The sequence below is a fragment of the Saccostrea cucullata genome, unplaced genomic scaffold, assembly GCF_032062105.1.
Source record: "Saccostrea cucullata isolate Sc308-1 unplaced genomic scaffold, CSIRO_AGI_Scuc_v1 ctg326, whole genome shotgun sequence".
Lineage (NCBI taxonomy): Eukaryota > Metazoa > Mollusca > Bivalvia > Ostreida > Ostreidae > Saccostrea > Saccostrea cuccullata.
The window spans coordinates 846,798-907,745 of NW_026930161.1; the positions used below are offsets into that span (position 1 = coordinate 846,798).

The 60,948-nt window shown below is 33.5% G+C and overlaps 3 protein-coding genes across 5 annotated transcripts; 1 reads left to right on the top strand and 2 right to left on the bottom strand.

The window, feature by feature from the left end:
* Positions 1–21,824: 21,824 nt before the first annotated feature.
* On the bottom strand, positions 21,825–24,265 carry LOC134283097 (uncharacterized). Of its 2 annotated transcripts, none has more exons than XM_062765532.1 (2): positions 24,061–24,265; positions 21,825–23,849 (listed from the first exon to the last, which is right to left on the bottom strand). In XM_062765532.1, exon 2 carries the CDS (start codon positions 23,770–23,772, stop codon positions 21,943–21,945), a length of 1,830 nt encoding a protein of 609 aa, XP_062621516.1. In that variant the 5' UTR covers positions 23,773–23,849; positions 24,061–24,265; the 3' UTR covers positions 21,825–21,942. The 2 variants fall into 2 exon arrangements, with proteins under 2 accessions (XP_062621516.1, XP_062621515.1); XM_062765531.1 differs by having other exon boundaries at positions 23,951–24,265.
* A 7,249-nt stretch (positions 24,266–31,514) lies between these two features.
* LOC134283132 (uncharacterized) lies at positions 31,515–36,632 on the bottom strand. Of its 2 annotated transcripts, none has more exons than XM_062765588.1 (6): positions 36,362–36,632; positions 35,937–36,044; positions 35,040–35,147; positions 34,331–34,600; positions 34,102–34,188; positions 31,515–32,984 (listed from the first exon to the last, which is right to left on the bottom strand). In XM_062765588.1, exons 2-6 carry the CDS (start codon positions 36,034–36,036, stop codon positions 32,932–32,934), a joined length of 618 nt encoding a protein of 205 aa, XP_062621572.1. In that variant the 5' UTR covers positions 36,037–36,044; positions 36,362–36,632; the 3' UTR covers positions 31,515–32,931. The 2 variants fall into 2 exon arrangements, with proteins under 2 accessions (XP_062621572.1, XP_062621573.1); XM_062765589.1 differs by lacking the exon at positions 36,362–36,632 and adding an exon at positions 36,167–36,190.
* A 1,224-nt stretch (positions 36,633–37,856) lies between these two features.
* Positions 37,857–53,665, top strand: LOC134283133 (uncharacterized). The gene is made up of 17 exons (XM_062765590.1): positions 37,857–37,939; positions 38,141–38,586; positions 42,209–43,106; positions 45,462–45,686; positions 48,136–48,357; positions 48,630–48,749; positions 49,027–49,149; positions 49,286–49,360; positions 49,559–49,683; positions 49,968–50,057; positions 50,211–50,300; positions 51,073–51,198; positions 51,860–51,992; positions 52,279–52,428; positions 52,565–52,626; positions 53,213–53,268; positions 53,534–53,665. The coding sequence occupies exons 1-17, from the start codon at positions 37,879–37,881 to the stop codon at positions 53,565–53,567; spliced, it is 3,036 nt and encodes a 1,011-aa protein (XP_062621574.1). The 5' UTR covers positions 37,857–37,878; the 3' UTR covers positions 53,568–53,665.
* The last annotated feature ends 7,283 nt before the right edge of the window (positions 53,666–60,948 follow it).

The window sequence follows — 60,948 nt, forward strand, 5'->3', positions numbered from 1 at the left end:
AATATGGCTGTCGATGGGTCAGGATGTCAGATTGTATTAGTATTTTATTATTGAATTAGTTATGCTTGTGATATTTCAGGAGTAAAATCAAAAAAAGGAACAAATTGAAATTTTACGGTAATGTATAATCTATATTTGTTTGTTTTCTTTTCCTTCTATAGAAAATGTGTTCAAATTAATCAACCATGTACAAAAAATTTAAGGGCATTGAATTCATTATACTTTCAACGCGATCATGGCTTCTTAAATATTTTGTTTTTCTCAAATAAAGATATCGGTATAATTTTTTTATAATTTAAAGCAAAAATATATCAGGACTCCGCTCTTGTCTTTACATTTAAAGTACGCAAAAGAAAGTTTTGAAACGATGTGTCATTTAATACATTTTAATACATAAAACTTGTTGCTCATTATTGTCAAATAAATGGATTTTATAATTTTAATTCACATGCACTGACGATTACATGTTTAGAAACGGGGAGGGGGGGTTAAATTAAATTACTAGTACAATCTTTCATTTTTTGTTGTTACTTTCAATCTAATGTTAGTTTAAATAAATGCTTAATTTTCCATTCTTTTTAAATCCTTTGTTAAATATGTGCGCAGATACACCCCTTAAAAATGTATTGGAATCTTCTTTCCGCGTTTCAATTGTGATCAAGGTCATTTACAACAGCGATCACGGGCTCCGAGTGCATGGCAACTGAAAACCTGTTTTGCTATACGAGTTCACGGCTTTATGACACCTGAAAATCACGACTGGATTTTATTGTTTTTGAAATAAAATGGTCCTATGAATATTTAATGGGTACAACTTATAAATCAGCGGATTTCATCTTTTATTTGTAAATCCGAATTTCTAGCCGTAAACAGTAAAATAAACAAAACTGATTTGGTAGTCTTCTCATGAATGTCATGTAAGAAAAGCTTAGGAGTATATCATGAATAATTGTATATTATTTGTTTTATAAATCGCGTACTTTTTATTTCACCTAAGATATTTCAGTTTTCTTGTAATATACCCGAATGCCGGTGTAAAGATCGATCTACATTGTATGTATAGTCAAATGCCGCGAGTATTAATCAATGTACACATATATACCCACGTTTAGTCCGGGGTTTGAAATGAAGGATTTTACAGTATGATGGATATTCTGATGTTATTTGATAAGCTTCATGTAAAAAGAGAAAGAGAACAAAAATAGATTAAGACATCAGATTTAACCTCCCTTTACTGGTAAGCTTACGTAAGATAAAAAAAAAATTCTTTAAAAATGTATCAATAATCGTCAGTAGAGTAAATAGGCAAATTTTATTAATAAATCAAAATCTAGATAAATAATCTGCATACGGAAATCAAACACAATATAATCAATATTATTTAAAATCAATGAGTTCATATTCATGCAGTAAAAAATCGAATTTGTGTTTAATTTATTAAATTATACTCGTAAAAATATTACATTGAAATAAATGACTAATATACAAAAAATGTATTTTATTAAACAGTCATTCATGATATCGGCATTTCGTTTTTAAACAGTTGGATAAATAAATAAATACGAAATGACCATTATTTATTAATCAATCACAACTTTCAGAGTATTAAATTTTCTACCGGTTTATGTAATACTAGTGTACTGATATTTATTTAAACAGCTGCTAAATGTGGCTTTGTGAAAGATTTCCATTAAATTAATGATAAAACCGTAATAATGCCGGAGATGTTCCGAGTAGAAAATCCAAACCGAGGCCAAAACGTGCGAGAATCGTGTACAAAGCGTGTGAGAAACGTGTACAAAGCGTTTCGTGCAGCCTTTCGTGTAAACCGTGCAGCCATTCGTGCAAAGCGTTTCGTGTAAACCGTGTAGCGTTTCGTGCAAACCGTGCAGCGTTTCGTGTAAACCGTGCAGCGTTTCGTGCAAACCGTGTAGCGTTCGTGTACCGTTCGTGCAGCGAGCGTGTGGGGTAGTAGCACGTCTCAGGGTCTGTAGCAATACCTCCAGTCCAGCGTTGTTGGCATGCTGTTCCAATCCAATATGCCCAACCTGCTCCAAGTTGTCCAAAGATGAAGAGCCAGCCGCCTCCAAGTGCACCATCTCCAACGATGACATCCCGGCAAAGAAAGAAGATTAGACAAAGAAAAAAACAACAGAACAAAAAACAAAAAGAAAAAACTACTACAAAATATGTGTTGAGAGTGGGGGAGGGGAGGGAAATGTTCTAATAAGTAAACGTGCAAAAATGATTATAAAACCAACTCACCTCTGCTTTTCCTTAACAACATAGCAATACCTCCACTCCAGCGTTGTTTGCATGCTGTTCCAAGCCAATATGCCCAGCCTGCTCCAAGTTCTCCAACGATGAAGAGCCAGTCGCCTACAAGTACACCACCTCCAAAGATGATATCCCGGCAAAGAGAGAACAGAGAAGATTAGACAAAGAAAAAACAACAGAGCAAAAAACAAAAAGAAAGAACTACTACAAAATGTGTGTTGAGAGTGGGGGAGGGGAGGAAAATGTTAGTACTACTAAGTAAAAGTGCACAAATGATAATGAAACCAACTCACCTCTGCTTTTCCTTAATGACTTAGCAATACCTCCACTCCAGCGTTGTTGGCATGCTGTTCCAATCCAATATGCCCAGCCTGCTCCAAGTCATCCAACAATGAAGAGCGCTCCAGCTGCCTACAGTTGCACCATCTCCAACGATGACATCCCGGCAAAGAGAGAACAGAGAAGATTAGACAAAGAAAAAACAAGAGAACAAAAAACAAAAAGAAAGAACTACTACAAAATGTGTGTTGAGAGTGAGGGAGGGAGGAAAATGTTAGTACTAATAAGTAAAAGTGCACAAATGATAATGAAACCAACTCACCTCTGCTTTTCCTTAATGACTTAGCAATATCTCCACTCCAGCGTTGTTGGCATGCTGTTCCAATCCAATATGCCCAACCTGCTCCAAGTTGTCCAAATATGGAGAGCCAGCCGCCTCCAAGTGCATCATCTCCAATGATGACATTCCGGCAAAGAGAGAACAGAGAAAATTAGACAAAGAAAAAAACAACAGAACAAAAAACAAAAAGAAGGAACTACTACAAAATATGTGTTGAGAGTGGGGGAGGGGAGGGAAATGTTCTAATAAGTAAAAGTGCAAAAATGATAATGAAACCAACTCACCTCTGCTTTTCCTTAACAACTTAGCAATGGACTTTTACGAGAAGCACTGACTTCTACAGTTGACCTTTACTTGGAAATTTAAACTTGTATCATGTACGGAAATACAGAATTGATAATGCATAAGAAAACCTTTCTTGTGGTCAAAGGTATGGTGTTAGGGGCACTAACATGTGAAGACCGGGAGCTGAGGGTAGGGTCGTTGTCGTTTTCTTCAAGGACAACTTATATGTGCATTGAAATAACCCGTTATTTTTCTGTTTAATTAAATGTTGAGCTAAATATTTATATCGTAAAGGAGCTACCGTACATAGCCCTAGTGTAAAAGTAAGTGTCAACTGTAAAAGTCAGCGCTCCTTGTAAAAGTCCACTACCTCCACTCCAGCGTTGTTGGCATGCTGTTCCAAGCCAATATGCCCAGCCTGCTCCAAGTCCTCCAGCGATGAAGAGCCAGCCGCCTACAAGTGCACCACCTCCAAAGATGATATCCCGGCAAAGAGAGAACTGAGAAGATTAGACAAAGAAAAAACAACAGAACAAAAAACAAAAAGAAAGAACTACTACAAAATGTGTGTTGAGAGTGGGGGAGGGGAGGGAAATGTTAGTACTACTAAGTAAAAGTGCACAAATAATAATGAAACCAACTCACCTCTGCTTTTCCTTAATGATTTAGCAATACCTCCACTCCAGCGTTGTTGGCATGCTGTTCCAATCCAATATGCCCAGCCTGCTCCAAGTCATCCAACAATGAAGAGCGCGCCAGCTGCCTACAATTGCACCATCTCCAACGATGACATCCCGGCAAAGAGAGAACAGAGAAGATTAGACAAAGAAAAAAACAACAGAACAGAACAAAAGAAAGAACTACTACAAAATATGTGTTGAGAGTGAGGGAGGGAGGAAAATGTTAGTACTAATAAGTAAGAGTGCACAAATGATAATGAGACCAACTCACCTCTGCTTTTCCATAACAACTTAGCAATACCTCCACTCCAGCGTTGTTGGCATGCTGTTCCAATCCAATATGCCCAACCTGCTCCAAGTTGTCCAAAGATGAAGAGCCAGCCGCCTCCAAGTGCACCATCTCCAACGATGACATTCCGGCAAAGAGAGAACAGAGAAGATTAGACAAAGAAAAAAACAACAGAACAAAAAACAAAAAGAAAGAACTACTACAAAATATGTGTTGAGAGTGGGGGAGGGGAGGAAAATGTTAGTACTAATAAGTAAAAGTGCAAAAATGATAATGAAACCAACTCACCTCTGCTTTTCCTTAACAACTTAGCAATGGACTTTTACGAGAAGCACTGACTTCTACAGTTGACCTTTACATGGAAATTTAAACTTGTATCATGTACGGAAATACAGAATTGATAATGCATAAGAAAACCTTTCTTGTGGTCAATGGTATGGTGTTAGGGGCACTAACAAGTGAAGAACAGGAGCTGAGGGTAGGGTCGTTGTCTTTTTCTTCAAGGACAACTTATATGTGCATTGAAATAACCCGTTATTTCCGTTTAATTAAATGTTGAGCTAAATATTTATATCGTAAAGGAGCTACCGTACATAGCCCTAGTGTAAAAGTAAGTGTCAACTGTAAAAGTCAGCGCTCCTTGTAAAAGTCCACTACCTCCACTCCAGCGTTGTTGGCATGCTGTTCCAAGCCAATATGCCCAGCCTGCTCCAAGTCGTCCAACGATGAAGAGCCAGCCGCCTACAAGTGCACCACCTCCAAAGATGATATCCCGGCAAAGAGAGAACAGAGAAGATTAGACAAAGAAAAAACAACAGAACAAAAAACAAAAAGAAAGAACTACTACAAAATGTGTGTTGAGAGTGGGGGAGGGGAGGGAAATGTTAGTACTACTAAGTAAAAGTGCACAAATGATAATGAAACCAACTCACCTCTGCTTTTCCTTAACGACTTAGCAATACCTCCACTCCAGCGTTGTTGGCATGCTGTTCCAAGCCAATATGCCCAGCCTCCTCCAAGTCGTCCAACGATGAAGAGCACGCCAGCTGCCTACAAGTGCACCATCTCCAACGATGACATCCCTGCAAAGAGAGAACAGAGAAGATTAGACAAAGAAAAAACAACAGAACAGAACAAAAGAAAGAACTACTACAAAATATGTGTTGAGAGTGAGGGAGGGAGGAAAATGTTAGTACTAATTAGTATGAATGCACAAATGATAATTAAACCAACTCACCTCTGCTTTTCCTTAACGACTTAGCAATATCTCCACTCCAGCGTTGTTGGCATGTTTTCCAATCCAGTTTGCCCAGCCTCCTCCAAGTCCTTGTAACACCATCTCCAGTGATGAATTCTCTGCAAAGAGAGAACAAAGAAATCCATTCCAGCGTTGTTGGCAAAGTCAAAGTTCATGTCTAATATTAAAGACTCTCTATCCCTAGAAAGTAAACTTGTTAGACTGAAGGCTATTGAAGTTAATAAATGGCATTTTGGTGCTGTTATTCACATGTCTTTCTCAGCGTCAAAATAAGGTACATGTTTCTGGTCTGACAAAATACTGACTGGTCCAACAGAACATTCGACTTTATCGGATCAAATGTCTGACAGCAATTAAAAAATTTCAACAAGTCTGCATGGTTACTTGGAAATGAGAACTGCACTAAAAACATTAACCTGTTCACTTATCCGGAAAATGTAGGTCAGATCCAGAATGCAAAGCAAGTAATAGTCTGGTTGTATGCATCCTTAGATGTATCATTCATGCAAGTTTGGTCATCATAAGGCTCATAGTTACTTGGAAATGAGAACTGCACCAAAAAACATTAAGCTGTTCACTCATTCAGAAAATATAGGTCAGATTCAGCATCCAAAGCAAGTCTAGAAAGTCTCATAGTTACTTGGAAATGAGAACTGTACCAAAAATATTTACCTGTTTCACTCATCTGGAAAATATAGGTCAGATCCCACACCTAAGCAAGTCTGGTTGTATGCATCCTTCGATATATCATCCATTCAAGTTTGGTCATCATGGGGGTTATAGTTACTTGGAAATAAGACTCACCAAAAACTTCACCAAAAATGTTAACCTGCTCCAAAAACATCAACCTGGTCATTCCTTTGCTGAAATTACAGCATATCTGAAACCTCATCTGGTTCAATAAAACACACTAGAAGCATGTTCCATGCATATATGATCAATATAGGGCATAGAACTACTTGCAAGAGCTCCAAAAACCTTAAACTGGGACACAGACGCCGGGGGTATAACATTAGCTCCCCCAAACTTTGTTGAGGTGAGCTAAAAAAAAAATCATACCTCAAGTTCTTGTAAGTGCACAAAATCACAAATAAAATAAAAAAGTTGTACCTTTACTATTTGGTTATGACTAAAAAATGAACGTCCATTACAGCGGATGCTAGCTATCCCGGGCCAATTCGCCAAATCTCAGTGTTAAAATGTCAGGAAGGAAACTATACAAACAAAAAATATTTCATTTTCTTTTTTCTGACTGTATGTTGTAGACAATTAACTCATGCTTACCAGGTAGGTACTTTTAAAATTTCTGTACCTAAGGTAGGTACTTTTAAAAATTTCTGTCAAACTAATAATTTTTCTATTTAAATACCTTAAATAACTCATAAAGGAAGTAAAACACCCATAAAAGACACATCTTTGCAGGTTAATTTTCATACAAGTCTCAGAGTACCAATACCTCTTAGAAGTTAACAGCCAAAATTGAACATACAGGAGTCTAGCTGATATCATATTTTATTTTGCTATGCACCAAATCACATCAAATTCATGTTAAAACTTGTGAAAATCAGATATAATTAATTTTCCAGGAGAATATTTGAAAATTTCTCTGGAAAACATTGAAAATTGATGTTGTATCTGTCCACGTCTGGCAGAAAAAAATCTCAAAATATATTTATTTTTTTAAAATCTCAAAATTTAAATTGTTTATGTACACCATTTTTTCTTTAAAACTATAAAGAATTATATCTAAGGTTAACAAAAACACATATTTTATTATTGTTAACCAGAAAAAATTAACAAAACAGCCTTTTGAACACGCATAACCCCATTTCGGAATATCAAATTATTCAATCATTCTTTGCAAAATTTTAAAAAAGTAAAATTTGATAAGGAGAAACATGCTTAAAATTAACAAAAATAGATCTCTAGTTTGTTTGTTAAAAAAGAATTAAAAAGCGTTATGTCCATAAAGGCAATTCAAGAACAAGAAATATGTGAGCCAATGCTCACTAGGAATACCCCTGCTCTGATGTGAATAAACACTATCATGTTATTATACATAAGTTCCATTACATACAGAGCATAGACAAACAGAAAGTTGACATCAGATTGACATATTAAAATTAATCCCACCATATGGCATGCCTCAACAAAGAGTGTACTAAAATTTCAAGCATCTGCTATGACTAGTTGACGAGAAAACTACGACAAAAAATTTGTAATGTATGAAACGGACAGACGCACAGACAAACAGAAAGTTGACATTGGATTTAAACAAAAATGTAATACCAACGTATGACATGCATCAGAGAAGATTGTGTTAAAATTTCAAGCATCTGCGACGAGTAGTTGCTGAGAAAACTGTGACGAAAAATTGTTATGTATGAAACGGACAGAAGCACAGACAAACAGGAAGTTGACATCGGAATTCAACAAAAATGTATCCCATCTTATGGCATGTCTCAGAGAAGATTGTGTAAAAATTTCAAGCATCTGCGATGAGTAGTTGCTGAGAAAACTGTGACGAAAAAAATTTGTTACGGACAGACAGACAGACGGACAGCTAGACAGACAGAAACACAAGGGTAAAACAGTATACCCCACTTAATGACATATAGATCCTAATATGAACAGAGTACAAAGTGTTAATTCCAATTACAAATGTATAACAAATGTAAATCAAATGCTTGTATGCACAGTGACACTATAATAAACAAATATATACCTGCTACATGATTATCAATCATCAAAAAAGATTTTATTTCTATGGAGAAGTGCATGATAATTAGAATTTTTATTGGTGTGTAAAATTAAAACCGGATCCATAAAAGTATACATGGACCTTCCTTAAAGCAATTAATATGAGCTAGCTGCATTTTTAACCATTTTATTTAGCTGTTAAAATGTGTTATTATGATAAATATTTTTATGATTTAAACCTTTATGATCAATTAGATTTGAACAAAGTAATAAACTGTCTCAGTAGAAAAGACTTTTGTACAATCTAGTATTATATAAGATTATTTAAGAAATCAATATATTGTACAGGATGACAATAATGTAATATTGCTTCTATCACAGCTTATAAAAAGAGCTTCAGACTGCAAATACATTGATGAGTTTAACAAAATTTATGAATATTCTTCTTCTTTATCCTTGAAATAGTTATCATTACAATTTTGCAACGAAATTTTTTGACATCAGAGTTGCAGCTCATATTGCTTTAAATTGATGTTTCCTGATGCAATTTTTTTTTACATTTACACTAGAGCAAATATTGTTTATAAAGGGATCATGTAATTCCAACTGAGCTTCAGGTACAGTAATATAACTATAGCTAGTTTAATAAATCAAATTAAATTTTGATAAATACCTTTCAGAATGGAATGGGATATTATTACATTGATTCAGAGGAAAATTCACACCAATGGTGATATTTTTATTAAGGAATATATTTAAGAATTTAAGAATTAAGTATTCATTAACAAGAATTTGCGCATCATTAATGTCCCCGCATTTAGAGCCACTAAAATAGAAAGCCCAATTTTTTATGAACATGCACATATAGTAATTTTCATAACGAGTCATACATAATTCTAATGTAACTGTTTTGTAAAACAAGTTTTGATTGGCTAATGCACCGATGTTTGAAGCAGTAAAACGAGCATGTACATACAAAAGTGAAAGCTTAATTTCCATCGTGACGTCATAATAGCCAGAGCATCGCAAAAAAAAGTTTTTTATCTGGCTAGATGTTGCCAGAAAGTTTTTTTTCTGGCAGTTTTGCAGAATTGTTACCAGAAGTAGTTGCAGCTAGTGGTGATATTTCATTAACCCCTAAAAAGTCTTGTTCTTGGTGACAAAAAATGTGTTCAGTGTTTTCAATAAGATTTTCAATAAAAGGAAAAATAGATGGAATAGCAGCTAGAAACCAGTCTCGGCGAGGGGTCTGGGGGCTGCCTTAGACCCCCAGTGGGTCCAAAGCAGAGCCCTGGTAGGGGGCCCGGGGGGGGGGGGCAGAGGGGCCGAAAACGAAAATCAGCATTTTTGACTCATTTTTCTTACCTCTCTGGCCATTAAAAAAGTAACATTTTTTTCACTTTCCTGTCACTATCAATTATCAAATTTTACCCCCAAAAGCCAATTAGAAAACAATTTTTACCTTTTTACAGATTTGTTTGACCTATTTTTGACAGACTTAATTTTTTTCTTCTGAACCCAAACTAAGTGTCTATAAAAACATATTGACAATTTATCTTATATAAGTATGAAATTCTAGTACAGACAATTGTCTGTGGTAGAATATTATACTTAAAATTCTAAATATTTAATCCCTTTCACATAAATTGATCAGGACTTTTATCACTTGGTGATGTACAGTACCCCCAAAAATTGAAATATTCTGCAATTTTAGACTTATTTTTCATTAATCAATCTTTAAACTGAATGACTTTTCTGTCATTTTGTACAGATTGTCAGAACAAAAGCCTAATTAAGAAAATGGAATTTGATACAAAATACTAGTACATTAAAACCTTCCCAAAAGTGAAAATGATACTGTTCCAATATTATGATACTGTTCCAGTATATTTTAAAGAGATCTTACACGAATAAATGAGAATAAAATTTTTCATTTTAAGTTTGAGGAAATTCTGTAACATTTCTATGTCTGAGTCACGATGATTAATTAAGACTTTTATTCGTAATTAGCACGTATTAGATACTAGATATAGATATTTACTGTTGTTTCACCGGGGAACCCCTCACTTAATATTGAGGCTGCCCCACAATCAATTTTCAATCGAAAGTTTTAAAACATAAACAAATCTTTTCGGAAGGGACCATTCCTATGGCATGCCAAATTCACAAAAATGAGATAAACCTAGTTTCACAATTGATAAACTAGGTTTATCGACTGTAAACTATAGTTTACATACCGTAAACTATAGTTAACGATTCGTTAAGTATAGTTTTCATCTGTAAAACTATATTTAACGGTTGTTAACTATAGTTTACGAATGATAATCTAAGTTTATCTGTCTGTAATAAGCATTAACGATAGATTTTGTTGATAAACATAGATTCATGTTTGTAAACTATAGTTTACAATCGTTAACTATAGTTAAGAGTTGTTCATCATAGTTTCACAAATCGTGAAACCATATTTATCAGATCGTTAACTACAGTTAACGGTTTGTAAACTATAGTTTACAAATCGTGAAACTGTATTTATCAGATAATCTATGTTTTGCAATCGCAAATGATTGTTTTCGGTGTTAAGTATAGTTTACGGTTGTGAAATAGAGATTATTGCGTTAACTATGGTTTACAGATGTAAAATATAGATTAACATTGTTAATTATAGTTTACAGTCCGTAAACTATAGTTTACAAACGTTAAACCTAGTTTATCGACTGTGAAACTATGTTTAGCTCATTTTTGTGAATTTGGCGTGCCATACATTCCTTATGCCTCTTAATGTATGTGATCTCAAACTCATGTGTTACAGCAGCAGCAGGTTTCTCCACGACTTCGCTCAAATATTCGTTGTCCGCAACACCATTACCTCACACCATCGATCTATTCAAACTTCCTTGAAAAAAGAGCGCACTCAAGGGAAGCTTCTCTAGATCATGAAAATAGTTGCGACAAAATTGATGGATTTCACGTATCAGCAAAGGCAAAATCCTAATGATGGAAATTTCATAGCCAGCAAAATTTCTTGTACAGGTGGTTAATATATTGCCGGTTATTAAAAACTTATTGAAACCAATGGTGTTGCTGCAATGTTGCAGCATTATAGCAACAAAATTGCTGCAAACATTTTACTTTGGTAAAGTTTTTTTTCTTTTATGGTACCATTTAAAACTTTTATCCCCTATTATGGTCCTACCCTACCTCTGGATCAATGCATGATTTGAACAATTTAGAATCTATAATACCTCAGGAAGCTTTCAAAAATTTGCTGTTTTCTGTGAGGTAGGCCTACGTTGGTTCTTAAATTTTTTCAGTTTTCCTAAAATGTTTAATTACAAAAATTTGATCTCCCATTGTGACCCCAACCTATCCCCAGGGGGTCATGACTTGAAACATTTTGAATTTATTGATCATTTTCCCAGGAAATTCCATTTCATCTTATATTGGATCTTGATTACTTCACCCTTTTTTGCCCTTTTCTTTTTTGTATTCTAGCTCCTCTTGAAAAGACAAAATTTGGACCTTGATTTGAATAATTAAGAATCTTCTTTAACCAAGCAAGACTATATAGTCAGTTTCTTTTCAAAAATTCTTTCTTAATCAAGATTTGTGAGTTTTATGCAATAAATTATACTGTTGCTGATAGATACCCACTTTTTACCATGGGAATGAAGGATGCAAAGAAAAGTAATAAACAGAAGTCTCTGTCGAGACTGTAGCTCTACTGGTTTATAGAAGGAAGAGGAAGTAGCAGCTGGGACTTGAAAATTTAAAACAGCAATGAATAAAAAATGATCCTTGCCACTCATCAAAAAGCGATGCAGAATTATGTATCTTAGTATAGTCTACTTGTGTGCCAAGTTATTATATATTGAAATCGAACCAAAACTGTAGGCTGAGTAGCATTTGGAAAGAATTTCACAGAAATATCTATTTTTAGTAACCATGGCAACACCGTTCATCGAAAGCAAAAACAGATGCAAAGAATTATGTATCTTAGTGTAGTCTACTTGTGTGCCAAGTTATACTGAAATCGGACCAAAACTGTAGGAGGAGTAGCATTTTGAAAAATTATTTACAGACAGACAGATGGACAGACGACGGTCCTGACCAGTAGAGCTAAAAATATACAAGGCTCCCCTTTCTTATATTTTCAGCTTTCAGAAAGAAGTTGTTATTTTTTTATTTGTCATCATCATGATCTGGTTTGGATTATTTTTTAAGTATATACATATGGGAGGGACCTCTCTGGAAAAATTCATTGATCTTCACATTTAAGAGTGTTAATTAAAGAATCCTAATTTTCTTCAAAAAGACATTAATTTTGATAATAATGATTTCTATGGGCAGCGGAAAGGGCAAAAATTACCATAATGAGAAAACAAACAATTATTTTCATTTCAATGACCATAAAAACTTAACAAATGATATACAATGCATAATCAACAGACCTTTTCGCAGAACAAATATAAATTAAAGCAAAATCAGCGACCACGTACGTAACAAACATATATAAATACAAAACCAACGATCATCTTTGTACATAAAAACACGACAAACGAAAAAAAAGTTACAAACGCGCACGCGGTAAATCTAGTCTTCCAGACTCCCGGCTCCCGACGGTCACGGATTTTTTTTTATTTTTTTTTTTTTATTTTGATTTTGTTTTTTGTCGGCGCACAAAAACTCTTCAAACTTCTCAGGCACATTTTCTTTTTAAATTAATTCAATAATATGTAAATACTTAAACAAATTTTGCGTAATTATTACTGAATCAGCAGTATCACCTTCAAAAAAGCGGTAAATGTAGTACTCTTTTATAAATATGAAAACCAAAAATGGACATCGATACAGAGAGACGTAAGGTGTCGTAGATGGGATTAGTATTTCAGTGAAAATTGGTGGTGTTAATAAAAAAAAAATGAAAATTCATAATATCAAAATGATTTGATTTCAAAAAAGATTTTTATCAAAATTTTCATAAATATAGCTAAGTCTAACATTGTACTTATGGTAAAACATTGCAAAATGAAAGTATTTCATTGTTATACATTGACGTAGCATCGTTTTTGAAAGGAGGGGGTAACCATGCAGAGAGAAAAAAATCAATCTAGCTGAAAAAAGATTTAAAAAGTTGACAAGCAAAAACAAATAGGAAATCAAACTGAAATAGCCCAAACTCGAAAATCCTATTTCGTGTGTGTGAGTGAGTGTGTGTGTGTGTGTGTGTGGGGGGGGGGGGGGTAGGTTCAACTTCTTTCAGTACCAATTTCTTTCCTAATATACATGTACTACATAATCCTTTTTTGACCTTACTCTTAAAATTAGGAAATGTTGCTACGTGCCTGTCATATAATATGTCACTGTAATGTAAAGTTATCATAATAAATTCTTGTATTATTTAAAGAATTGGCGAAAACCAATTTATGTAACCAAAAAAAAAAAAAAAAATGACGAAATGGCCTTCAGGAGAATGAGATATTTTTTTCATTTTATGTACATTCTTTTCTTTCATTTGAAATTTTTAAGATGAATTACCCCCCCCCCCCCAAAAAAAAAAAAATTAAAGGGGGATCCGAGGTAGAACCACGTCCATGTTGTAGAGCCTGGGAACATAAACATGATGTGGCAAAGAGTTCTATACGAAAAAAAAAATGTGTGGGGAATTTTTGTGCATACAAATTATCTGGCATGTAAATGAGGGTTTTCATTTATTAAAAAAATATACCTCAGTTTGTTGTTTTTAATTGTAATTCAAAGAAAACATCGGTATCCTTTTTTCAGTGAAGTTTTTATACCATTAAATTTAATGAATTTTTTAAACCTAGAAATGTGCCTGAGAAGTTCGAAGAGTTTCTGTGCGCCGACAAAAAGGAAATCGCCAAAAGAAAAAAAAAAAAAAAAAAAAAAAAAAAATCCATGACCGTCGGGAGCCGGGAAGACTAGATTTACCGCTGCACGTTTGTTAACTTTTTTTCGTTTGTCGTGTTTTTATGTACGTTTGTACTGCAAAGATGATCGTTGGTTTTGCATTTATATATGTTTGTTACGTACGTGGTCGTTGGTTTTGCTTTAATGTATATTTGTTCTGCGAAAAGGTCTGTTGATTATGCATTGTATATCATTTGTTTAGTTTTTATGGTCATTGAAATTAAAATAACTGTTTGTTTTCTCATTATGGTAATTTTTGCCCTTTCCGCTGCCCATAGATTTCCATTGCTTTACTGCACACATAGTAAACTGTTACTCAGTGAGAAAATTTTATTGCTTAAAGGTGTACAAAGATGAACAAAGCAATTTCTTTTTATATTCTGCTTTCATGTGTTGGCTTTTTGAAATCCCTGACAAAAAATATTCATTAGGAGTACATATGCATTCTTGCAATATTATTCCGATATTAAAAGCCATGCAGTTTGTGGGGGGAAAAACTCACTTACAATAGCTAAATCAGCTATTTTGGATAAACCAGAGAAAGAAGTATAGGTAATTCAATGTATGTGGCCAAATCTAGAAAAGATTGCTACTATATGTTGTTTCCTCAATTAAAATACTCGATGACCTTCTTTGTATGCTCGTTAAAGATATTTTGGTGGTTGATAGTACCCAACTGAAAATATAAAATATGCCCCTGGATTTCCGATGGGCCTGATCTTCATATTCCAAGTAACTGCCAAGAACTACTAAAACAGTGTCGATTTTGTTCACTTTGTAACTTCATAGGATCTTACCCGCTGATGACTGCAAAGACAAATTTCTCTAGCCGTCTAGGGGGACCGCTGCTCGAATGAAGAGATAACGTCAGCTGGGCATTTCCCATTTCACCACGTCGTCCAGGACGTACATCTGATAAACAAGGAAATGTCATTGAACATTTGCCCAACTGTCCTGTGTTCACATTACTAATAAGTTTGGAACAAAAAAAATCAAACTTGCTCTACAAAATGGAACAAAATGCATTTATTTCAAGACAACTCACCCAATGTAAGAATTTATTAATCCATGTCAACTTTAGAACAAGACAAAGGATTCAACAGAACCATCTCACACGCTCGGGGCGACTTTTCAAACGAAAGGACAACAAAGAAATTCCCACCAAAATGAACACGTGACTGAAGATCAAATCATCAAAAGCAAGCTAGGTTCGTCAATCGATATATTCTATTTATAGATATCAACGTGATTAACTGTGAGTAATGCTCTCTCGCATTCAAAAGAAAATCAACCTTACTTAAATTTCTTCATATAGTTTGAATTACATTTTATTTTTAGCACATATGATACGACATTTTCTGAAGTATTAGTTTTATTTATTCAATTTACATCGACATTCTTAGAAACTCAGGCACGTAGCAACAGGGGGGGGGGTGTCCCCCACTTTTTTCCCAACATTACTTTTACTGAAAATGTTCACTGAAGTACAGGTTGGCCCCCCAGTTAATACTACGGTAGAGCAATATAAGGGAAATGCAGTATTGTCATCTTCGCTAGCCAAGGGTTTCTGATATGCTACTCTCCTCATGAGGAGAGTAGCATATCAGAAACCCTTGGTTAGCGAAGATGCAGTATTGTATGCAAAAAAGGTACTAAAAGAAGTCGGCAACAGAAAAAAAGTTGCCCCCCCCCCTCCCCCACGAAATAGGATTTTTGAGTTTGGGCAATGTTTTTTTGTTTTTGCTTGTCAAGTTTTCCAGGTTAGAGTAAAAAAAATTGTCTGGCTGGTCCCCCACTTTCAAAAACGATGTTATGCCTGAAACTATCTTAATCATAGGCGTCGGAACCGGAGAGGGGAGAGGGCTACTCTGGCTTAGCCCCCCCTCCCCCCCCCCCCCACACACTTTTACACTTTTTTGCAAATATATACATAATATAGGCATTTAAAATTGGGGTTTACATTTTTTTGTTGGTTTAGTCCACCCCCTTTCAATTACCCCACCCCCCACCCCACACTTCAATATGTCTGCACTATCTCTTGCGCAGTATTGAACTACGAAAGCCTAATGAGCTCATTTTCGTAGATAAGAAAAATAATTTTTTCGCGTTATATCGCGAAAGTTACGCGTTTATTCGCGAAAGTTTCGCGTTATAACGCGAAAAATTTATTTTTCTTTCCTACGAAAATGAGCTCATTGGGCTTTCGTATTATACTGCTTGATTAGTTACTTCATAAATAAGAAAGAAAGAAAAATCCCGAAGGATATCATCAATGTTTCATCTATATGATAGATTACGATATTCCAGATTAATACTAGTATATTTTAGGTTTATTTTCACTCTTAATTTTTTAATTGCTATTGGCTAGGCTTTATCAAATGTGAAATATCAAGAAAGATATGGTTTGTTTTAATATGATAATATTGTTGGGGATTTTTGGTCAATACTATGATTTAGCCACCCTTAAAGACGATGGAGTGCAACAAAAGTCCGTGTTCGATTAAATTAGAATACTTCAAGGGTGGTTAATTCATCGCATTGTATGAAAAAACAGTAATAAATGTAATATAATATAAAATGAAATTAACAAGTAATAGAATAAAAGAAAACAATAAGAGAAAACAAAAATCGAGGTACTGTGAGCAATGAGCTCACTAAATGATACCCCCGCCTCCCATATGGTTATTATGGCAAAGTCCATGATTTGATGTGGCCGGGAAACCCAAAATATGTGTCGGATCATAAAGTGAAATAGGAGGTGCACAATATGCAATAAAGATTTTGTGAAAGTTTCATCAAATTTCACTCAGTGGTATAAGAGAAGTTGAGGATAAGAGATGGGTACCCCAAAGCGTAACAGACAGACGGACGGACGGACATACCGATTACAGTATACTCTCCCACTTTTCAAGCGGGGTATAAAATGAGCATGAATGATCGAAAGAGCGATAGATGCATTTCAAATATTACTTATTTGAGACATGTATTTCATTGAGCAAGTAATTAGTGCAAGGACGTAGCATCTTTTTTTAAAAAAGGGCAGTCAGAGAAAAAAAAACGACTTTATCTTTCATTACCAAATTTTTACTACTAGTATACTGCAAGAAAGAAAAAGAGGAGGAACAGCCTAGCTTTCAAAGAGCATTTTCAAAGGTAAAAAGTTATATTTGGAAAAAATACGGAGGGGCCAGATCCCTCTGTCCCCTTCCACTACCCTCTGATGCTACGTGCCTACAGTGTTAGTAGAAAAAATATAATTTTGAAAAAAAAAATAGTTATGCAAGATGGGCGAACAAGGCGAGCAAAATGCCTTTTTTGCGACAAATATAAAAGTGATGAAATTAAATCTCAATTATAACATTCATTTTTTCTTTGATACTTCATTTTAAAACATTACCGTCACAGTTCTACCTATCTCAAAACGACATAGATTTGCCATAAAAAAAATCTGATTTTCCGCAAAAATAATACTGCTTTTCTGCGATTATATGTATAGTTTTTGCTTTTCGTGGATTTATATTTTAACATATTCCTCTGTGGTTAGCCAAGTAAAATACATGTATATTGCTCATGCTTAGTACGACCAATTATAAACATTGGTCATAAGCTCTTGCTTTTAATTTTGAATAATTTAGAAACAAGCTATAAGTTCTTTTAACTCAGACACGTAGCAAGAGAAGGCGGGGGGGGGGGGGGGGGGGGGGGGGGCTCCCCACTTTTTTGTCCAATATTACTTACATTAATGTAGTATTGTAGGTAAAAAAAATTGGTACTAAAGGCATTGGAAAAAGTTACCCTTTACACCCCCCCCCGAAATAGGATTTTCGACTTTGAGCAACTCTCTTTCTGTTTTTTTTTTTTGCTTGTCAACTTTTTTCAGGTAAGTAATTTTTTTTCTCTGGCTGCCCCCTTTCAAAAACGTTGCTACGTGGCTGTAACTGTTCTGTAAAGACCACAGGCATTGAGGTGTTGAAAAAAAAAATTTTTTTTACACACAATTTTTTTTTCAAGCGATCCAAAAGCCTGTGGTAAAGACCAACATGCGTAACAGACGTAACGCCACTTGTATCGTTTGTAATTGTGGCTTTGAATATTTGACCTATTTTGCATCAGTAAGCCACTACGCCATTCTTTAAAACATTGACCTTTCTTTATGTATTAAAGGAAAGCCCATTGGGCTCATTTTCGTAGTTTAGAAAAATAATTTTTTTGCGTTATAACACAAAACTATAACGCGAAAGTTTTGCGATATAACGCATAACTTTCGCGTAATAATGGGTAACTTTCGCGTTATAAACTTTTGCGTTATAACGCGAAACTTTCGCGTAATAAAGCGTAACTTTCCCGTTACAACGCGAAACTTTCGCGAATAAACGCGAAACTTTCTCTTGTTAACTTTCGCGTTATAACGCTTAACTTTCGAGAATAAACGCGAAACTTTCGCGTTATTTCGCGAAATTATATGCATGTAGTAATGTTTTTCAGGAACCTTGATCTTCACTGACAGATAAGAACATGAACGCTGACATGATCTTTCATGAATTTATTAATAATTATCATTTCGTCAGAAGATGTCCTGGAGAAATGATGCGAGAATGGTTAGATTAGTCCTGGACATCAAGCAGTCAAATAGTTTGCATGACTGTAATCAGCATTGAGTCCTTTACCAAATTTGTGAAATTCATGGCCCTGGGGTCAGGGGTTCTAGTGCTAGGGCTGGGCTAAATAGATTGTATTGTGAAAATGCATTATTTCTTTGAAAATCTTCTCCGTTCCTGGGCATTGAATAAACTACATGTAAATAAGTACATATTATGTTGAATAAGGCTGCCTCTTCCAAAATTGTGAAATTCATGGCCCCTGGGTCAGAGGTTCTTAGGTGCTAGGGTGAGGCTATATGGATTATATAGTGAAAATGCATTACTTCTTTGAAAATCTTCTTCTTTGTTCCTGAGTATTTAATAAACAAACCGAATACATAGTTATGTTGAATAAAGCTGCCTCTTCCAAAATTGTGAATTTCATGGCCCTGGGGTCAGGGGTTCTGGTGTTAAGTCGGGGCTATATATATCATATAGTAAAAGTGCATTAATACTTTGAAAATCTTCTCCTCTGCTCGTGGGTATTAAACAAACTAACCACGTACATAGTTATAATGAGCAAGAACAGTTACTGCTCTTCCAAAATTGTGAATTTCATGGCCCCTAGGTTGGGGGTTCTGGTGTTAGGGTGGGGCTCTATTGATCGTAAAGTGAAAAAACATTGATTCTTTAAACATCTTCTTCTCTGCTTTTGAGTATTAAATAAACTAAACAAGTACATTGCTATGTTGAATAAGAGTGTCTCTTCCAAAATTGTGAATTTGATGGCCCCAGGGTCAGGGGTTCTGGTGTTACGGCGGGGCTCTATTGATTATATAGTAAAATACATCAATTCTTTAAAAATCTTCTTCTTTGCTCCTGAGTATAAACCAATGAACTATGTACATAGTTATGATGAGGAAGGATGCCTCTTCTAAATTCATGAATTTCAGGGCACCAGGGTCAGGAGTTTTGGTGATAAGGCAGTGCTATAATAATTAGATAGACAGTGGAAATACATCAATTCTTCGAAAACATTTTCCTTTGCTCCTGGGTATTAATTATGCTAATGTTCTAAGTACATATTAATGATGAGGATAGACGCCTCTTCCAAAATGGTTAATTTCAGGGTCCCAAGGTCAGGATACTTGGGGTGGGGGTTACATTGTCTGTAAATAAATCAATGCTTTGATATCTGCTTTTTTGGTATTAATCAACCATGTATGATGAAATAAAATTTGTGATAAAATTTCCAGAATTTTGAAATATGTGCCCCCAGGTTCAGTTGTTCCTGTGGGATGAGGTGCACAACTGGATCTAAGGTGGAAATGCATTTTCTCTTTGTTACTCTTATTTACCTCTGGGTATTAAGTAACCAAAGGAAGCAAGGTAAGTGTATAGTTTTGATAAGCCATAGTGCCTCTTTCAAAATTGTGAATTTCACGGCCTTTGTTTTAAAACACAAACCAATTCAATTGTTGGAAAGTTGTTACATGATACTCAGGTGACCTATAAGGCCCATGGGCCTCTTGTTTAATTACAATTTTGATATTTTACGTAAAACATCAAAATGGTAAAAAAAATCCGGAAAATCTTATATTTCGGACTAGAGAAGCCTTTGAACTTTGCAATTAAATTCTACATGACAACTCCCTATGGACTGAAGATCAAGCCTATTGATTTTGAAGTCAAAATATTTATTAGATGCTAAACCACACAATCTTTATTTATTATTATTATTTTTTTTTGTAAAATTTTGACAATGTAGAGCGTGGTGTAAAGATGTATACGGTATGTATGTAACCTACTGTTTGCATTTAATTCCGCCTTAAATCATGTTCGTCGATGGTTGATCAAGAGATTCTTGCTTATTATGTATGTATCATTTAAAGCAGAATTAAAAATATACTTATTGTATTATTGATGTTTATTGTCATACATACATTTCATTGATGGAACAGACACTGATCAAGAAATCTGTATAGGTGATATGCCGGTATGCCTTGTGTTGTTCATGAACTGATAAATGGCAATGGTTTTCTTCAGAAATACAGGAGAAAATAGATCTATTCAGTGTGTAAATATAAGTGTATGAAATAAAGACAAGACATAATTTCTATTCACAATACATGTACTTGTTCTTAAGATAAGTAACATGTCTGCATGTTATTAGTACGAACAATTTCTGAAACAAGAGAAGCTATATACAAACAAGTTGATGAAACAAAGATATCAATGCGTTGATTTTGACGTCAAAATCATGAATGGATGTAAGTTGAATGCTGATTGACGCTTTTAATACAAATTGTTTTTGACTTTTTTTCCATATTAAATTGTCTGTCAATTTTTACTTTCACTTGATCATGACAAGGAGCAAACGGCGGGTGTGACTCGTCGGCAGAGTATGCCTACTCCTTTATGGTACCTCATCCCACCTCTAATTAAGGTCCAGGATGGCTCTGTATGTTCCCGATTTGAATCGTTTCACGGGACTTTTGATCTTGATCACTGTTCTTTATCTCCATATTTCATCACAATGATTCGATTAAATGGTGTCTTCTAGCTATTCCCACTTTTTAAAAATCTCAATTCCACCTATTCCCACTTGCAAATAACAATAGATGTTTAGATTTACCTGTATTTTGTACATTTCAAAACAGAAAATAATGAATACATCTATATATGATTTATTTCGGATTTTTGAAATAATAAAAAGATCTTACAAAAAAAAGCAACTTAATACCTAAATTTAAGAACATAGTCAATTATTTGTTTACACAAAATTCCACCTATTCCCACATAAAATCTTACCTTTTTCTACATGATTTTCAAAAAGTGGGAATAGGTAGAATAAACCGATTAAATATGCCAAAATGATATATATAAGGACGCTTATAAGTTAAAACATCACGTATACTGAAATTTAATAAAAATAAAATCAGAAGAACATTACATTTTAGAGAAATATATTGTCATAACTTATGATAATTTTAATCTTAAAAAGTGTAACTGTCCATAGACTCTTACATAGAGTAAATGTATATTATAATATTTTATGCTTTAAAAATAGGCAATATGTAAAAAAGGAAGTTGTTTGTAGTATGTGGTAGATATAACTTAAAATGTTAATAGGCCTAATTACATTTTACAAAATTGTACATGATATTGTCATCTTAATAATTTTTATTTCAAGAATAAAGAAAAAAATATAAATTTAGATTTATACTTCAAACATTCACCAGAAAATGCACAAGCATTACTATTGGCGGATGTCATTATTGAAATCAATATTGTTAATTTTGAAATTTCTTAAGTTAAAATAATAATCATTTACAATGGCAGTATAGACGGTATTGCTCAGTCAATGGTCCGATCGGAACACATCTAGACTGATTACCGTAAGTATTCACTCTTTCTATATCTCCTATAATTTTCATACTTTCTACACTTTGTGAAAAGGTCTTGACTGTTGCTTGGAATATTGCACGTCCCGGAATGGTCTCAAAAATAACAATCAGTTGAACTTCGTCCGTGGAATATTTTTTCTGTGGAATTCTCTGAACTTTGGCAGAATGAATTGAATGTAGCCTCAAATTTGTGCATGGTAATTTAGAGTTGACTAATTTTAAATTTATATGAATTACTGCAAATCCTGCCGATTTCTGTACGATTGGGCTGTGGACATCTAAGGGTGCTGAAGAATAACAGGGACAATAGTTTTCTGATAATGAAGCGTCGTAACAGCTTCTAAATTTAGGTATTTCCTTGAAAAGACTGATTCCTCTTGGCAATGCAGATGACGGTGGAAAGGTCTCCCTCTTGAAGTTTTGTAATAGGACATCCTTGAACGTCTCGTGAAGGTCAAAAGGAGTTGTCAGACGCATTTTATTTGTGAATAAATTTTTGTGAATACGTGGATATTTTTGTTTTAGACTTGGCGGAATATAAATGGTTAATAAGGGTAGATTTCTTGTGATTCTTCCAAGTTCGTGTCTTGCAATGGGTCCATAACGTGGCCCGTGGTCACTAAAGAGTACCAGAACAGAATTTTCCAGATGACCATTGTCTCTCATCCATGCTATCAGGTCAGCTGTGTCCTCGTCCGCTAGGGAGAGGAAATTCGGCTGATGATGACTTATTTCATTTTGCCAAAAGTAGACAAACTTTCTTGCTTGTTTATATTGCTCAATACACTTCTTACTGTAATCTAAAACAATCTTATGCTGTAATTGATTACCGAAACATTTTGGGTCAATCCTATTTTGAAGATCTTTGTATGAACTGCTCTTTTTCAAAATGTCCAGATGCGGAATCTCTCTTGCGAGAAAGAGTGTTCTAAGATAGTGAGTATAATTTGGATAAGACACTATCAAAGGCGGGTAATAAGAGGTCCAATCTTCGGCATGACAGTCAATGTAACCACGCTTCAGTACTTCGGAGTATAAAGTACTGTCTGACCGGGAAAATAGAGCTTCTGGGGTAGTTTTCCCTGTCAAGGCAGCCAGTAGATTTGGAAAAGTGTTTTCGCCCACCCGGGCATATCCTTCAAATCTATATGCTTTTAAGTCTTTTTCCAATACATGTAAAGTTTTCTTTAATTTCTTTTCAGCGAGATAACGTGACACAGAATCGAAACCAAAAATAAATAAATTAGGCTGTTCTGATGATTCTGGCATCAAATGTCTTTTATTTACCTTTGGATTTACATTGTATAGGAAGTTAGCATAAACAGTGGTACCATTGATATTGCACGACACGTGAATAAAGTCGAGGTCTATTTGCACTGGGAATGATGAAATTTTGAACTCGTAAAAGCGAGCCTCGTTGATTCCATATAAGTATACGATAGAATATTTACATTGCAGATAATTTTGATCTTGTGATGACCACGGAGCAGCAGATTTGTTGAAGTGAAGGAAGCCGGATGAATTGAGGTAAACCAGTTCTGACCAGGAGTGACACTTAACATTTCCGGGAACCCAGAAATACTTTCTGATTGATGTGTCGTCCAATGGCCGTTGTATTTGACACTGTTCTGCATAATATCCATCTGATATCACATGGTTATAACCAACATAAACCAAACATAACACCAACAGGAAAATCAACGTTCTTCTCAGCAAAAGTTTAAAACCTCTTCTGCAAACGTTGCGCATAATACAGAACTAATTGGAGGACAGCACACTGTTTTGTTATTGTTTTTATTCCCATGTGAAGTATCGCATTTCAGCTCCTGTAAAATAAACTTTTATTAAAAAATAATGTAGCTTGACAATGTTTAAATTTTAAAATGAAAGTATAAAAAATCGAAGTCTGGAACGATAGTTAACAAACCTTAGCGTTAATCATGTTACGGTTACATGGAATCGTAATTTTCCCCCTCCTTTTACGTATAAAATATTTCAATCCCCTGTCAAATAGAGTAAATTTTACTAGATAATTACCCTGCTTTCTTTTCCAACTTAAGTATTTAAACGCGCTTTATCGATGTTTCATCAAAGAGATATAAACAGAATATAGCGACGTTCAAATTCTGACATGGCAAACGTTTCCTCTGTGATAAAGAGTCACCCGATAAAAATTTTCAATCTGCACTCAAGGAAAGGAAGATTACGAAATAAAAATGGATATCATTAGAGTGTACTCGGTAGCAAGAGCCTCTGCTTGGTAGAGCATATAAGTCCCGGTATGAACTTGTAAGACGTTCTACCAGGATATGGAAAATAATGTCATCCCAGATCGGAAATTGTTACATCTCGGATGTGATTTGTGATTTGAACGTACAGGCGCGGATCCAGAATTTTTTTCCAGAGGGGTCCACCCCAGTCAGAAAAAAAAATCCATTCCCAGAAATTTCTTGACAAGCAAAAAAAAACCAAAAACAAAAAAAAACATAAACTCGCCCAAACGTCAAAAACCTATTTCGTGGGGGTGGGGGGTGGGGGGGGGGGTAGTTGTGACTTCTATTGGCGCAAATCTTTCACGTTTCATACCCATTTCACAAATATTCGGGGGGGGGGGTCCATGGTAACTTTTTTCTTGTTTTAGGGGGGGGGGGGTAGTGGCATGATATATATTATACAATTATTGCTGTTTTTTGAGGTTACTATTGCCTCAAATCTTTCACTTTTCATACCCATTTCACAAATATTCTTGTTTGCGTTTACCAAATACAGGAGAGGGGGGGGGGGTCCATGGTATACTTTTTTCTTGTTTTAGTACATACATTTTTTAACCTGGCATCCCCTCTTACCACCCTCACCCTAAAATATAAATTCGCTTATGTTTTGTTCACATGAAAAAAAAATCATAGTCGTTTAAATAGCTTTCCAAAACAATTTGTATCAATTTGGAATTTCCGAATCTATTTTTAGATCAATGTTGAGGAAATAAATCCCCTGGAACCCCCCCTAGATCCGTGCAGAGAGATGACATATAAAATGTATTATTTTATTATGTAATATTATGCATAAACGGATTGGGCACCAGACATAGCTTGTATGAAACCTCTCCACTGGTTAACATGTTGCAGTTATGGTGATTTGAATATGGACTTGCATGTACCAAGATGATTCCCATTAATTTAATATTTTAAAAAAAATTACCTTGTAACAGGACTCTCCGTTCTGTTCACATCAGCCCCCGAGGTTATAAAACTTTTTGGAGTTCAAATTCGTACTCAAACTCAGACTCTGTACTTCAAGGTCAAATTCGTACTCCAACGTTGAGGTTATCAAAATTTATTGAACTCCAACTCCAACAGAGTACAAACTCAAGATTTTTAACCTCAGAGTCAATCATAGATGTCGTTCACTCTATCTACCGGATCGCATGATCCGTTTCGCAGGGTCCGGATAGATAGATGTCTTGGAGACAGACAACACTGCTGAATTTAAATTTAAAATTACAAAACTCTAAATAATTCAATAACTAATATGAACATTATTTAAAGTACCTCATGAATAATTGTGTTTGTTACTTCAAATTGCACTTGGATTTGCCGCTATAAAACTTGGAGAATCCTTTTAACATTTACCTGAGAATTACACAGAGGATTCCTAAACGGCGCTTGTTATCTTCTTTGATAAAAAAAAATAGTAGTATATTATATATCTTAATAATTTATGTGCAAAATTATGCATCTTAATATCTTAAATTGTGCAAATTATCTATCGATCCAACATTGTAGGAAGAGAGAGGATTTTTTAAAGTAACTATTCAGATTATTTCATTTTAATTACCATGTAAACAACATTTAGAATACCGTTTGCTTACCAAAAAAGACAGACTGGCGACAAATTCTTTAGCTTACCAGTTTTGTTTTGAACATATTTTATTGGTAACCAAAAGGGCAAGAAAAAAGTTCTAACAACTTACTAGTTCTTCTCCTTAAAAACACATAGTGATTCTCATGCAAAATAATAGCAAAAACATATACAAATAAGTCAATAATATATCTAGCTAAATCTACAAGATTTATTTATGAATTTATGAACAGCGGCAAAAATACCAATTTTTAATTCAAATGAAAGGTTTTCGTTGTACCAGAGCAGTAGGTGTACATCTATGATGTCTAAATTAAGTCGGAAAAGATGGCCAAAAAGATTTAATACTTCGAGCATTAAGATACCTATTTTTGCCAACAAAGAAAAAAATGATAGGCATCTTCTTGTTTACCACAAGAGCAATAAGGATTATCATATGAATAGGTCTTTGTTCAATACACAGTTGTGCCTTAATTTAGTATGAATAATGTTAGTAATTCGTTTACCAAATAAAAAATAAGAAGGTGCTTTTGGATTATTATCATAGTCTTAACAAAAGAATTGCATAGTCTTAACAAAAGAATTGACTGAACTAGCTTCTCTTGTATCTGTTTCAATAAATTCCATATTTAACAGCATCAGGAACAAATGATTTGTTACATATTTCTAACCTGCCTCTTGGGATAGTTAATTGATCTTTTATTTCGTGTATTGTATCTTGATGTGTGTTCTTGTTTCTTTAGGACTATATCTCGTATATATTCCGGTAAATCATAGTTATTAATTTTGAACATTGCAATCATTTTTGCTTGCCAACGACGCTTTTTCAACGGTACAATGTAGCCATCTTGTTTCTAAATAGAGCGATTCTCTTGAAGCTAGTATCTGAAGATCAGTAACTATCCTAGCGGCCATTAATTATACTTTTTCAAGTTTTTCTTCATCAGATAAGGAGCAACCATCCCAGACAATAGAAGCATATTCAAGTGTAGGTCTTACAAATGTTGTATACAGTAGAGGTTTTCCCTACCGATTGAAAATTTCAATTTCTTCAATAGCCCCAATTTCCTATATGCATTATTAACAATACTATCTATATACTCAGACCAGCTAAGATTTTGTGACAACAAGATACCCATATGGCGATGCGCCGATACAAATTCCAGTGTATTGTCTTGAAAATACAAGTTAGGTCAAACAGATCTATTTTTAAAGACAAAAATACCTTTTTTGGATTAAAAAATCTTAAAGGCCATTTACTTTACCATTTATCTAAAACATCACTATCATGGTATAACCTGTATTCTATATCTAGTAAATTATATGATGCATGTTGCAGTGAATTGTCATCAGGAAACAAGTAACAGCTTTTCAAAAAGCTTGCCTGACTAATGCAATCAATATCTATAGAACCTATAAGCATGATAATTTATAAACGTTTACATTGGGGTGTGTTAAATTATTTCAACAGAGTAAATTATGAAGATGTTGCACAAAACATCATGTATTCATTTCAAGTCAATTGTATGATACTCATCAATGCAATGAAAAAAGAACATATTTTACATAAAACGTATATATTGTTTGTATCTCAAATAAAAAATGAAAGCATGTACATGTCCCGCTGTTGATTCGAACCCGCGACGTAAAAATGAGAACCTCACTCAGCGAGTCTAAAAATGCTTTTAGAGGATGAAATAAATAAGGGAAAAAACTAATGTAATTGATTAATGCTGAAAAGCATGGCTGTATGTAAAGGTTACATAAATTAGATTCAACTGCATACAGCATAGGCTTTGAGGAAGACAGCTGAAAATATGATAACTACAGGAATCGTAACAGTTATGACTGACATAAAGAATGTGTTTAATAATAGTTTCCTGGGTATGCCAGAGCATTAATGATTGTTGGAAACGTGGAATAAAGAAAGTTCTATATGCTTAAATGACCCAACAAACTTGACGGCGATAAATGAATGGCGACATGCGCGGATTCAGGAAGTTTTTCTCAGGGATAAGGGGTCCACATTAAAAAATATTTGTACGAACAAAAAAGTAATAAACTTTCTCAGTGCTGAAATGTGAGAGGACACTTTCATAGGTCTATACTGCTTTTTTTAGGAGGAAACCCCCTGGAGGGGGGGGGGTATGATCAAATGTATATTTGGCCATTACTTCCTCTTGAGAGAATTTTGTTCGTTTCGTTTTTATTACTTTAAATGATGTAACTTCTAACTCACTTCACAATCACCGATATGTTTTTTTTTTCCAAAGATCGACCAGGATTCCGACAAAAAAGAACATACTTTATATAATTCATGAAGTTTTCATTTCCATTTAATAGAATAGTCCAGGAAAAGGGCGCAAAAACTTTCACGTGACATTTTGGCGCGAAATGATTGTGACACCCCTTACCAGGAAGACAAATGGACTAATCCAGTAGTATAGAAACACAGAAAAAAGGTCAAACGGACATGTCCGTATAAGAAATCGCATGGAATAAAAAGCTGCTAGCAAAAAGCTAAAGGAAATAAATACATCAATGTATTATATCAGCAATATGGTTATTTTTCTGCTAACTGTTGTTGCTGAAACGCATGTAACAAAATCCGATGATAATCAGCATGCACAAAATTTTGCTGGCTAACTGTGACCTCTTAGCTTCGCACCTAGGAAATATTGATCCTTAGTAGTGCCTGACGCCGTGACGTCAGGCAATAATCTACACATTGAAAGCCTATTTTCAGTAACATCCTTGATATAATATATCAGAAATAAAAGAGGACCTAGAACTGAGCCTTGAGGCACACCTGCATATATGTTGAGGTTGGATGATAGTAGATCTTTATACACAACTTTTTGTGATCTATTTCTCAAGTAACTTGTAAACCACAGTAAGAGATCACCAGATATTCCATACGTTTGTAATTTGAAAACAAGACCCTTGAGCCATACACATGATACTCTGTCGAATGCTTGAGAAAGATCGCAAATAATCATACAACACGATTTGCCTTCATCTATACTTTGTGCAATACTATGACAAGTTTCTAGAAGTTGGTACACTGTACGAGGGCTGTTCAATAAATAATGTCCTCTGTGCTCGGAAAAGAGCAAAAGACGCTTTTCAATGATTTAGTCTTAATGATTTAACATAGTATTCTCTTTTAATTAAAATTCATGTCCGTAAAATTTTTAATCCAATTTCTGATTGTTTTTAGAACTCATTTTTGTGTATGACCCTTAGTATACTGGAAAATGGCAGATCTTATGATTTCCTGGACTCGTTTCTTCCTTCTGAAAGGTGTTTTTCCAAGTTTGGAAAATGAAACAAATCAAAAGGCGAAAGATTGGCGAATATTGTAAATGTGGAAAAAAAATAACTTTCTGTTTATCCCCAAAACTCCTTTACTCTTCAGGGCGTGCGGGTTTGGACGCTGTCATGAAGAAATTTAATGTAGTAGATTCCTGATTCTGGTTTCTTCCTCTCATTAACCTTTCGATTTTTTTGCCAAAAAATTGCTTTTTAGACTCTTCCAGAAATTAAACTGCCTCCCCGAAGACGAACTTGATCAACAAGACCACTAATATTCAAGAAAATTGCATATAAATCTGTCTTTGTGCTCTTACAATTCTTTGCTCTTCTCAGATCTTTGCTGTTTCCGTCAAGTACAACTTGTTGTAAATTTTGTTGCAAAGATTTTAAGCATTAGATTCAAGTTTCATTATCTGTTTGAATTTCAAACAAACGTGAATAACTACAATTACTGATATTTTAGAATAGTTGTTTAGGTATTCTTACACACTGTCGTTTTCACTCATTTTTAAAACATAGGGTGACCTTTCTGTACTAAGCTTTTTTTGCTGTCAAACGTTTCTTTAAAACAGTGTGAACTACTTCCGAAATGATGTCTATCAAATTTGCTATGTGTCTTATAGTCAACCATACATCATCAGTGATTATTTGTTGAAATTTGGCAAACAGTACATTAGTTGTTATAATTTTTTGGTAGCAAGGACGGTACCCATTTTTTATGCCCATTATATATTTTTTTATCATTGAAATCCTCCTGATCATGTGTCTATTGAACAGACATTGGCTGTCGTAATTTTTTTCATATTTCAGTGGATATTTCTTTGGGATTCTTAACGAGATTTACAGCAGCTTTCATGAAGCGTTTAATTTCACTCTAGTTTACTGATTCTTTACCATTCATTTTTAATGCAGTGTCTCGAATAGCCCTTGTTTTCCAGCTTCACACACTGAAACTATGTGATGAAAAGTAGTCACATAAGTTGTTATAAATTCATTAAAGATTCAATAATGCGAAAAAGTCAAGCTTAATGGCATATGATATCCCTATTGTATGTCATACAGTTCAGGACATCATTTATTGAACAGCCCTCGTAGAGTGACAAGGTAAAACCCCCGCATGATATCGATAAAATAAATTGTTAAAATGAAAATTATTGTACACATGTTTGAAAATAATTCTCACCATAATTTTGCTAACACAGCTGAACAACTACACAGGCCTATAGTTTGACACTAAAGAAGGATCATCCTTTTTAAAAGAGGGGTAATCCATGAGCTACTCTCCACATGGCCGGGAATACATTCTCCGACATATTTATTTAATAACATAGCTAATGGTTTTGAAACGGTAGAAACAGTATTTTTAAGCATTTTGTGGCTGATGCAGCCTACCAGTGCAACATCGATTACCAGAGTTAACAAAAGCCACTTGAACGAAAACGCTCATCGTTTACGTTTACCTTGCCGAGTTGATTTGCAAAGATGCTTCGGTTATGGTGAAGTTTAAAACCAGAAAACTCTGCTCTACTGGTTTGTACTAATTAATAAAGGCAGAGAAAAGTAGCAGTTGGGACATAAAACTTTCAAAAAGCAATATTTATAAATAGAATAATGATCCTTGATTAAGTCTCTTTTTGTGGCAAGACTGCAATAAGACTACACGGTAGGAGGAGCTTTTAATAAAATTTTACAGAATTTTCAATTTTCAGAATTATGTATCTTAGTGTAGTCTACTTGTGTGCCCAGTTATATTGAAATCAGACCGAAATGGTAGGAGGAGTAGCATTTTGAAAGTGTTGCCGTGTTTACTAAAAATAGAAATTTCTGTGAAATTTTGTTCATCGAAATCAAAAACCGATACATAGAATTATGTATCTTAGTGTAGTCTACTAGTGTGCCAAGTTATATTGAAATCAGACAAATTCTGTAGGAGGAGTAGCATTTTGAAAAATTGTTAACAGACAGACGGACGACGACGACCGACTTATAACTATCGCATAAGCTCTTCTGGTCTCTGACCAGTAGAGCTAAAAATGAAGCAGCTTGGAAATAGAATAAAATTAAGTCCGCGTTTTCGTGAATGTTGCAGGATAACTTCCTAATCGGATCACCTCTAGTGTGCGACGGAAAAGGGCGAGGTGATCCGATTTGATAACCTCCAAGATGTCCAAGGTCCAGAAATGTTTGAAATGTACGTGTATAACAGCTGAGGGTTAGAAAGTGAAATAATTATTTTCATCTATATCAAACTAATTGCAGAATCGTTACCCTCTTTTTTGTAAAACATTAATCAATCATAATAAGGTGTTTGACAACTGTCATTTTGTGGAGAAATTTTATTTCATTTTAGAAAAACCAACCTGTGAATCCGAAAACTAACAATGTACAACGCGTCTTAACATTTTCATACCCTCATACGTAAGCAAACAAAACATTTAAAGAGAACTGTATTAAAATGCAAAATTAATGGAATATAATCAAATCAAAGTAAAACACTCATCAAACTTACTGTGGACATCCTCTGTTAAGGATGTGCTACATCGCTTTTCTATGTGTCCTCAACATAATGTCCAAAATAGTGATTGGACATGAGAAAAAGAAAATCTTTAAAAATCCCTGATAACAAAAAGAGCATTTTCTCAGTTTCTGTACATACGTAGTTTGTACTCAAAAGTAAGGAAGTAGGTATGATTAACACTTATGTTTCAAAACAATTGCAGATATTATGTAAATTACTGTCAATTCAATAGAGCACTTCCTCAAATACCGTGGATATTTCCAAATTTGAAGTCCCACCTACTTTTCCTAACGTACAAATGCACCAGTATTTAGATCTCAGTACATCTCAAAAACTTCTTGATCATGTTGATTATATATAAGTATGTACATTATCAATGATTGTGATGTTACACATTATTAATAGATTTATTTGCTTACGAGTTTCCTTGCATTGTTTGGTTGATGAAGAGATATTTGGTAAATTTCATGTAACCAGCTGGGTCTTAGGGCAAAAATAGAACTTTTACTTAACCTACTTCTTTCAACAAAGGCTAATGGTTGACACCTTGTTAAAATTAAAGATACATAAAATATATCATTCAAACAAGATGGCAAGGTAGCCATCTTATTTTGTTCTTAATCATTATCTATTCAAAGCTAGTTGCCATTTTGATAAAAAAAAAATTCACAAGTTCTCTGGAGAGTTTTAAATACATTGTAACTTCAGTAAAATTGGACAATAGGATAAAGTTACATCCCATATTCAAATAACAGAGGTTTCAAACTTTGGCACTTGATTTGCAAGCTTTTGATTGTTTAATGACATTTCAAATCAAAGTGTTTTTTAATCTCAGCTAAAATATAACAGAAAGTGTATGCTGGAAAAAAAATACAACACACACTTAACACAAATACTGAAGAAATAAAACACTAGACAATATGTCAAATTGTAAATTGCAAAAGAAAAATCCTTTAAATGTAAATCAAAATCTTGCATGAGAAACAAATAAAAATCAGATAACTAACTAGCAAAGTAAACTGACCAAAAATTATTATTGATAAAAACAATGGAAAAAAACATTTCTTATGGCACTGTCAAAACTTGAAATACAAATAAAAGCATAAAATAAGCAATGCTATGGTCTCAAAATCTCTGAACTAGAACAACGGTAAAATTCCTAAAATATGGCACAATTCAGAAGACAATTTCCTTGGGATGTTTATGGTTATGATCCTTTAAGTAACAACATCTAGTCCACTTGCATCTGAAACCAAATGTCTCATCTGACCTACAAATAATAAAGAATTGGAGTGTATGGAATTGTAAAAGTAATATTCAAAGTCACCTTTTAACCAGAAGTCTCTGTCAAGACTGTAGGTCTACTGGTTTGTAAACAAAGGAAGAGAAAAGCAGCAGTTGGACTTGAAACTTCGCAACAGCTAATACATTAAAATAGAACAGTGATCTTTGATCAAGATTGTCAGACAAACTGTAGGAAGAGTAGCCTTTTCAAAGAACTTTTATAGAAATTTTAGTCACCACAGCAACATCTTTCTTCAAAATCAATTGATTGTAATCAATACACAGAGGTATATATCACAGCACAGTCTACTTGTATGCCAAATTGTATTGAAATCATACCAAAGCTGTAGGAGGAGTAGCATTTTTCATGTATTTCAAAGAAATTTCTATTTCTAGTACCACGGCAACACTGTTCATCAAAATCAGAAACTGGTATTTAGAATTATGTACCTTTGAACATATTCTACTTGTTTGCTAAGGTATATTGAAATCAGACTAAAACTGTAGGAGGAATAGCGTTTTTGAAAAATTGTTTACTTTGAGACAGACAGATTATGAACACCTTCAGTATCGTATACGCTCTTTCTCCTGGTCTATGACGATCGATAGGGCTAAAAAACTGATTTAAAAAATCATTTTTGAATGGGTAGTAGAATAACAAGATAATAAATCAGACTGGACAACCAGAATGAGGAGTAACAGGAATATGATGAAATTTAACCACGCGGGGGATAAACACTTCATATATTTAATTTAAACATGTTACCTGATACAAGCCATTCTTTATACAATATCAGCTTTCTACAATTTTTTGAGTGGATTCTCAGAAACAAAAACAATGTTTTATGTGGTAAAGAGGCCTTTATCCATTTTGTGAGAGAAAGAACTAATTATGAAGGCCTTCAGTTCCTTCTTTCACCAAATGAACAGTTTAAACCCTTTTTCTTTTAATGCATTTCATGTTACATTTACTGGACCACTACTTATTAAAACTATAAACTGAAACATACAGAACCTAGAGCATTACATAGCCTAATTATCAGCTATAAGAAGCATCCATCTGAAAGTGACTGGATGTCATTACTCATTATATCTATACTTACTTCGCATTTCCTCCTCTGTCTGGGCTTCTGGGTTAAACTGGATTCCATAGTAATCTTTACCTTGGGACTGCTTGGACAACTTCTTTTCTGAAATAATATGATGTTGGCTTCTTAAAGATAAAAGATATAGGAAGGGTTCATCTTAAATATTACTCTCTTTTTAAGTTGTTTGTTTTCAAACTTATTCCTCGTAAAGACAGAATTTGGCAGAATCCTAAGAAAAACTTACGACAAAGGTTCAGTAGTAGGAATGCAAGCAGGAAAATGGCAGTGCTAAAAACTGCATATACAATAATGAAGGCCCAGTAATCAGAAGTAAATCCTGGATCCCTCAATTTCGCCCGCACCACTTCTGGTGAATGCGTAGATGGGGCAGGTGTAGTTGACATGACGATAACAACCGAACCATTAGATAACGGGTTATAGGTTACCCCTTGTATGGAATCAGTAGAGTTTGTGTCATTACGACGGAGGATAGCAGGATCAGGCATGTATTCCACTAAAAATATAACAAGGCACAAAATCATCATCATAGATTGAAACTGAACTTCATTTATCAGACAGAACTGGTATATAATATTTACATGTATAATTCAAAATAAACTAGGTCTTGCCATTATTAATTTACTATAGCATAATATTCAGTAAACTACTAAAGTAATAGAAACCAAGAAAACATGAGGCATTAGAGTAAGATTGACCTCAGATCCCCGAACAGGTACTCTACCTACAAAGCTATCTGCATGGACTCCCAAGAAGGAATCTTCCTGACACCTACCTCACATATATTTTGATTAAGATTACATTAGGCTTATTTTTATACAATTATTATGGGTATAACTTTTTTTAAAAAAAATAACACATCATGAAACCATAAATTTTTAGGACAGGTTGACCTTCAATATTGTTAAATTTGATGTAAAATAAAAACTACGCACTAAACTGGCACTGATCCCCTATGTACCCATCATCACAGTGACATTTAAAGCCATCCTTGTTCGTCAGACAGGTTCCATGTTCATGGCAGACTTCAGGTTCACATTCACCTACAAAAGCGCACAATATTTACAATGTTTAATAAATAAAATAACTAGATTTCCTCTTACTATAGACCCTTTTCCTTTGACATATTTTGCCTAGGAGTTATTCCCCTTAGCCGCCATATTGTAGGGCAACATTCCCAGATCCCTTCATTATCATTTAGAACCAAGTTCAATTTGTTATACTGGTTACTGAGGTAAAGATAACACTATTTTTCTTATGAATATACGTTTGTTATAGCCTCTATTAATTCATGATTATAAAATTGTAAATATTTGCACCATATATTTCTTGCATGCTTGTTTAAAATTGGTTGCTCAAAGAGGTAAATTAACTATTTTGCCCTACAAGATGGCAGCTAAGGGGAATAACTCCTAGGTAAAAAATGTCATTAAAGAAGGGTCTATACACATACAATTTTCAATTTATTGAAGTGTATCTTTTTTTCAGCCTTTTCCTTCAAGTTTGACTAAGTCTTCAAAAGAAAATATGAATATTACTCACACTTTGAAATTTTGAATAATATTGCCTACAGTTCATATGATGTTGTGAATTTTAGAATTTGTCTCCACTTTCTTCCGAGTATGGTCTTTATGCTAAAGTAAATATTTGTTTAGATGCTGGACGTCCCCCTCCACTTTTTATCAAATTGCTGTTTGGGTTTAAATTAGGTCAAGCACTGACAAAATCCAGTGTACAAAATTAAGTACCAGGAATTACGTGGCAAGAAGTCAACATAGTTTTTTTAGCTTGTCAGATTTCTTTGGGAGCCCCCCCCCCTGACCTCGACTTACCAGTGAGTGTTCTGTATGCTATTAGGAGGGCAACAAGGAAATTAATGGCACCTAGACACAGAAACCAGCACAGACAGCATCTCACGTTTCTTGCATCCATATTTTACTCTAAAGTGAAATAAAAACAATTAAGCCTAAGTCAACATATAAAAATTAAATAAAATAATTACATAACCCTACCAATTAATAATCTGCAAGTATTTCAAGAAAAATAATTGCATATTATATACCATCATCAGCATGTAGGTCTATAGAACATGTGTGGTGTTTATCAATGAAAGTTTCTAGGCTAGAGTCTAGCCTAGCCAAAACCGTTATGACTGACACCGCGGCAAAACAACGATATGCACACACCGGAGTTTCTTATTTCCTTGTGTAATACAAACATTAAGCTTTTTTACCAATATAATAATAATGAAGCTTACCAATACAGTGTTCCATGCACAGCCCTTTAGGGATAACACAGAAGAGTTGCAGTCAAAGAAAAGTAACTCGTGGCTATCAAAAAGTACTTGCAATGAACAGTTGAATGATCATATCCTTCACAAAGCGCGCACAATGTGTGAATAAAAAAGACATCCTATTAATAGAATAAACGACCTACATGTAACTAACTGTTCACGGGCTCAACGAGTGATGCACCGTAACTGCTTTTTTTTTTTACTGAATAAATGTTTTATTGCATTAAACACAGATACAAAAGGCGTATCATGAAAATGCTGAAATCGATATTTGTTATATTTGATCAATTGTACTTTAAAATAATTTTAAAATCCCAACAGAAAAAAAAACAATTTTGTTGTTAAATCCCTCAAGGACATTAGGTCTAAAATTGGTTAATGTAAAATTGTGTCACGTGTTGGCATTGTCTTGATTGACAGAACTGAAATAAAAAAAGAACAAAAGGTAGAACTTGGGAGGGGGGACTGTTTTAGAAAAGAACTTAGGATTACATGTAATATCAGAAACTTAAGTTGATTGCAAAAATTTGAAAACATAATGATTGTGTCTGAAAATGCAAAAACAAAATTTTCTTTTCAAAATATCAAAAAAAAAAAAAAAAAAACAACAAAAAAACAAAACAAAACCAATATACAATAAAAATTAACAAGCAGAACTTCTAGTATTATGTAGCCGTAAGTTCATTTGTAAAACGGGTCCTTGGTATATATACAATGTTAGGGGGGAAAATTGAAATCAAGTTGGAGGTCCGTAGCAAGGGTTTCAAAAGATGTCCGGCAAATTGTGGAATTAGAATTCTCTGCGCTCGACCTTCAGCAGTAAGAGAGTAGCATTAGACCACAGGTACTTGTCGACAGGACATTCCCCCCCCCCCCCTCCGGAGCTTAGTGGATATTCTTTTCATAAATTATATTTATTACACTTATTCATCATGTGTACAATAGGAAAAAATCGTAAAAACCCCAAAATAATCGCACCACAAAAAAACTCTAATATACATTATTCTCTCTCTCATATATATTAAATGTACATGTGTGTCTCTTCATTTAAATTATAAAACAAATTTGGAAAGATCAACAAATTATTCATAGTGATACGTCATCCTAATAAACACTATACTAGATGCTGCAGAGGATAAATTGCACCAACAAGTACAGTACTACAGCAATCTGATTTTCTGTAGGAAGCTGTATGAAATGCTTTCTGCATGGACGTGATCAATGTGGTTTCCAAGTCTTTCAATTGTATACAGTGTAGAAAAGTACATGTAAAGGGGAAAACATAATATATTGAAACATTACACACGAATAACAATTATCGTTTATTTCGTTCCCCTGCACCAACTCAGAACGCTTTAAACTTAACTTAACCATTATTATTACATTTACCCCCTTGGATCAGTAAAAGATATACTATTTATATTTTTAGAATAAACGTCATATAAATAGACAAGGGAATTCCCGACCTTATAGTGGTGATCATGGATCTCTTCGGACAACTAGTTGATTTACCTAATGAAAACAAAAGATTCCTTGAAAAAGGTAAATGTTAATAATTCTCTATAAATTAAAGATACCCATCATTTCATTGACACATAAACAGATAAAGAGAATTATATTGATTGTATCCTATTTTCGTACTCTACACCTATGAAGACAGATTAATTCAATTAATATGTGAGTTGTGACATATACAATATTATGCATAGAAAATTGTTTGATTAAAGGAAGTATGTTTTACAGATAAAAATGCCAGACAATTTTGGAGCTGTGAATGGACGTTCCAAACATTTAAAGATAACCATTTATGGAACGACAGGGTCGTTCAAAAGTTACAAAATTGGAATATGATAACCCTAAGTTCTGTGTGCCAATGGGTTGCTTCATATGATGGTATATTGAAGTCAATTACAGCAGAAAACATGTGCTTGAAATTCAGTATAAGGATATTGTCGAAACGAAACTATGAAAGGTTTCGTCATTTAATGGAAGAAAATCAAATAGAAAGAGATTTAGAATCAATCCTGTTAGATAAAGAAGTTCTACACTACAATCCTAGAAGCAGATATAATATAAAGATTCTACATCATCATTTCTCCACAAAGGAAGCTGACATTAGACACATAGGATTCGAAAGCGATGACTCTGGACTTTCTTCTTTTAACCCAGACCCTGAAAATCTAGCTCAGGTAGAGTAATACTTTCAACTTCCCGTAGCATATCTGTCCGAAAGTGAAAGTGGTTTCGAAAGTTGTTAGTGTTTGGTAAATATTAAAATAAACAATAACAAGAGGCCCATGGGCCACATCGCTCACCTGAGAAGCTTTGACCATTCCGTTCTTTACCAGATTTCCCCCTTGTAATACATACCAGTATTGTGACCCCACCCTACCCAACTGATCATACTTTAAACAATTTGAAATCTACACTAACATAGGATACTTTGATTCAACATTGTAAACTTTGATTCCCCATTGTGGCCCCGCCCAACCCCGGGGGGTCATGATTAGAACAATTTAGAATCTACACTACCCCAGGATGCTTCCACATAAGTTTCAGCTTTTCTGGCTCAGTGGTTCTTGAGTAGAAGATTTTCAAAGATTTTTCCCATATATTGCTATGTAAAACTTTAATTTCCCATTGTGGCCCCACCCAACCCCCGGGGGTCATGATTTTAACAATTTAAAATCTAAACTACCCCAGGATGCTTCCACATAAGTTTCAGCTTTTCTGGCCCAGTGGTTCTTGAGAAGATTTTCAAAGATTTTTCCCATATATTTCTATGTAAAACTTTGATTCCCCATTGTGGCCCCGCCCTATCCCCGGGGTCATGATTTGAACAATTTAAAATCTACACTAACCCAGGATGCTTAACATAAGTTTCAGCTTTTCTGGCCCAGCTGGTTAGACACATGAGAAAGAAGATTTTCAAAGATTTTCCTATATATTTCTATGTAAAACTTTGATTCCCCATATCTGTGACCCCGAAAGTGAAAGTGGGTCAGTTGATTTGGAACAATTTAAATTCTACACTAACCCAGGATGCTTCCACATAAGTTTCAGCGTTTTTCTGGCCCAGCGGTTCTTGAGAAGAAGATTTTCAAAGATTTTCCTATATAATTCTGTGTAAAACTTTGATTCCCCATTGTGGCCCCACCCTACCCCCGGGGGTCATGATTTGAACAATTTAGAATCTGCACTACCCCAGGATGCTTCCATGTAAGTTTCAGCTTTTCTGGCTCAGTGGTTCTTGAGTAGAAGATTTTCAAAGATTTTTCCCATATATTGCTATGTAAAACTTTAATTTCCCATTGTGGCCCCACCCAACCCCCGGGGGTCATGATTTTAACAATTTAAAATCTACACTACCCCAGGATGCTTCTACATTAGTTTCAACTTTTCTGTCCCGGTGGTTCTTGAGAAGAAGATTTTCAAAGATTTTTCCCATATATTTCTATGTAAAACTTTGATTTCACATTGTGGCCCCGCCCTATCCCCGGGGGTCATGATTTGAACAATTTAAATTCTACACTAACCCAGGATGCTTCCACATAAGTTTCAGCTTTTCTGGCCCAGCGGTTCTTGAGAAGATTTTCAAAGATTTTCCTATATATTTCTATGTAAAACTTTGATTCCCCATTGTGACCCCGCCCTACCCCCGGGGGTCATGATTTGAACAATTTAAATTCTACACTAACCCAGGATGCTTCCACATAAGTTTCAGCTTTTCTGGCCCAGCGGTTCTTGAGAAGAAGATTTTCAAAGATTTTTCCTATATAATTCTGTGTAAAACTTTGATTCCCCATTGTGGCCCCACCCTACCCCCGGGGGTCATGATTTGAACAATTTAGAATCTGCACTATCCCAGGATGCTTCCACATAAGTTTCAGCTTTTCTGGCCCAGCGGTTCTTGAGAAGAAGATTTTCAAAGATTTTTCCTATATATTTCTATGTAAAACTTTTGATTCCCCATTGTGGCCCCGCCCTACCCTCGGGGGTCATGATTTGAACAATTTAAAATCTACATTACCCCAGGATGCTTCCACATAAGTTTCAGCTTTTCTGGCCCATTGGTTTTTGAGAAGAAGATTTTTTAATGACCCCACCTTATTTTTGTCTTTTCTTGATAATCTCCCCTTGTGAAAGGACTTGGCCCTTCATTTTTACAATTTGAATTTCCCTTTACCCAAAGATGCTTTGTATTAAGTTTGGTCAAAATTGGCCCAGTGGTTCTTGAGAAGAAGTCGAAAATGTGAAAAGTTTACAGACGGACAGCTAGACGGACGAACGGACGACAGACAAAATGTGATCAGAAAAGCTCACTTGAGCCTTCGGCTCAGGTGAGCTAAAAACTGATTCCTTTGTTTGTTAATGTGGGAATTAATGTTGCAGCTGTTGAAGAAATTAAATATATACATAACCCCTGTAACCGGAAAACTATAGAAGCACATGTATAATTTTTTATCTACAGTAGCGATGACTGCAATTCCCATACTAACCAAGAAATAGAAAAAGTGGATGTAATTAATGTAAAGTAGCGTTAAGCAAGTTAGTCATACATTATATTGATGAATATTGTTTTATTGATACGAATACGTATTGAGTGTTTCATTGAATTGACGAAAGAACCAAAGCTAAAAAATTACCTATATTACCTATAAGGTTTGATTAGTGGAGAAAAATAAAATGTATTAAAACGGTCGTAGATTGAAAAACAAACAAAAGCACCGCAAAGCGGAGGCTCCGCTTTGAGCATCCCGTCACAAAAGCATATATATAAATCAAGATAGTATTCTACATCGATCCCAATGCAAATTTCATTTACATCACCTCCTTTGCACAAAAAGGCAAACCAATGACAAAGCCCATCTAACAACTAAACTGAATGACAAACGAGATGATTTTCACTTTTCAATGGTCAGCATTCCTTATTTATTAATTAATATTCCAATATCACCTGCTTATAATGTTTAACTCTCCCAACGATTCGCTTTTTGAAGAGGCATGCCCCGGCGAATACGACCAGTTTTTAAACCAAGGCCGACTACTCACACATAAGTTAATGTTAAAGGGAATTCAGCAACCTCGTTTAAAATCAGCATTTTGTAAATTCCATTGTCGCCATATCAATCTTTTTTGAAAAAATTATCCTTTCTCTGGGTCGTATTTTGGTTGACTTGTTTCATACCAGTTGTTAGACTTTTGTTTTCATATTAAATTGACAACGGAAAATTCTATCTTCATGATCAACATATAGGGCTCACGATGGGTGTGCACGGTCATAAGGGGATGCTTACTCCTCCCAAGCAAATAATCCAACCCCTCAAATTGTCGAGGTTCTGTGTTTATATCCAGTTCACCGAATTGTATTGTTTATACTTTTTTAAAATCGATTACCGTTCGTTATCTTCGCCTCTTTCAAATGGGATAAATCTTATGGATAATGGCAATGAGTCATTTTCTACCCTACCTTGTTAAACATGGGATATTTCCCATAGATTATGATGAACTGGATATCATAGTCATATGATATATGGGAATTATTCCATGTTAAGCACTGCAGGAAAGAAAATGTCTTATTGTCATTATACAGCTTGCCACTTAGAAGATCAAGTGTAAAGAAGATAATGTACAGTATTATAAATTTCAAAGTATTTGAAAACAACATATACATATCCCAGAAAAATATCAGGCTATATATTCTATTGTTGAACTTGTATCTTATTGGATGAAAAAGGTTCAGATTTTGAATTTTAGACAGTCATTCAAAATGTCAAAAAATGTTTTAATTTTCTGTAATCTTCCTAAAAGGAAGCTGTGCCAGACGAATGGTTAAACAACCACACACGCCGTATGGAGGAAATGCAGAGAGAACTGAAAGAGTCTCAACAGAAATGTCTTGAAACCTTAAATGAAAACTTTAAAGCAATATGTGAAAAAATTAATGTACAAATAAGAGAAGTCGATAAAAAGATGGAAAGACTGAATGAGGATATAAAGAGTAGTGATGCACAAACTGAAAAGATGTCTAGCGGCAGGTTTCAGCATGTGTTTCAGAAAGTGGAGCTTTTACGTCGGCAACAGGAGGAAACCTTTTCCAAAGTTACACAACTTGAAAGCACCACGACAGAATCTAACGCACTTGTTTATGAACTTCATCAGAAAGTCGATTCATTGAAAAGGACTGTGCAGCAATCTACACAACACCACAGCGGAGATGCAAAGGATAAATCTTCTGAGTGCACGCAGTTAAAGGAATTACTAGCAAGGATTATAGAGAGCATGGAAATGGACGGTTACTTGAAATGTAAACGTTATTCACAATGTTTATCAAGAGAACAACAAACTTTCGAATCTGAGGAAAATTTGTCTGATGTTATGCAACCCTATCAGGCTAATGGTAATGCATGTAGAGACTCTCAAGACCTGGAAAACATTGAGTCCAATCCTTCCACGTCGATAGAGGACGTTAACGATATAACAGATAAAAATTCAACGATGTCATTTAGGAAAGAAACCAACGAAACATTAAGGCACGGGATGGACGATTTATTTATTTGTGAATACAATGACACTATTTACCCATTTTACATTGAAGAACCTGCTCTCAAACAGGTACCGGATGACATCTCCTCAGAATCAAACAGACCCATGTCTCCCACACTCGAGAAGGCAATCAGCGAATACGGAGGTGAATTATTCGTTTCAGGTAAAAATATTCAAAATATTCAACAGCAACTAAGGAAAAAACTTCAAACGTTATGGCCAGAAATTAATGTGTCGTATAAATGGTTTTCAGAATGAAACATATGGAGATAACGAACAGTATTCAAGATCAAAAGTCGATAAAACAATACAAAATAGGGGCATAGAGTTTTTGCAAATAACATATATATTAACCCAATCTTCAAAACGACCACATGTATCTTAAGGACGAAATTAATGCCATTAATTACTCGTATTAAATGGATTGCAAATAATAGTCATATATATTTATTTTTATGGCTCTGAAATCTATGTGAAATCTCTTGAGAAACCGTCCGTTTGGACTTTATAAGGCGTGGCGTTTTGACGTTGAAGAGCCAAATTTCGCTTCCCTTCACTGTTGAAAAATACATATGAAAAATGCGGGAATGTCAACAGTATTAACCCAATCTTCAAAACGACCACATATATCTTAGGGACGAAATTAATGCCATTTTTTTGCACGTATTAAATAGTTTGCAAATAATAGTCATATATATTTATTTGCTAATATTGCAATGAATCTTGATGACTCTTAACTTAACAAGGCCCTTATTCCTAGGTTTGGTTTCAAGTGCAGAAATTCATCAATTGCAATGAAACATATGGAGATAACGAACAGTATTTCACTCAGTGATAAATTGTATTTGCTGACAAGGTCATTGCATCGACCATAGAACTTACGAAATGATAACTTTAAACGAGATTGCTGAAATTCTTGTTTCATCAACTTGTTTTTCAACAATTTACCTCATTTTAGAAATTATTCATACATAGAGCATGCTCTTGCGTATCGAATCAACTGAGATAGATATCCGTATGCAGGTGATGAAGGTATATAGCTGCATAAGTAAGGGAAGTTGATGATAGAAATGTTAAAGTCATCACGTTTATCATAGAGCTTAGTTGTTAGATTACCATTAATGTCTTTTTCAAGTAATATATCCAAGTATGAAAGAGAAGTGTCAGACTCTGTGGTATCTTTTATCTCAAGCTCACCAGGATATATCGTATCGACATAGGAATGGAAATTACCATTGTTAATTGACAATATGGTGTATCTAAATGTCGAGTTGAAAGCCACAGCAAGTGTTTTCTTCTTTTCAGGCATAAGAATTTGCACAAATTCTGCTTCATATGAAAACAAAAATAGGTCTGCTAATAACGGTAAAATTGGTACCCATTGGAATATTAATTTGGAATTGCCATTGGAATTCCAATAGATTGTTGGAAAACCTGGTCTCCAAAAACAACATAGATATGGTCAATCAGAAACTCAAGCATCTTTTTGATGTCAACTATACAGTACTTGTGCGTGCAATCAGAATGTGTTTTAACAAAATAATTTTTCAAATAATTAATGACCAAGTGAGTAAATTCACGAGTTCCATTTTTATTGAAAAAGCAGTTGTCAATGATATCAAATAACCTGGACTTTAATTTATCGTGGGTAATGGTTGTGTATAAAGTTGAAAAGTCGTAATTTTTAAGCTGTTAATTTTGGTAAAATCTTATGATTTTAAATTGTCCAAAAGTTCTTTGGAATTTTTGAGTATCCACATCTGATTCACACCACTTCTTGCATATTTTGTTGCACAGTACTCTTGAATTTTTTCCTTCACTACTGTCAATATCTTAGTAAAGAGTAAAGAAAGAGGCTTGGTTGGACATTTACTGGAAACTCGCAATATTTTTGTTTGTAAGGATACTTATGAAGTTTCGGAGTCCAATATATATATATGTTCTATTTTAAAAAAAACAAGCATCCTCTGGTCATGTGGTGGAAAGTTACTAAAATAATGACATTTGAGTTGGTATTGGACAGTAATCCATTTTCAAAAAAATTAAGAGTATTTTTAGAGAAATAATGTATATGAAAAGCCTTTTGAAATGAGCAAAGCTACAGGTTACGTACATGATGAATGACGTGGGATGAAGGAACCTGATCATGAATTATAGACTCAACAAAAGATTAAAAAAAAAAAAACGACCCATTGACCAGGGAATTTCACAATAAAGGGTCAATTTTTCAGTTGTAGTTTTGGGTCATAAAACAGTAAAGCCATGAATAGTTGTAAAGGGTAAGTTTTTCAGCTGTAGTTTTGGGTCATAAAACAGTAAGGTCACGAATAGTTGTATAACTATAAAAGCTTTTTTATATGGTTTATTATCAGTTTTGTTAAATGAGACCAAGATAATGATAGGGCTATGATAAGGTGTTCACTTTGATCTAGAAATAGAATGAAAATCCAAGTTTGATAAACGGTCCTATACTAATTATTTTAACTAGTTTAATGCAAATTAATTTTCTTTAATGAAGGAGAAAGGACAGGATTACTAGAAGTTATGACTACGGAATCAACAAGTTCTGAAGAGGCAAGGGAAACCGAATCTTACCAAAATATTATCAAGGAAACAAATGGGAGAGACCAGGAATATGTAACGAAGAAATATTACACGGATAGTGATCAAAATCCGAACATCTCTGATCAGGAAAACTCTAAACTTGTCACAAGAACAACGTTAACCGAGAACGTTCTTGAAGGTATTAATTGATAGATAACCAAATAAAATCATGAATCATTGAACAACCCAATTAGAATGCCCCTTCCCTGTAAATTAATGACAAAAGAAAAAGCTTAGAAATTCTTTTTTTAGTAACTCAACCCTAAATCGTATATACTCTGTAGAAGAAGAAACTTTCTAGGTTTAACTTGATGTACACCATTTTAAAAAATTGCTGACAAGGTCATTGTACCGACAATAGAACTTACGAGATGATGAATTCAAACGAGACTGCTGATATTCTTGTTTCATCAACTTGTTTGTCAATAATTTACCTCGTTTTAGAAATTGTTCATACGTAGAACACGCTCTTGCATATTAAAACATCAAAACCAACACTCATGTTATCCGTTTACTGTGAATTCTGACCTTTATATTCATTCCAGTTTTATCACTTTTCATGTTTCTTTACACTGTACAATCCGACGCCATTTCTATTCCGACACAAAGTTTGTCTTAACTTGCAGTTTAGACACATTACAGTAAAACTCGTTTTGTACGAACACGAATATAGCGAATTCACGGATATAGCGACATTTTTCTGGGTCCCGGCAATATTCTTAGCAAATCCTTGTAAAATTTTACGGTTATAACGAACTCTGATATAACGAATTTACGGATATAGCGAACTGATTTTGGGTCCCGTTGAAGTTAAATATAATAAAATTTACATCTTTTATAACGAACTTCCAAAGATCTCAAAATTTGATAAATTGAACCGACTTATTTTTGATCATGGAATTGTACATATAATTTAATTCACAATGAAACCTTAGTTATCGAAGGTATGTTTTGTAATATTTGCTTCCCTAACATATTTGGTAGTAATACTTGAAGGAAAACATGCATATTGCGAATTCGCTTTACATGGTTTTACGAATTCGTTATACGGTTATAACGAATTACGGATATAGCGAATTAAAGTCACAGATCCCTAGGACTTCGCTATAACCGAGTTTTACTGTACTTTTCCTAAAACTCGACCTTGTCCAAATGACACTGACTCAGGGCTTTTACGCATGCTATGAATGATGATAACTTCATTTCTCTATTAGTAAAGTAACAATTGGTATTGTTTTTGCATTGTTAAGTTATGAATAGACAAGTATTATACACTTCCAATCTCCTTGTCAAATAACACATCTTGAGGTCATTCTCTTCCAAAAGACACCTTTATAACAAGAATAATTTTTCAAATTATCTGCATCAAGATATATGATGAAAAATAATTTTTATAGATTATGAAAAACAAAAAGACACATAAAGGCAGAAATACTATAAAAGCACAATATGCCTCCTTTCCGTCTTTGACATAAGGGAAAGAATTATACAAGAAGTGTCTGTCTTTTGTTAAACGTCTCTCGAGAGAATTTTTCACTCATAACGAGACGCCATCACTTGCTGGTGGAGAGCTGCAAATTTTGTCCTATATTCGGCACTTAAAGTGGATATGGAGGTAACGAACACTTTTCAATATAGGTCGATAAAACAAAACAAACTAGGAGCAGAGCAAACACGGACCCCCGAAACATCAGAGGTGGGATCAGGTGCCATGGAGGAGTGAGCATCCCCTGCTGTCCGGTCACACCCTCCGACTGCTCCTTGTTATGATCGGGAAATAACGGAAAAAATCCGTCGTCAATTCAATGTAAAAATACTAAGTAATGGACTAACAATTAGTATGAAAAACGTCAGTCAGCATTTGACTTAATGATAAATTGTAATTGCTGACAAGGCCGTTGTTTCGACCATAGAACTTACGAAATGACTTTAAACGAGACTGCTGATATTCTTGTTTCATCAACTTGCTTGTCAATAATATACCTCGATTTAGATATCTACACTCCGTATGCAGGTGATGAAGGTATACTGGTTTTGCTGCATAAGTAGGGGAAGTTGACAATAGAAAAGTTAAAGTCGTCACGTTTTTCACATAGCTTGGTTGTAAGATTACCATTAACGTCCCTTTCAAGTAATATATCCAAGTATGAAACAGTTTTGTCAGACTCTTTGGTATCTTTTATCTTAAGCTCTCCAGGATATATCGTATCGACGTAGGAATGGAAATTACCATTGTTAATTGACAGTACGTCGTCGATATATCTAAATGTTGAGTTGAAGGCCACAGCAAGTGTTTTCTTCTTTTTTACGCATAAGATTTTGCATAAATTCTGCTTCATATGAATACAAAAATAGGTCTGCCAAGCCATTGAGCAGTGAGCGGTCTTATTCGTACCAAGACCTACTGCGACACAGGACCTTGGTTTAAACGGTTTCGTCCGAGGGACCGGTTTCCACGTCCTGCAGTTTGATTTGTAAGGATGAACTCCTTCGCGACTCTAAGGCAGACGTTTCTAACCACTGCACCACGCTGTCAAAGAGAAAGAATGACATTCGAAGAAGTAAATATGTTTTCTTCTAACTTTCAGATTGTGAAGGAGATGTACATATTTCAAAATTGAATCCTAGTTTAACAGAAAAAAACTGCATTTCTGATGATAAAACCCAAATACATAACGCCATTGATCGTAATAACCCTGATATGGAAGTCAGCCACAGTGAATGTGATACAGACACCGAGGAAACCTTAAGAGTTTCAGGTCTGACAAAATCTAAGCCAGTAATTCGAACGGTGAAAGAGGCTCTAAGAGGTAAGTTAATTCAACGGAATCAAGCATTTAAAGCGTTAATTTGTTTTCAAATTATAATTCACATATGATAAAGTTAATTTAATACTGAGTTCATTTTAAGATTAAATTCATATGTTTGAAGGTAAACTGAAAAGAAGCTTAGACAAGAGACTGTATTATAAACACCTGTCTTCTTATTCATATGTAAATACGTTTTTCGCATTAAAAAGGATCTATTGTAATTATTTTATGAAGTTATTGAAAAATACCTTTGTCTTGTAATTTCTGCACAGTTAATGAAGAAGAGAGTCGTCTACACGGACTGGACACAATGCTTTGTGTGGATGTGTCGGGGAGTATGACCTCAAAAGTTATAGAACAAGTCAAGTCAACTATATTTGATTTTCTGGACGGTAAGTGTTGATGTCCAATGAAATGTCATGTATCCTGGATAGAATGATAGTGAAAGATGTTTATTTTCATACCTTTATTTGGTTGTTAGGTGTATTGCTTGAATATAAGAATGCGGATCAATGCGTGATAAAAGCAAATTGTAGTATTAATGTCACTAGTACATGTATCTTCTTTTTCTCTGTGCAGATATGTATATTTCGAGAGGAAACACTAAATAATAATTTTTTTTCTTAAAATGTGTCAAAAGTGAAGTTGTTTATTGATTTTTATATTCAGGTGTTGAAGAAATAGCTATAGATGAAGGTTTAGAAGAAAATATAGGGCTCACAATTTTCGGAAGAGAAACAAAAATAGTAGTCCAACTTACAAATGACTACAGCAAACTTAGACAGGCAATTGGTAAGGGACATTAAAAATATAATTTATCATATATTGATGATTTTTAAAAATTATTTTATACATATTGATCTGAATACTTATTTAAAAAATCAAAAAGTGAATGTTCACAACACAAATGGTTGTTCATGATTTTTAGAAACACTATCGCTTGGAGGGACCTCGCCCATACACACTGCACTATCTCTTTGTCGATTAGAATTAGAACGTAATGGTAAGAAAGTTACTTTTCTTTTAAAAGAATACGTTTCATTAAAGTGTAGTTTTTATCACATTCATAATTTACTTTTACTGAATTGCATGAATAAAAAAAGACCTTTAATTTTATGACAATATTATTCTGCATTCTGAACGCACTTCATATAGTGTTAAACTTTTTTATCCCTTGAAAAATTGTTATTTTATATTTTAGGACATGCAACATGTATACATGAACACTGTGTAGCACCCCGTATCATTTTGTTTACTGATGGTCGTGTAACTCGAGATTCCTATATGGATATGTCGGAAAGTGAACAGGCACCTAAGGATCCAGAGGTATCATAAAACAAAATATAGAACTTCATTTTAGAAATTGTGAACACGATTGAACGATCAAAGCTACTTACAAATGAAAACTGCGACGTCACACCTATGTGGTGGTCAGATTGGAATTTGTTAAAAAAAAGATAACACAATTTTGGGAAACTTTGGCAGTTTAAGTCCATTTTAGAGTGAATTTTTGCACTAAAAGTATCAGATTCGAAGCAATTACTTCTATATAATGGATTATATATAGTATTTAACAGTTTTCAATAAGTTTAAAGATTTATTTTATGCAGAAATTTGAGGAGATAACAACATTTGTACGACAATTAGGAACCGAGGGATATCAACTTTTCACAGTTGGAACAGGACGACAAACTAATAAAGTATTTCCTAGTATTTTACCCCCGCTCATAATATAAGTTCAGATGATAATACATGAGCTTCATCTTGTTATACTGGCTAACACATGAGTGATTATATTGTTTGTGAGAATCTTAGAAATTTTTTGGTTGAATATTTAACTTTTAATTTGAAAGGAATTTCTTGAGAGTTTGGCGACTTTAGGAGGAGGGAAATATTTTGATTTGGACAATATTTCGTTTTTGACAAAATACTTCAAATATCAGGTAAATGACTTTTAACTGTATATGAACATAGAAATTTTAAAAGATTGGTCTGCCTTAGTATGTTCATAAACACTCGCTTCTAAGGAAAACACATTTTTAATTTTTTATCCAGTATTTATATAATTAATGGAAAAGTAGCTCATAATACAATTAACCTTACTAATATTTTCTGTTTATCATTTGAAAAGATGAAAAATACCATTGTTTCAACAACAATTAAACTGTATGCAAACGAGATGACTTCAGCTTTTTCATTGTCAACTTTCCTTATGATGTAGCAATATTTTTAAACTATCACTTCCATATGCCTGTACGTTCCAGACTTATTCGCTACTCAAGAGCATTCTATGAGTACGATCAATGTTAAGGCCAAGACAAGCCTCTCACACTCAAGTTAATGTTAAAGGATATCAACAACATTGTAAAATAGCCATCAGTTGGTAAATTCAAAGGTCGCAAATGAAACCAGACACTGGTCCTTTTTGGCTGACTTGCTTCAAACCAATTACTAGAATTGTTTACCACTTATTTTGACTACGGAATGTTCTTTCTACGTGATCAATTTAATACATATGGCTCACGGCAGGTGTAACAGATCAACAGAGATGCTTACTCCACCTAGGCATCTAAGCCCATCTCTGGAATTTCGGGGTTTATGCTATGATCACATATATTGTTTGTAGTTTTTTTTATGAGATCCACCAGTGTTATCTTCACCTTTATCATTCATCAAAAGGGAATCAAGAATGCCAATTTGTGTTTTTAATTTCAGTTTATTGTTGGAGAATTAATACATAGATGCAGGGTAACTTCGAAAGGCTATTGGAACATGGATTATAAAACACAACTTCAACAAATAATAGAAACCCAGAACTATAGAATTGATCAGCAAGACATTGTAATTAAATTTTTTTTTACATAATTCTTTTTTATTCTACCCTTTCTCGCATATATTATACCCATGTGTAAATGTACAATGTAGGCGATTTAAAAACAATAATATAGACCTCTCAGTAGGAAAATAACCTTAAGCAAGGGAAAATACTTTACAATAGGTTATATTATAAAGAATGAAGAATGTATAAAGTATTGAATATGCTGAAGTTCATTTTGAATTGAGTGTTTTGGGTTTTGATTGTGTATTTGTACATAATTCAGTATGAGTAGTGCAGAGAAAGATTAAAAAATGAAAACATTGCACACAGCCAAATTTGACAATGATATTTGGGGTAAAAATATTTCAACAATCTGTTTGAATTTTCATGAGTGCTCATTAGAAGACCAAACTTTTGAAAAACATGAAGTAGAATTTATTAATATTAGTTTGTCAATAAATTTATATATTATGGTATAACTTACTTTGATAAAGTAATGAACGGTTTGTAACTTTTTCGTTACACGTACAATCAAAAATGTTTATTATTATAAAAATGTAGAAGTCCTGACAAATTTAAAGGAAAACTAACGAATATACAGTTTTTGATTTTTTTTTTATTATTGTTGTACTTCAATATGACAATACAATTTTTAAAAATTCATTTTCTGTACAAAACATTCAGAACCAAATAGAGGAGCTTTTAATATTGTCAGAGGAGTTGAGTGATGTTGAGTATCCCGGTCTACCGATGCTGGGATCTCGTGTAAGAACTAAGGCAGGGGAGGTCGGGACGGTGGTCAAACACAGGAAACTGAGTATGTAAAGAAAACAACGTTATCATATGTTGTACATGTATTTTAATAAAAGATAATGTACACAGTGTATTAAAAAATGCTGAATCAACATATACAAGAACATTTCTAAAATTTTTCAAATGGCAAGTTACAAAGATAAAATTTATAACAAATACACTTCTTAGAGGTAAGTAAAGTAAGGAATTTTCTGTTTTGTAAGCTAAAAAATTATAATTTTTAGAAATTATCATGTATGTTTGCTTTTTGCCTAAAGATAAGATTTTATTGATTTTCATTAAAATTACAGACTGGATCAAAATTAAACTCGACAGAGGTGATGTTATTTATCAGCACTTTATACAAAACGCACAAAACAACGAATTAGCAAGAGTTGATAGTCCCCGAAAAGGAAAAGATGAATTCGACTTTTGTGTTGGTGCAATGGTAGTTTGTAAAGGTATGATGTAATCGTCAGATGATTATATTGGATTAAATAATAAAGCATGCTTTTTATTTTTGACAAAAAAAAAAAAAATTAAATAATAAAATAAAATAAAAAATTCAAAATCATTGTTTTTATATATTAACTCAAGGTGAACCATCCAAAAGAAGAAAAGGATATATATACGACAAGCTGAATGTAGGATTTGTGAAGGTGATTATTAACGTATAAAAATACCAGTTTCTTGTATGATTTGTACTTGCTATTCTCAAATACATGAATTAACATGTTTTTTGTGAAGAAAATGAAATGAGAATCAATTAGATTAATTAATAAAACTAAATACAAGTACACATTTAAATTTTTCACACGCCCGTCTTAAGACCGTTAAGTTATGGCGTTCTTGTCCCTTTGTCTGTCCGTCTATAGCTTTTTACTGTCCGCTCATAACAATTTGTAATGCTATGAGGCATAAAATGATAAAACTTTGTTATCTTAGACATCTTTAATACATTAAAATCTGTAAAAACCTGCAGATGATTGTTGTTTTTTTTTTGAAAAGTTGATAAATACATTTATTTTACAAATACAAAAATTTATTTTGATTAATACCTATTTCTTAGGAATGCACATTAAACATTACGAATTGAAAAATTCAAATCCTTGTTACAATTTTGACATGATTTTCTTTCTTGCACCCTGAACTATTTATAATCATATAATAATTGAACAATAATTGAGGTGTCTATCGTGCGTTGTAGCAGTGCACTCTATTTTCCAATATTCTTTTTTCCATAAGGTGAAGTGGCAAGAAGGATTGAGAGGAATTTTGAAAATACGAGACCTTCATCTTCAGTGAGTAAATCTTAAAAACATTCGTTTTCTTTCACCTAAATCTTAGCCCACTTCTAAGACTTAAAATTCTTTTCTTAACATTAAGGGTTTCAATGACTGCAAAACAGTAAAACTAGCCTTGAATTGAAAGTATATGTGAATGCAATCGCCTTGAAAAATGAATTTCCATTTTCTCAATACATGTCGATAGTTTGTTTTTTTTAAAGGAATAAATATATGCTCTAAATGCTCTTTCTAATATATTCCCGTTTTATTTTAATTTTAGCAATGTATCTCAGAGTGAAAGATGCGATCTTTGACTGTTACAGAGAGTGGTCCTTACATTAAACATTGTATTTTTGTAATCTTTTACTGTATCATATGCATTTATTTTAAATAAAACAAGAATGGAAGGATATTTTTATTTATTTTTGATTAATCAAAGTTCAAAAATTGCATTGTTTACATTGTTATCAATTCTAATGTTGAACTTCTTCAATTCAATTCTAAATTTGAACTATCCTTGAGTTTTCTCATGAATAAAAATGGTTAATAGTACAAATAAATTAATTTTTCATAAATGGCATATGACCCCGCCTCTGATGTTTTGGAGATCTGTGTTTGCTCTGCTCCTATTTTCTATTGTTTTATGACTTGATTATTAGTAACAATAAATAAATTTTGTGTATTTCTTTCATACTTTCATAAAAGCACCCTTCTTTTTTTATACTAGAGAAATGTTATATCATTTTGTTTTGAAATACAATAAAAGGTTAATTTTGAAGAAATGGATTTAAGGTAGAATTTGTCCCTGAATATATATGGGATCTCTTGGTTTAAAATTAATACTCAGAGCGGAAGGCAATATTTTAAAGAAAATATAAAATCAAGTTAATATTTAAAGCATAAATAATATGTCCATTGATAATCGTTCAAAGGAAACTCGATTTTTTTAACGAAATTAACTTAATAGTGTTGTGCAAAGTTGCGTATGTTTTAGATTTAACTATATTTCCCATCAAAATTCCATTACATGTTCCTTACTTAAGAACATTCTTTTTTCATTAAAAGTACGGATGTCATTATGTATTTATTTTTAAAATTCTCGCTGCAATTTACCTTTTGTAAGACGTGAATTACCTGAAAATAAATAAGACGGCCTGGATTTTTTTTACGGAAATTCCTGGGAAATAGTGTTCTAATTATCTTCATTCTACATGTATATGAAAAAAAAAATGAACAAAAATAACCTGGTATTTATTTGTATTTTATATCTGATAGATTCCGGTATCGTCTTTTCCGTTTGACGACAGACAATTACCGAGCGCATTGATGCTTAGAAATTCTACAATTATTCTCTTTGTATATTTTTTCTTTATTATTAATATTTAATTTCAAAATGTCGATGTGGTAGGTAAAGAAATAACAAAAAGCTTTATAAATGACATGCTTAATTCAGAGATAAAAAATGCATTATCAAGAAGATGTCTGTTGTTTTTGATATATTTTTTACTTTTGATTTATTCGATAAACATATTACTTCATATGTAAAAAATATAATCATAAATTCTACTTGGATATAGGAACGATGGATAAAATTTGAAGGAAATCACTGAGCACTGAAAATAAGAAAAAAAAAAAGATGAGATGGAAGGTGAATTCGCATATTACTGGTTGAATGGGAAATGAGTACTCATCTCAGTGATACAGGGTGTCCCATAATATATACCATTTCACAGATTTGGTACTATTCGTATTCATGCTAGTGTATTGCCTTTAGCTTATATGGCATATCTCAATAAAATCTTGTTTGTAACTTAGCTAATTAACACTATTGCATTTAAAAGAAAATTTGCTTCACTTTTTCAAAGGAAAAAAAACTTTAAACCTGATTTCGAGAGCCCTTTGGAAAACCTTACAAATACAAACGAGAAAATATCGTACTAAGCCTCTCTCTCTCTCTCTCTCTCTCTCTCTCTCTCTCTCTCTCTCTCTCTCTCTCTCTCTCTCTGCTAATTAGTATAATACGATAACAATCAGCACCGAAGGTGGAAATTCAAAATTCCAGGGTACAACTCACTTAATCATTAAGAAATAAAACAAAAATTATCAATATGATTTTATCAAAGTCAAAATGTAGTATACTTTATTTAACAATAGGTTGAATTAAAAAGAATGACGACTAAACAACATATGCCACCATTCCATATGATAAATTGGAATAAAAACTATTTGATATGATTAATAAATGTTTTTTCACTAACAATGTTTTTTTTAAAAATATACACGTACAGGCCATACTAGTATACTAATTTTTAAGAAAATAATGTTAGACAAAAAAAAATCCATTTCTTTGCACACGTAAATGCATTCTGAAGCAGACATTAAGAAGATGTCATTTTTTATTGATAAATTCTACAAGTTTTTGTGACTAGATTTTTCACGAATCTATTGCAATTCCCTCAAGTGCTTTTTACAACCCTTCGAGTTCGATCAGTGTTCGTCAACTTCACTATTTTCACTTCATAGGCTATATTCTTATGAAGCAGTATTTGTACTTTCATTTTGATAATATATATAAATTATAACAATTTTTTAAAAATATATATAAACAATATAAATATCAACGATATACGTTTTGATATATATTTCACTGGGCTTGAAGTTATCTGACATTTCTCATTTGAAAAATTAATTATATATAAAACAGATTTTGCAAACTAACTACTTTAGGATTAACAGGAAATTCCAACTTTTCTATCGCCAGTTTTCTTATATACATAACCGTGTCAATTATTTTCACAAATAAGTAATGTGTGTTTACTTAAAATCCAGAAAAAAGTTGGAAAAACTTAGACAATGAATTCAGTATAAAAGTCTGACCCATGCATAAACTGTAGTTGGTAACTTTATTATACTAGAAATGACATCCTATCCGTGAGATGCAACATATTAAAATAGATGTTTAATTAACTACCTCTATCAGGAAAACTATCAAAATGAGAGGTTTTTTTTGCTGAGAAAATTATGTACCAATGTTTAGAGAAAAAAGATTGATTACTTATTTAAAACAATGCTGCCGATCATTGCAATTTTTATTCATAAACTTATTTATCATAAACATAACATGAATTAATCATAACCTAAATTCGCAATTAAAAAAAAAGAATAAATGACAATTTATCAAGTTGATATACTCGTCAGTTTCAAACAAGGCTGAAATAAAGAAGGCTTTCACCATTAATAAAATGTGTCAAATGTTACGGTCTATTTATCATTTCAATCTAGAACCTGACTTCAGGAAATGATTAAATGTACATTTTATTGCATAATAATCAAAGAAACCACCTCCGGTATTTCCTTGGGTCCTTTTAATATGCTGTGTTGACAGACTTCTAGTATTTGTAGTCTTTTGAATTCGATCACTGTTCATTGTCGTCATCTTTTTCATGTTAATGAAGACAATAAATATATATACATTTTTAAGTTGTCTTAAATTCGGTATTTCGGTAATAATGAACATTTTTAAAAAGTTGTAAAACTAAACATTTTATTTAATAACGTTCCCTTCACTCTTTTAAACGATTTTTAATCGATGTCATATAATATTTTATAAATTGAAACAAAGACAATGACGTCTTAGTTTCATCTACAGAGAGATGCCTAAATCGGAGGTCAGATACATGGTAACTGCCTAGAAATATAAGCGATTTTTGGGCTCGGATCGAAACGTGATGGAGGGCTTGGAAAACCTCGCACTCTGTCATGTTTTCTTACCCTCGCTGAAATATAGCTTATATTTCAAGACTGTAAACATGTATTTTATATTTATATAGAAGTCGAAATATTTAAGTCTATATGCTGCTAAATACTTGATTATGTGATCAAGTTTGAGCTAATCAGAGAGCTTGGAATGAAAGGGAAAATTTTCATTGTTTGCATTAGATTTAAACTAGCTTTTTAAATCGGTCTAGTAATCATTCATGTCTGGGTCTTGCATGAAGTCTTGCATGAAGTCAAAATAAGTGATATTATTAATCAATGAATATATTATGTAACATGTAAAGATAACGAACAGTGATTGATCTTACAAAAACTGCAGGCAATATCAATCTGTTAAAAGGACACTAACCCAAGAAAAATCCTAGATGTGGGATAAGGTGCCTCTGAGTAAGCAGTAGATTTCTCTCTTACAGTGCTTTATGAAATTTGCTAGTCAAAATATGAACAAATGTTTATGTATATATTTTAACAAGATCAATTTAAGGACTATCAATATTATGAAATGTTAAGTGCTGACTGGCATTCTACAAACCATTTGTTAGCCCATTGTTTTCTTTCAGCCTGAATTGTCTACGGATTTTCCTGCTTTTTCTCGATCATAACAAGGTGCACACGTCGGGTATGACCGCTGGGCAGAGGATGCTATCTACTCCATGGCACCTGATCCCATCTCTGAGATTTTAGAGATTTATGTTTGCTCTCAATTTGCATTGCTTAAGTATGAACTCTCTTCATTTTCCCTATATTTAATGTTATACTCCAGTACGAAGAGATTTTTGGCTTCATTATAATGTACGCGGTTTTTTTTGTAACCCCCCCCCCCCGCGCTTGGAAAGCGGGAAGGTATATAGTGATCAGGATGTCCGTCCGTATGTCTGTCCGTCCGTCTGTTATACTTTTGGGTACCCATCTCTGATCCGCAACTCCTCTTTTACCACAGAATAAAATTTAATGAGACTTTCGCAGAATCTTTCTTATATAGTGCCATTGTACACCTCTTATTTTACTTTTTGATCAGGCACATATTTGGGGTTTGCCAGAGCAAAACATATACTCGGCCATTTTTCTATAATATTGAAGGGTACACTTCTCTTACCTAAATGATACTAGTACTTTCACAGATTTTTATAACATAATGCCATTGTGCTCCTCCTATTTTGCCTTTTGGTCTGACACTTATTTCGAGTCTCCCAATGCAAAACATGGACTCTGCCATTATAACCATATGGGAGGCGGGGGTATCATTTAGTGAGCTTTTTGCTGACATAACTCTATTTAATAATATAATAATAATGTACTATAATATATAATAATAATATAAATATATATAAATATACAATATCGCTATAATATATAATCATAATATACAAAGAAGTGAACATGGATTGAACAGCAGGCCAAGGGCCCATATTATTTCTCTCACTACTTTAGTTATATACGGTAGTTTATGCTGCAGTGAATCAAAGTTTATGTATTAAGATAGATGTATCATGAAATACTGTGACTTTGATGCAAATGATTTACTGATATTATGTTGATTACAATAATATTTTCTTATAATTCAATGTTAAAAATATGTGAAATGATTAACGTTGAAAAGTACATTCTATTCATATAATGCACCAAGGGAAATATCTGTCGATGTTTAACGGTTTTTGACTTTAATTTTGACTGTAGTGTAACACACACAGTTAGAAATACAGTGCTTACTCCCTTTTATTTTACAATTTACAAGAGAAATCTTCATGGCCACGAGTGTTATTTCAAAGCCACAAAGTTTTATTCTGTTCCCATGAAAAATACTCGTTAATCTGTGATCACGATGTAAAATTAAAAAGACATCTTATTCCATTCCAGTCACCTTATTCAATACATTTTAAAGGAATTTTATTGATACACGAGGAAAAACCGGAGAAAAGGGAAAAGGGCATGGCAACCTCCCTCATTTCAGTATCCAAAATTTTAAATATAGAGGTTGTCCTTACCTAACAAGAAAAAAAGGGGGGATCCACACTAACTGAGAATGATTCTGTATTTCTTCGTCTAATAAAAAGTTAAAAACAAAGATTTTTTTTTTCAATTTAACATTATTTTTCTCTGCTGTTCTTGATGAATTTTTTTTTTTTTTAAAAAAAGATAGTTGTCGCTATTTTCAACTTTAATCTCTGTTATGGTCCCACGTTAACCCGGATTATTATTTGAACAATATTGAATCTACACCACCCAAAGATTTTATTTTTGCGAGATAGTCATTGCTTGACTCTTTATACGCGAGACAAAATTGTCACGAATTGCTCTATATAACCTTTAGGAATAATTATAACATGAGAATGAAATTTTTGTGTGCACATTGTCTCGCGTTATTACGTAAAAATAAAAAAAAAATTCTAGTGAATAAAAATTGTAGTCCCACGTGAACCCTACCCCCAGAGGTCATGATTTGAACAAACTTGAATCATAACCACTTCAGGATATTCTTCATTAAGACTTTGCTGTTTAAGAATAAGAATCTTAAAGATACTTATACTCCCATGTTTAAATCTTATATCCTGTCGTGGCCACAGCCTACCCTCGGGGAACAAAATTTAATAAATTTGGAATCTTTAATACCTGACTGATTTATCCTGAGAATTATTCTATATTTATATGACTAATCATGGTTTTGCTCTTCTAATGAAGAAGTTGTTTAAAGATTTTACTTTTTATTCCTTTTGTATAACTTTGATTCCATGTTCGCCTTACCCATTGGTCATCAGTTGAAGAAACTTGAATCTGCACCATATGATTAAACTTTCACCTAAGTTTCTTTTTTTTAACACAATGGTTCTTGACAATTTTTTTTTTAAAGATATCATTTAGTTTTCTTACTAATTTTTATTATCTTCGGCTCGATGTGTTATGTGTACTGCTTCAATGTACTACGTCGCAGTAAAATGGAATGATATAGAATTATATATATGGATATATACATTGTACATGTAATATTTATATCTGATCAAACGCATAATTGATATTTGTAGACGTTTTTACGCCGAGAATATCTTTCAGTGTTTGATATTACGCCGAGAATTTTTTTCAGTGTAAGATTTATTACATTAATAAATTTCTCCCTCATATGTTTTTTTTTGTTTGCAAAGCGAAATTTAATATTCCCGTTGTAAATTTTAGTGTAAATACCAAATCTATTATTTGGTATGTCAAACACGATTAAAATAGGTTTTCAAATATGCAATAATACATTGTTTATAGGTTGTAATTTTGTCTAGTCACCTAATTCTTTATTCTATTTTTTCTATTCCGATCATTTATTGGTTAAACAGTGGCTGTTTACTTGTGTTTGTTTATTTTGATTAAGCATGTTGACAGCGACCGGAAAAATCACAGCACTTTTATGAATGAGTGATGGAAATGTAGAAATGTACACAATTTTAAAATGTATTTTTTTTTTTTTGTAATTTGGAAATTTGAAGGTAATGAATATAATATATCTAATAAGTGTTGATCAACGAATCTTTGGAATATTATCAAATTTTTTTTTGGAAAAGAGAAAAAAATTCTGTCTACATGAAAGCCATTTTTTTCATTATTTTTCATTCATCATACCATAAATGATTAACCCGCGAGAAAAGAAGAATTGAGTTACAATGCCTTATCCTTGTATGTAGTTTTGTCTTCCTTCAACATTAAAAGGGCCTTGCAAATATTTGAAAATATTTTCATCTTTCTGCAAAAAAGACCGAAGAAAATCATTAATGATCATAAAAAAAAACAAGTTCCATAGACAATATGAGTTAGTATTATTTCTCTTTAAAACTCAACCCGCCATCCTTTGGAAAATTTTGAAAAACAGTTTTATTTTCTAAGCATTGATTCAGAAGAGGCACAGGTATTCATTTTGTTCATATTAAACTTTTTTTT

Excerpts from the sequence above, each read along its gene's own strand:
- LOC134283097 (XM_062765532.1), bottom strand. The coding sequence starts at position 23,772 with ATGCGCAACGTTTGCAGAAGAGGTTTTAAACTTTTGCTGAGAAGAACG.
- LOC134283132 (XM_062765588.1), bottom strand. The coding sequence starts at position 36,036 with ATGGATGCAAGAAACGTGAGATGCTGTCTGTGCTGGTTTCTGTGTCTA. Across the intron at positions 35,148-35,936 it reads AGCATACAGAACACTCACTG|GTGAATGTGAACCTGAAGTC; the intron begins GTAAGTCGAGGT and ends GCGCTTTTGTAG. Across the intron at positions 34,189-34,330 it reads CCTACTACTGAACCTTTGTC|AAAAGAAGTTGTCCAAGCAG; the intron begins GTAAGTTTTTCT and ends ATATTATTTCAG.
- LOC134283133 (XM_062765590.1), top strand. The coding sequence starts at position 37,879 with ATGGATCTCTTCGGACAACTAGTTGATTTACCTAATGAAAACAAAAGA. Across the intron at positions 48,750-49,026 it reads TATATTTGATTTTCTGGACG|GTGTTGAAGAAATAGCTATA; the intron begins GTAAGTGTTGAT and ends TTTTATATTCAG. Across the intron at positions 49,684-49,967 it reads AGGCACCTAAGGATCCAGAG|AAATTTGAGGAGATAACAAC; the intron begins GTATCATAAAAC and ends TATTTTATGCAG.